At 49.4% G+C, this 70,992-nt stretch overlaps 1 protein-coding gene and 1 long non-coding RNA gene across 3 annotated transcripts; one reads left to right on the forward strand and one right to left on the reverse strand.

The window, feature by feature from the left end:
• Positions 1 to 19,216: 19,216 nt before the first annotated feature.
• LOC131499112 (uncharacterized) lies at positions 19,217 to 29,907 on the reverse strand. The gene is made up of 3 exons (XR_009255730.1): positions 29,523 to 29,907; positions 24,398 to 24,464; positions 19,217 to 19,495 (listed from the first exon to the last, which is right to left on the reverse strand). It is a non-coding gene; the product is annotated as an uncharacterized LOC131499112 (long non-coding RNA).
• A 1,583-nt stretch (positions 29,908 to 31,490) lies between these two features.
• IRX5 (iroquois homeobox 5) lies at positions 31,491 to 51,609 on the forward strand. 2 transcript variants are annotated; one of them, XM_058706862.1, is made up of 4 exons: positions 31,491 to 32,205; positions 33,271 to 33,676; positions 33,846 to 34,625; positions 51,495 to 51,609. In XM_058706862.1, exons 1-4 carry the CDS (start codon positions 31,957 to 31,959, stop codon positions 51,557 to 51,559), a joined length of 1,500 nt encoding a protein of 499 aa, XP_058562845.1. In that variant the 5' UTR covers positions 31,491 to 31,956; the 3' UTR covers positions 51,560 to 51,609. The 2 variants fall into 2 exon arrangements, with proteins under 2 accessions (XP_058562845.1, XP_058562846.1); XM_058706863.1 differs by lacking the exon at positions 51,495 to 51,609 and having other exon boundaries at positions 31,495 to 32,205; positions 33,846 to 35,189.
• Positions 51,610 to 70,992: the final 19,383 nt, after the last annotated feature.

Genomic DNA, 70,992 nt, shown 5'->3' on the forward strand with positions numbered 1-70,992 from the left:
ATACTGGGTTTTTTTTTTTAAGATTATTTATGCATAGGAAATTATTCTAAAATAATTTACTTAGTTCTGAAAAATAAGGATTTTATGAACAGACCAGACCACTAGTTTGTGTCTGAAACACAACTAAATAAAACAGTATGTGGCTCCCGAAAACACTGGACAGTTATCTATACCTAAAACTGCTACATTTCACCCCAGGGTCCTTAAATTATCACACCCGACTGACCAGTTGGCCCTCGGATCCCCAAAAGGCAGGAGCAGGATCACAGCCAGTTGAAGAGAGGAGACTTCTTCCCTCTCAGGATCACATGCCCATCAAATTCCCCTTCTCTTGCTTTGGCTGATCTGACACTTCCTCTACTCGGAACACTCAGCACCCCCACTCTGCACACGGAGAACTAAGTCCCACCTAGTACTCACCGACACAATCACTTAGGAGTTGGGGGTGGGGGAGCTCCCCTGTCTGGGAACCAGAGGATCTGGGCTCGGTCCCGAAAGCAGGGACACTAGTATGACCTTGGGCGAGTCACCGGCTGCCCCTGTGCCTCTGGTCGCCCGGTTCTCCCAGGGGGGACAATATAAACCCTGGGCTCTTCTGAAGACTGGATAAGAAAGCACGTCGAAAACACTGGAGAGACTGGAAAGTGCCTGGAAATGTACGATAACCAGGACTTCCGGTCTACGGTCACCTACCGGCACTTTCAACAACGCGGTTTTCCTCCGGCTGTTGTGCAAAGAGCCTAATGTTAAGCAGGTATGTAATGCATCCATAATCACGTGCATTTAAAAGTTACAACAATTAAGGACTCCACAGTTTTCACTAGAGATTCTCTTAGAATTAAGGCTTCAGCTTTAGTCCCAATAAATTACAAGCCTAAAGAAAGTATGTTGAGCATCTTCCTAAAAAAAGAAAAAGAAGGGGCACCTGGGTGGCTCAGGCGGTTGAGCGTCCGTCTTCGGCTCAGGTCCTGATCTCACGGTTTGTGAGTTCGAGTCCCGCATCGGGCTCTGTGCTGACCAGCTCAGAGCCTGGAGCCTGCTTGGGATTCTGTGTCTCCCGCTCTCTCTCTGAGCCTCCCCCACTCACACTCTGTGTGCGTCTCTCTCTCTCAAAGATAAACAAACACTAAAAACAATTTTTTTTTAAAGAAAAAGAAGCAATAAGGCAAAGATGAAAAGGAGAATTAGCAGGATATTATCACAACACACGCCTCATGTAATTAACTATGAACTTAAAATGAGGTCCGCTTTAAACCTGATTTTCTTTTCTAAAGAGTGTTCGACTAGCTGCCTTCCTTTGCAGATGCGAGGCCCAGGGCTCCCCCTACCCTGTAGGGGACAGTCGGCTTCTGCACAGCCCTGCCAGGGAGAGAAGCATGTTGAGGGAAGGAGTTAGAGCAGACGCCTCCCCTCCCCCCAGTTGGCTAAAACACACAGAAAACAGACATGTTAGGGAACAAGGATTTTAACGGGCACAAGAGCTGCCTGCACGTGAATATACCGCTGCGGTATCTGAAACGCCAGTGGGGCTAGAAACCCTTTCCCACGTCTGCCTGTATTCTAACCAACGCCATCGCCGGTCCCCAAGTCCACAGAAGCATCAGCGATCTCAAGGGCAGAGGAGGGACCACAGGCAGGGCTGGTGAAAGCTACAGCAGCCGGCAAATAAAGAACCAGTTCTAACAAATGGCAAGGAGAACGGAAGAACAAGCCCAAACTCCCACGTCCTTTAGTGAGAGCGGAGTCTTACAGTACAATCTGGAATGATGACCGCGAGTTGCCGTCGGAGTTCACGAGACGCAGCTTTCAAAGCTTCATGGGAAAGGCATGATCCATTTGTAAGAGGTTTCCAACACAAATAGTTAATGTGAATTCTTACAACTTGGCCGTCTTGTGTAACCCACTCCGGGAGGGTTCCAGATTATCGTGGTTTCACTGTAGTTCGATAGTTTATGGTTAATGTACTGCGGTATAAATAAATATAGCTTAGCCTGAGCGTCTCCGCTGAGAATGTGTGTGTCATAAAAGGACAAATAAAATAGGTCAATAACCAAGACCATAGTGAATAATTGAAGCAATAAAGGACGTAACATTAGAATCAACTAGAACTAATCCTTTTCAAACTTAACAGTACGTTTATTCCAAATTCACTTCAAGAGGTAAAACTACATGTCCAAAGATAAACGGTGAGAAAGGGGGTATAAAATCACTAACTTACACCGTCTCGATAAAATCTAGATAATGACAGCGCACCCCCCCCCATGAGAAGAGTCTATAGGAAAACAAACCCAACTGACGTATCTGTGTGATGAGCAAGTAACATTCTACACCGTCCTTATTTGATTTTATATCATAAAGGTATACTAGGTGCTCAACAAATTGACGTTGAACTGAAATATCATTGACAAGTGGTTTGGATGTCCTATAAATAAGGTGGGAATGGCACCTAGATGGCTCAGTCGGTTAAGCGTCTGACTTCAGCTCAGGTCGAGAGCTCATGGTTCGCGAGTTCAAGCCCTGCGTCGGGCTCTGTGCTGACAGCTTGGAGCCTGGAGCCTGCCATGGATTCCGTGTCTCTCTGCCCCTCCCCTGCTCATGCTCTGTCTGTCTGTCTGTCTCTCTTTCTAAAAAATAAATAAACATTTAACATAAATAAATAAAATCGGGGCGCCTGGGTGGCTCAGTCAGTGGAGTGTCTGACTTCGGCTCGGGCCATGATCTCACGGTTCGTGAGTTCAAACCCCGCGTCGGGCTCCGTGTTAACAGCTTGGAGCCTGGAGCCCGCTTCGGATTCTGTGTCTCCCTCTCTCTGTGCCCCTCCCCCACTTGTGCTCTGTCTCTCTCTCTCTCAAAAATAAATAAACATTACAACAAATTTAAAATAAAATAAAAGAAAGAAAGAAAGAAAGAAAGAAACAAATAAATAAATACATAAATAAAAGATAGGAGTCATCAGGAAGATCATCCACGTTTCCTGGGTGTGGTTAGATATCTACCACACAAGACAATAGACCGAGAAAAGTCTTAGATCTTAAAGGACATTGATCCACTGACAGCTACAAAGGACACACTGACTTCAAAAGCTGCTGGGTGAACCGTGTCCTGCTCTGGTTACCTTTCAGAGTAGGGGACTGCGGCCAATCTGAAGATGTCACAATAGTGTCAGGAGATGATGAGGACAAGGTCAGGGCTCCGGCCACACAGCTCCCCCGGCACTAACACTGTTACTAGGCGGTCCTGTTCGGTCAGGATGACAAAACACGCCCCGATTTGTGACTTCGAGGGAAGAGGGAGGCAGGCGGACTTCCACAGAGCCCCTTCGGGGGCACAGAGCAGTGACAAAGGCCATACATGGTATTTCTGTAAGCTTCCTTCACACCCCTGCCTGATCTGGCTATGTCAGGGTTTCAGTAACCCCATTGTTGTAGATTTTAATTGACGTAGCTATAGAGCATGCAATGGTGGAAACATACATGCTTGCCTTTAATGTCCACTGGCTTCATTTCTGCGTTGCTCGACTGTCTCTCCCTCTATTAGCTCAAAGACATTAGCAACCTGTGCAGTTCTGCACATGGGCTGTGAATTCTATACGGTCTACCTAGACTACGGACACGCATGTCTTCTCAGTGCCAGCCGGACGCCCGTTTACGAAAAGTTTCACTTGGCCCTCCAGGCCCAAAATTCACACAGCCTGCCGAGCCCCAGGCACGGCCCTGCTGCGGTTCCAGAATCCCTTCACGGCAGGGCTTCTTTCCCAAAGGCTTTCGTAGTAGGAATCTGTCTGTGCCTATCTCATGAAGACCTGGGTTAAGGATGAATTTTACAAACACTCAGACGGTGTTCGGTGTTTGCCACGCCTCTTTCATTTTACCGGTAAAGGACGTTTCAAGCCTCTGCCACGGATCGGCAAGTCGAGGCAGATGACTCACTGTTTGTGCTATTTGGAAAGGAAAAAAAAAAAACAAAAACCCAAAAAACAAAACTCCAGGCATTGAGAAACTCTAAAGGCCAACCCAGAGATGCCTCTGAATTGCTGTTTAGAGATGGGGCCGAAGAAGGGGGATACTGTCTCTCCTTCGAGCAGGGCTGGACAAACTACCACCGTGGGCTAAATCCAGCCTGCAGCCTGTTTTCGCAACTGTTGTCGGAACGTTTTTGGAAAAGTGTCGTTGGAACGCAGCCATACCCACTTATCCACGGCTGCGTTTGCTTTGCAGTGACAAAACGGTCATGACGGACGTGGCCTGGCCCACAAGCCTAAAGGATTCACTGGGTGGCTCCCCAGAGGAGACGTTCGCGAAGCCTTGCTTCATCGGGCCCGTCTCTGAGAAGGATGGGAATCCCAGAAAAGCTGTGCCCATCCTAGAAAGCTACTTCTCTTACCACCGACCTCAGCTGGCCTCATCCCTGCTCTCCCCCGAGCTGTGAGATGTCCAGACGCTGGTTCCAGAGTTGTCTGGTAACTACTCCTACCTGATGGCCTAAAATTCGTTGCCCTCTCCGGTTGCGAGAAGCCCAATGAAGAGCCTGGGCCATGGAGTTATCAGAGGTGTGGCTGAATTTGCAAGTCCCCTTCCCAGCCCCACGCTCTCTCAGTACCCCCTGAGCACCTGGGCCCGGCCTGTGCACTTGACATCGAGTACAGGAGAGCCTCCGAGAATCTGAAAGATGAAACGGGAAGGGGTGTGTGGGATTTTGCCAGAAGAGAGGTGAGAGGAGGAAGGGCCTTGTGAACAGAAGAGGTGACAGGTGCATCGGCATGGAGGTGGCAGGGCCTGCTGGGGTCTCTAGTCCAGGAAAGCCAGCCCCCCCTGGGAGGGGTGTAGAAGACCGTGTTAAAAAAGTCCACTGGCCAGGGGTAAGCAGCCTCGTGAATGGCGCTGAGGGGCTGAGGGACATTAGGCAGGAGAGTGTCTGCCTTAAGGATTTAAGCAAGGATGTGACATGACCAGATCTCCATTTCTGGAGGATCGCTGTGACAGCAGGGGTGATGTGGAAGGCGGGGTGGGGATGTCCGGGTTCTCCCCGATGCTGCTGCACCATCCAAACCGTGTCCACTCTGCAATCCCCCAATCGTCCTTTTCTACATACTCCAGGCAGTTCGACCTTCTTCCCTGGGCACTCAGGGCACCTTCAGCTGCAAAAGTATATAGTTTCTACCCTAAATCATCATTTTTCTCATTTTGTCTGACGGTCCGGAAAAAATTGCAAGGCATACCGAAAGGCAAAAAAACACAACTTAGAGAGACAGGGCAAGCATCAGAACCAGACACGACAGAGATGTTGAAATTATCAGAATGGGAATTTAAAACAACTATAATCAATATGCTAAGACTGCTAATGGATGAAGTAGATAGCACACAAGAACAGATGGGCAAGGTAAGCGCAAAGATGGAAATTCTAAGAAAGAATCGAAAAGAAATGCTAGAAATATAAAATACTGTAACAGACATGAAAAATGTCTTTGATGGGCTTGTAAGTACACTGGACATGTGCCTGAGGAAAGAATCTTGAGGATATCTCAATAGAAAGCTCCAAAATTAAAGAGAGAAAAATGACTGAAAAAAAAAAAACAAACACTGGAACAGAATATTCAGGAACCGTGGGACAACTGTGAAAGGTGTACATGTGTTTACTGGGAATGCCAGAAGGAAAAGAAAGAAATAGGAGAAATATTTAAAGTAATAATAAGTGGGGGCACCTGGGTGACTCAGTCAGTTAAGCATCCAACTTTGGCTCAGGTCACGATCTCACAGCTTGTGAATTCGAGCCCCGTGTTGGGCTCTGTGCTGACAGCTCAGAGCCTGGAGCCTCTTCAGATTCTGTGTCTTTCTCTCTCTCTCTCTCTCTCTCTCTCTCTCTCTCTCTGCCCCTCCCTCGCTCACACTCTGTCTCTCTCTGTCTCTCAAAAATAAATAAACATTAAAAAAAAAAAAGAGTTGACAGAAAAAAAAAAAAACGCATCAACCTAGAATTCTGTACCCTAAGAAATTGTCCTTCAAAAGTAAAGAAGAAACAAAGACTTCCTTAGACACAAATTGAGATAATTAGTTGCCAATAAACCTGCCTTGCAAGAAATGTTCTAAAGAACTTTAGAGAGAAGGAAATGATATAGTCAGAAACTCAGATCTACATAAAGAAAGGAAGAGCATTGGAAAAGGAATAAGTGAAGTAAAATAAAAACTTTAATTTTTTTATTCTTTTTTTAAATAAATGTTTATTTTTGAGAGAGAGAGAGAGAGAGGGAGAGGGAGAGAGAGGATGGACGGGGGAGGGGCAGAGAAAGAGGGAGACAGAGGATCTGAAGCAGGCTCCTCGCTGACAGCGGAGAGCCCAATGCCGGGCTCCAACTCACCAACAGCAAGATTGTGACCTGAGCAGAAGTCAGACACCTAACCAACTGAGCCATCCAGGCGCCCCTATTTTCCTATTCTTACTTGACCTAACAGATAACAGTTTGTTCAAAATAATAATAAAAATTATGTATGCACATATATGCTTATGTATGCATATGTATAAGTGAGCTGAGTGACAGCAATGATACAAGCGACGAGAGGGGGAATTAGGATTATTTTGTTATAATAAGATACTGGCACTACCTGTGAGGTGGTATAGTGTTATTTGAAAGTGGACTCGTATTAGTTGTAAATGTACTTTGCAGACTCTAAGGCAACCACTAAAAAAAATTTTTTTAAAAGAGGTATAACTGGGGGCGCCTGGGTGGCTCAGTCGGTTAAGCATCCGACTTTGGCTCAGGTCACGATCTCGCGGTCCGTGAGTTCGAGCCCCGCGTCGGGCTCTGTGCTGACGGCTCAGAGCCTGGAGCCCGTTTCGGATTCTGTGTCTCCCTCTCTCTCTGACCCTCCCTCGTTCATGCTCTGTCTCTCTCTGTCTCAAAAATAAATAAACGTTAAAAAAAATTTTTTTTAAAGAGGTATAACTGATACACTAAGAAAGGAGGGAAAAGGAAATAAAATAAAATGGTCGATTGAAACCATAAAAGGCAGGGGGAAGAAAGTAGAAGACAAAAACGGGGATGAAGACCAAAAGCAACAAATAGAAAACGGTGATGAATATGGCAGCTCCTAATTCAACAATATCAAGAATTAGTCTCAACATCAAGGTCTAATTCTACCAATTAAAAGGCAAATGCAGTAGGAATGGATTAAAAAAATAGTAAGTTGAAAAGAAAAAAACAAGACCTAAGCTTATATTGTCTATAAGAAACCCACTTGAAACGTAAAGATACATACAGATTAAAGGCAAAGAGATGGAGGAAGATATACCATGCGAACACTTCTTAAAAGAAAGCAGGAGTAGCTGTATTAATTTTAGACACAGCAGATTTCAAAGCATGGAATGTTGTCAGAGATAAAGAGGGACATGACATAAAGATAAAGGGGTTAATTCTTCAAGAACACATAATAATCCTTAACATGTATGCATTTAACAATAGAGTCAAAATATGTGAGGCATAAACCGATAGAACTACAAAGAGAAATAAATAAATCCACCATTATTGTTGAAGACTTTACCTTCTATCATAAGTGAACAGACCCAGCAGGTAGAAAATCAGTAATGACATAGCTGAACTCCATCACATCAACCAGCTAGATATAACGGACATCTATTGATGATCCAACCACAGAATACTCATTCTTCTCAAGCTCACATGGAACAGTCACTAAAGTAGACCACATTCTGGGCCATTACACACACCTTAACAAAGTTAAAAGAATAAGACTCATGCAATATATGCGCCCAAACCACAATGGAATTAAACTAGGAACCAATAACAGATAGTTGGAAAAATCAAATACTTCAATATTAAACAACACACTTCTAAATAACACATGGGTCAAAGAAGAAATCACAGAGGAAATTTCAAAACATTTTTGACTAAAGGCAAATGAAAATTTGTGGGGTGGAGGGTAAGTAGTGCTTCGAGGAAAATTCATAGCTTTTGAATCCACATATTAGAAAAAGCAAAAACTCTAAAATCAATAGTCTAAGTTTTCAACTTGGGACATTAGAGAAAGAAGAGCAGATTAACTCCAAAGTAAGCAAAAGAAAAGAAATAATAAAAATTAGAGCAGAATCAGTTAAATTAAAACCAAGAAATCGATAGAGAAAATCAATGAAACCAAAAGCTGGTGCTTTGAAGAGATTAATGAAATCGATAATTGTCTAGCCAAGCTAATTAAGAAAAAAAGAGAGTGGATACAAATTACTAATATCATAAATGAAAAGGGGACATCCATATAGATACATGACACTAAAAGGATAATAAACATCAAGAACGTCACGTTCACAGATTTAATAACCTAGAGGACACAGACCAATCCCTTAACAGATACAATCTGCCAAAATTTACAGAAGAATAAACAGACAATCTGAATAGTCCTATATCTATTCAAGAAATTGAATCAATAAATAATAATCTTCTAAAACAGAAAGCACTAGGGCCAGATGGGTTCATAGGTGAATTCTACCAAACATTTAAGAAAGAAATGATACCAGGGGTGCCTGGGTGGCTCAGTCGGTTGAGTGTCCGACTTCGGCTCAGGTCATGATCTCGCGGTTTGTGAGTTTTAGCCGCGCGTCGGGCTCTGTGCTGACAGCTCGGGGCCTGGAGCCTGCTTCGGATTCTGTGTCTCCCTCTCTCTCTGCCCCTCCCCTGCTCATGCTCTGTCTCTCTCTGCCTCTCAATAATAAATAAAAGTTAAAAAAATTATAAAAAAAACTGGAAGAAATGATACCAATTCTCTACAGTCTCTTTTGAAAGACAGAAGCAGACGGAAAACTTCCTAATTCATTCTATGAAATATTACCATAATACCCAAGGAAAAAAAGACCTTTAGACACTACAGAAAAAAAAAAAAAACAAATACAAAAAAATTACAGAAAAAAATCTCTCTCATGAACACCGATGCAAAAATCCTCAACAAAATATTGGCAAATTGAATCTAACAATGTATAAAAAGAATTACATAACATGGGTGCAGAATTATACACCATGGCTGTATAAATGGAATTTATGCCAGGTGAGCAAGGCTGGTTCAACATCAGAAAATCAAGTAATGTAATCTGTTACATCAACAGGGTAAAAAAGAAAAAAATCGCATGATCTTATCGATATATGCAGAAAAAGCATTTGACGAAATCCAACTCATTCATGATAAAAACTCTCGGTAAACTGATAGAGTAGAATTTCCTCAACTTGAAAAAACATGTCAACAAAAACCCCTGCAGCTAACATCATACTTCGTGGTGAAAAAATAGAAGCTTTCCCACTGAAATTAGGAGAAGGCAAGGGTGTCCCTAATTGCTACTCCTTCTCAGCCTTGTACTAGAAGTCCTAACTAATGTAATAAGATAGGAAAAAGAAATACAAGGTATACAGACTGGGAAGGAAGAAATAAAACTGCGTATGCAGATAACATGATTGTCTATGTAGAAAATTGGAAAAAACCTGAAATTAATATGCAATTACAGCAAGATAGCAGGATATAAATTCAATATGGAAGTTAATTGCTTTCTTATATACCAGCAGCAAGTAAGTGGAATTTGAAATTATAATGAAATAGTTAGGTATAAATCTAACTTGTATGTATTGTACAAGTTCTATATGAGGAAAGCCACAAAATTCTAATGAGGGAAATAAAGAAAAACCAAATAAATGAAGAGATAGTTCGTGTTCATGGATAGGAAGATTCAATATTATCAAGATGTCAGTTCTTCTCAACGTGATCTATACATTCCACGCAATCTCCAACAAAATCCCAGCAAGTTATTTGTGGACATAGACAAACCAATTCTAGAATTTTTCTGGAGAAGCAGGAGACCAGCCTAGCCAACAGAAGATTGAGAGAGAAGAGAGCAAAGTTGGAGGACTGACACAACCCAATTTCATGACTTACTAAAAAGGTACGAATCAAAGCACTTGTAAAAGACTAGATGAACAGATCGATGGAATAGAATAGAGAGCCCAAAAACAGACCCACGTAAATCTCGTCGACAAATCTTTGATAAAGGAGAAGAGGCAATACATAAAGCAAAGGGAGTTTTTTCAACAAGTGGTGCTAGAACACATGGACATCCACACGCAAAAAAAATGAATCTAGACACAGACCTTAAGCCCTTCACAGAAATTTATTCAAAATCGGTCACCGACTTCAATGTAAGACACGGGATTATAAACCTCCTAGAAGATAACATAGGAGAAAGCCTGTATGACATTGGATTTGATAATAACTTGTTACATACCACCAAAGGCAGGATCCATGACAGAAAGGATCGATAATGTTGGATTTCACTAAAATTAAAATTTTTTCCTGTGAAAGACACTGTCAAGAGAATGAAAAGACAAGCCACAGGCTTGGAGAAAACATTCGCGAAAGACACATCTGATAAAGGGCTGTTATCCAAAATAGACAAAGAACTCTTAAAACTCGTCACTAAGAAAATGTGCAACCCAACTTAAAAAGTGGGCCAAAGGTGTTAGCAGTGGCCTCCACAAGGATATACAGGTAGCAAGTAAGCATATGAAAAGATCTATACGCCACACGTCATCGGTGAACTGCAAATGAAAACGTTTATGAGCTCCCACTACGCACCTATTGGAACGGCCAAAATCCAAAGCGGTGACACCACCAAATGCTGGTGATGATACGGAGCAGCAGGAACTCTCATTCATTGTGGATGGGGATGGAAAATGGCACAAGCACTTTTGTGAGACAGTTTGGCAACTAACTATAAAACTAAATACTCTTACTGTACGACCCAGCAAAGGAGCTCCTTGGTATTTACCCAAGTGACTTGGAAATGTATGTCTATGCAAACACCTGCACACAGCTGTTTATAGCAGCTTTGTTCATAATTGCCAAAAACTTGGAAACAACCGAGACGTCCTGGATGAACTGGGCTCCATTCAGATAATGGAATATTACTCGGCCCTAAAAGGAAATGAGCTCTCCAACTCTAAAAACACATGGAAGAACCTTAAATGCGTATTACTAAGTGACAGAAGTCAATCGGAAAAGGCTACGTATTGGGTGATTCCAACTATGATATATGGAAAAGACAAAACTATGAAGACGGAAAAAAGGGCAGTGGTTGACGAGAGTTAGTGAGGAAGGGTGGGGGGGCGTGAAAAGGATTTTCACTGGATTTTTAGGGCAGTGCAACTATTCTGTATGATGCTGTAATGGTGGATACATTTGTCCAAACCCACAGAATGCACAACACCAAGAGAGAACTGTACTGTAAACTATGCACTTTGGGTGACCATGGTGTATAAATGTGGGCTCATCGATCCTAACAGATGCCCCACTCTGGTGGGGAATGTTGGTTTTGGGGGAGGCTGTGCATGTGTGGGGCAGGCGGTACATGGGAAATCTCTGCCTCTTCCTAAAACTGCCCTGCAGTCTGTGGACCGCACTTCGAGTTGCACTGTGTAGACTGTGGCCTTTCTAAGTACAGAGACTTTGATTCCTCAGCCCTGTGTCCCTAAGTACCTGATCGCAGGGACAGACTAAGGGGTGGGATTTAAGAAGTTTTAGAAGGTAAAATTGACCCGACCTCACAGGAGCATGAAGTAACACTGACCTGATTTGGTAACTAGGGCAAGAGCGATGTCATGAACCGATACAAAATGTTCAGGAGGGCATGGAAAGAAGGAGGCTCGGGACAGAGAGAACAGAGGAGGGGTGATCGGGAGCTGTCCCAGGAGACAGCTGAAAATCTGAGACCAGGGTTCCAGCAAGGGAGCCCGTCCTGAAGGGAAGGCAGCACCTCGGAGAGTTGGTAAACTTTGTGTTTACTGTCACATCAAGGGAGGTGGCCTACAGAAGCAAAAGCGGCAGAGGCCAAATAACCCAGGGACAGCAGCATCTCAAAACCAGAGACACTGCTACATGCACAGCATGGTTGGGTCCAGTGAGATTGAAAACCATCAGATCCAGGCTTTTGAGTAACTAGAAAACCAGATCACGTGTGATGAATGGAGAGTGGAGGGAGAGTGAGAAAGCGAGAGTGGAGGGAGCGAACACAAAGCCCCGTTTCTACACACACGTATCTTTCTACGAGCTCGCCAGTTAGGGAGGGGAATGTTCTGAGTGGGGCTTAGAGGGAGAGACTGAGTCTCCAGGGAAGATTTCAGAACGGGAGCAATTTGAGGGCAAGAACTTAAGCGACTAAGGGAGATTTTTACGATCCAGAAGACGGAAATCAGGAGAAAAGGGAAAAGAGAAAACAAGCGGTTAGCTAGACAAGAGACAAGCGACCCATTCTGGAAAATGAGGGACAGTGGCAAGTAAGGCCGGGTACAGAAGAGGCATAGAAATAACGTGCTGTGGTTTGCTCCAAAAAATGATCTCCTTTGGTTTTACAATCAAAACGTGCATTAATTCAGCTTCTCAGTGGATGTCAAGGTTTTCAAAGGCAAACATTGGAGTAAGTACCAAGTTCTAATTCCCTTCTAACTCTAAAATCTGGGTATTCAAGTTCAACTCTTTTTGTCCTCACCCTTCTGAGCAAACAAGTTATAACTCTCTATTTCGTAACCACTCAGGAAGAGTCAGGAACAATGGTCCGTACCTGCTCCGGTCTCTGCTTCCCAGCAGCCCCACCTCATCAGGTAGAAAGTCAAGGTGGCACTGAACTCTCTTTAGTTTTCCTCCTGGGAACATGCCAGCGCCCTCCAGAGGTGTATATGTTCGCTATCATGGCTTTGTGAGTCCTGAGTTGTCCTCATGATGTATGTCAACGATTACGTTAAGCCGATACATCATAAAAAGCTACCTTCAGGATTAACAATCCACCAGCTAGTCTGGAAACTCTGTGAGGGAAGGACCATGGCCATTGTGGTCTCCACCCTGTGACCCCTGCTGTCCAGTCTCCAGTCCCCAGCAGGCGCTCAGTAAGCAGCCGTGGCTCGCACGCCCGAGGTGAGAAGAGCCAGAGAACAGTCCGTGCTAATCACCGAAGCGTACGTTGCAATCGAAACTCATCACACCTCCCAAAACAAGAATATTCTCCAGTGCCTTTTTTCTTGGAAATGTTTTGCCTCTCTCCACCTTAACATTTCTATGCATAATTGAAATTTAGTACACTTCACGTTTCGGAGACAACTCCGGGACGCTCACATCACTTCCTTGACCTATTTTGGAACCCCGTCTTTTGCAAAACCAACATTTCCCAGTCATATTGAGCAGTTCATCTTGGACTTGATTTTCACAGCTGTATCTCCACCTTAAAATTTCTATGCATAATTGAAATTTAGTACACTTCACGTTTCGGAGACAACTCTGGCCGGGAACGCTCACTTCACTTCCTTGACCTATTTTGGAACCCCGTCTTTTGCAAAACCAACATTTCCCAGTCATATCGAGCAGTTCATCTGGGACTTGATTTTCACAGCTGTATCACCTGCTTTTAAACACACACACACACACACACACACACACACACACACATTTAATAGTGAAAGAAAACACAGTTTTTGAGAAATTTTCTCATTAAGAGGGAAAAAAAATTGTGCCACTGTTGGAAGAACAGATATGTTCCCTGCCTACTTACTAGATAGGCTGTGAGTTCCAAACCCCTGGGCTATTGTACTATTGCCTCGAAACCGACTGTCAGGACCACCCCGCGCCTTTTCTTCCTGGCAGACCTACTCTCCTGGGATCTCGGTCTCAGAACACCAACACCATGACCTGATGGTTTAGGTCCTGTGGACACTCTCATTGCCATGTTTTTCTTTGACCCTCGTAGGAGACCAGTCACCAAGCCCTTTGATTCCTGGCACTGCAGTCTTTCCCATCAATCCTTCAACACCTCCCCTCCCCTGGCCACTCTCCGAGCTCGGGCAACTGTTTCCTCTCGCCCGAACACATACCCACAACCGTCACCCAACTAGTCTCTCGCCACCCGATCTCACTGGCCCCCCAGCGCACTTCCCCCCCTCCAGCACCAAAGGCGGGATGTCTAAAATACACACCTGAACGGGGGCACCTGCGATGGAGCCCAAACTCCTCCTCGTCAGGCAGATGAAGCATCCCCTGAAGCCCTGGGCCCTGCTGCCTCTCATCTCTCCCATCTCCACACACGCCCTTCCTGCTCTTCTCAAACTTCTCACGCTCCCAAAAGCACCCGGCTCTCCTGGTCTTTGCTCCCCGCGCCTGGGGCTCTCTTCCTTTGGGGCTCAACCCTAATGCCCCTCTCCTCCAGGATACCTTCCTTGACCTCGTCCACCCTGGGGCAGGCTTGGTTAGGAATCGTACCCCTGTGGTCCCACGGCATCTGGCCTTCCCTGCCACCCCGCTGCGCTGAAATGGTCTGTTTCTGCCCCGTCTCAACCGCAGAGGCCAAGCTCGAACAAAGCTCCAGAAGCAAGCTCGATGTGCTGTCCACAGATTCATCTCTAGGCCTGAGCCTGGTGCCCGGTTTGCTGAGTTCAAGGAATATGTCATATTCATATTTGGTTCCCTGGACTTATCACAATGCTTAAGTACAGCAGGTATGTAGAAAGAGCCATGCAAGAATGCAATAGTCTATTGGCGAAAATTCAGTTCTGAGATTAACACACTTGACCTTGCGACTTATGCCCACACTTGGCGCCCCACTGTCGGCATGACTTACACAGGCGGCATTTATCTCTGACATAGGTAGAATAAGATGCACCAAGAATAGGGCTGTGATACAAGCATCCTTAAATTGAATTTCCAGAAGCGGGGACAGGCATCTTCAAGAGGCCGCGTTTGCTTTGGATTCTAAAGATCCTCGTTATTACTTAGTAGCCGGTCATGTCATCTTCCTGGGACTCAAGTTTCTTCATATGTAAAACGAGTCTTGTCCAGCTTCAAAAGCCTGCAAGAGGAAATGGCCTGCAATTTTTATGCATTGAGTTTGAAAGGTACTTTGAATAAGAAGGCTCCTGGAAAAAATAAAATACTCCACCAACGTATCTGGCAACTCACACTTTAGTGAATTCATGCATAAAAGCTTAAAGATGGCGAGTGGGTTAAGGTAATCTAGCAATAAGTCGCTCTAAAAACATTTTGCGGAGAATATACATATAAACAATTATAGGCAGCATTACAAAGTGCCTGGCGTTTTAAACGACTGTACAGGGAATCAGGGCAGAGTCGGGAAGTCTAGTGGGAACCAACCTATGATTTGCAGTATTTGTAACAAATTTTTTTAAGACACCGACTGAAATCGCACGGCTCTCTTTAGTTTTTAAACTGCTAAACAGTATTACCAGATGATTCTGCAATGCTTCCTCTTCATGCCTACTCAAGACTCTGAAGTCGCTGACCTAGTGTAGCCCCTTTGCAAAACACGATTCGCTTTGGCCTCCTCATCGGCAACAGCACGCAGTTGGGTATATCGGGATCCATATTATTACACGTAAAATCCCGAGTACCTTAATGCTGATGTCTTTTATGACCACTTGGCTCAAATCTACGATTTATATAAAGGTAACGATCCTTAGGTCTCTTCCTTTTTTCAAGTTCCCCAGTTAAACGGGCCTCCGTGCTAGCAGAACTTCCTATTTTCGCTTCCTAAAATCGGATGCATATTTAAAAAAATTTTTTTAACGTTTGTTTATTTATTTTTGAGACAGAGAGAGACAGAGCATGAACGGGAGAGGGTCAGAGAGAGAGGGAGACACAGAATCCGAAACAGGCTCCAGGCTCTGAGCTGTCAGCACAGAGCCCGACGTGGGGCTCGAACTCACATACCGCGAGATTGTGACCTGAGCCGAAGTCTGAGGCTCAACCAACTGAGCCACCCAGGCGCCCCTGGGATGCGTACTTAGAAAGGCTCTTAACTCTCTTACCACCAGGAGCACTTAAAAAAAAAAAAAAATGATGCACAGAAAGACTTGTATTTGCTTAGCTTACTCAAAAGAGTCCCTGGGTAAAGCCGTCATTTCTCTCTCTGCGTTACAAATCTTTTCTTTAGGTAATGTTTTATCTATATGTGATCTTGCTGTTTTCATTTTGGAACTCTTCCAAAAGAACTTTAAGTTCTTTTGTTATTTGAAGCCTAAAACAAACTAATACTTTAAGAAGTAGGATAGTTTTATAGATTACGCATTTCAGACACCAGAAAAGCATCAAACCTCTGATTCCTTATCAAACACAAAGGGAGGACAATAAAATATTGTTTTACACGTACACACCCACAAACAGATGGAGGCCTACACGCTAAAACGTAGGTCCAAGCCCATTTTAGGAGGAAGAGTATCCATTTGCTTTTCCCCTCAAACCCACATCTTTAAATTTAAATATTACTCTTAAAAAAAAAAAAGAAGAAGAAAAGCATGCCTCATTTCTGGCCAGTTCCTAAAACATAGGAAGCTGTTAAACAGACTGTTGGGCAGTGACGTACCCGTCCGATGCCCCAGGAAATTCTAGCCAGACCAGATTCCACCCCACGTTCAACAAACCACACAAGAGCTCATTTCCGTCTCCTTGCCGATACCCTCCTCCGCGTGTACAATACATGCTCCTTCGAAGTTCAAGTCCGCCATCTTCTGTGAGGCCCGCGCCAGCAGTTCCGGGGGTCTTGGGCCTTCTCCCGAGTTCCGAAGGTTCTGGATTTCTAGGCATGCACGGTCATGTTGGTCTCTCGGTTTCTTTTTACTTTTTCCTCTGTCCCCACCCCCTAATCGATGTACTATGAGAACCAGACTAAGAGAAGCGGGGGGAGGGGGGGCGGGGGGGGCGTTATATTGCCTTCTTTACTGTCAGGGTCCCAGTGCTAGAACGCGAGGCATGTCAGTAGCTGCTTGATGATGAGTGACTACCGGTATTTAAAGACTGCACGTGTGCATGCTCTCTTTTTTCCAGGCCATTTTTAAGGGCAAGGACTACTTTATTGTCTTAGGTCATTTATATCACTGTGGTCATGAACATGAGGGCTGAAGAGAGAAACTATATTTAGAAGCATTGAAAGATTGGGGTCCCCTGAGCCTAGTGCCTCACTCGAAAAAGCTAAAGATTTGTAATACTGACTTTCGTTAGCAGGATCATTGTAACCAGTGCGTGACCCCCAACATTGCTACAGAAGGAAATGGAGCTCCGTCTTCGGTGACAGTTCTGAAGTCCACATGTATAATGGTGGCAAATCAGAGTAAGAATCGTCCTGGGAAACCTTCTCATTGGCTCACCCCCAAAACATAGCATCCGTGGTTTTGTACATGTCTCACTACGTCAAGGTAAGTATAATAGAACAGTGTAATTTCCACCAGTGCTGGGACGAGGGCGGTTTCTTCCAGTTAGCACCGTATAAAGTAGCTGGGATTTTTAGGGGTCGTGTATTAGGAAAGGGCACGTTTTGGTTTTCATTTCCTTCTTTTTCTTCCCACACCAGTCTTGGAGTTGAATTAAACGATCGTGAAATGCAATGCCAATGAATACAAACGGTTAAGATGATGAATTGATTCTACAACTAAAAACTGCAGGCAAGGTCGCAGTTTTTGCACAAAAGTTCAAGTGTATCAATTCGGAAGTTGTTACGACACATCCTCGAGCGCCAAGTCTCTGCTAACACTTGGAAACCCCCCCCCCCCCCACCGCAATTTCTCCAAATGACCCGTCAGCTTTGCGGCACCTTCTCTAGACTATATACGTATCTTCATCCCTTTACATATGAATTGTTCGCAAAAAAAAACCCAAAAAAAAACCCAAAAAAACGGGGGGGGGGGGCAGCAACTTTTTTCGAAAGTATTTCTCTCAAAATAAGAGCAAAACCTAGGTTGTGGAAAAATGCTTTTGACATCTGGCTAAAGGTTATTCAAGAGAGTCTGCATATTTTTCAAGTCAGACGCAAACCCAGTTAAAGCAAAAACACCGCAAAAATGTCGATCTCTGCCTGGTCTCTCCTTCCACACACACACAAAATCAAGTCTAGTCACAAAAAGAAATGCTCTATGTAATTATCGTATGACCCACAATTGCACTACTGGGCATTTATCCCAGGAAAAATGAAAACTGATGTTCACACAAAAACCTGTACACAAATGTTTGTAGCGGTTTTATTCAAAAGGGTCAGAAACCGGAAACCACCCCGAAGTCCTGACTGGTGGTTAGACAATGTGCGGGACTGCCGCACCACGGAACACTACCCAACAATAAAACAGAACTACTGATTCGTGCGAGTTGAATCTCTAGGAAAAATGTGCTGAGTGAGAGAAGCCAGGCCCAGAGGGTAACATACTATATAATTCCACTTCTAGAACATTCTCAAACAGACAAAATTATAGAAACGGAGAACAGATGAGTGGTTGCTAGGGTTGAGAGGGGCAGGAGACGAGGAGATTGGATATGAAATGGTACCATGGGGGCTCCCTGTAGTGATGGAAATGTTAGGTACCTTGACTCTATCGATGTTAATGCCCACGTTGTGTGATGTTACGCTGCATGTTATAAATGTCACTATTGGGGAAAATGGGATAAAAAGTACAAGGGGCCCCTCCCTTAAGTAGGACACCTGCATGTGACATCTATGATCTCATAAAATAAAGTTTTATTAAAAATTTGAGAAAAAGAAATTGTTCTAGCCTAATAAATTTACTTTGCGCTATCGAGAGCTCTGATTCTTGGTAAAAACTATGGAAAGTGGATGAAGTACGAACTGGGTCAGTTGCAAAAGAGTAACTGCCCACATTTCCACGGGGGTCACCGGCATCCGTGAATCTCCCCAGTCCCCCCCGCGGAGGACACTCTCTGATCAGACTACACCCTCACACACCGCAGAGGCCAGAGGAATCCTCCCACTGTCCTACCGCTGCCCCAGGCCACAACAAGGAATTTCCCAATGGCAAGGCCACCCGTTATTATTCGGTCCACGCAAATAACTCTGTGAAAGGACCGGATGGCACCTTTCTTTACGTAAATCAAATATTCAAACAATGTAACAAATGATCTGCCAGTTAAGGCGGCATCTTCTGGTATCCGAGTTGAGCTAATTTATTTTGGAGGAGAATGTTCCATTCCAGGGGGACTAATATAGAGCAGTGAAATATACGTATGGATACCCTGCAAGGTTTTTTTTTTTAACTCCCCTCAGCGTAATAGAGTCACATTAGAAACTGATGTTGGACTGCTGGGAGAGTCGCTATGATGGAGACAGGGATTTTTCTTGGAACCTTCTTTTTCAAGTAGAAACATCCATTCAATCCAAGAAAGACATTTTGGAAAAGAAGTCAACGTATAGAATTGATTTTATTCTTTCTATGCTCGGATGAAAACAGAAACTGTTTGGTGATACTCTACAATACTAAGCATTTCAAGTAAAATGGATGGACCAAGAAGAGAATAACCTTCTTCTGCATGACAGCTGAAGGTCTTAACCGGAAAAATAATGCAGTCTATCAAGGGGAACACCCAAAACACGCTTGGACCTCTTGCGTACTTGACTGCTCCATGTCCTTTGCATCCAGGTTGAACAGACCACAGGAAATTTCAAAGACCGACAGCTGAATCTAAAAGAAAAAAAAAAAAAATCCATTTAGTTGTCATGATCATTGTCCCTGTCAATGTCTAGTATCCCAAATTTCACCCACCGCACTGAACTTTGCCATACTGCTTTGTGCTTGGGAGAAGACAAATCGCTAATCAATTATGTATACTAGTTAAAAAACGCTACCTTTGGGGCGCCTGGGTGGCTCAGTCGGTTAAGCGTCTGACATCGGCTCAGGGCATGATCTCACAGTCCGTGAGTTCGAGCCCCGCGTCGGGCTCTGTGCTGACAGCTCAGAGCCTGGAGCCTGTTTCGGATTCTGTGTCTCCCTCTTTCTCTGACCCTCCCCTGTTCATGCTCTGTCTCTCTCTGTCTCAAAAATAAATAAAAACATTAAAAAAAAATTTTTTTAAATATGCTACCTTTAGGAGGCGTTTTAATACCGTAGTAATAAGGGTGAGTATTTCCTTTAACTGCCAACTTTGACATTTTCGATATCACGTTAGCCAGGATGCGCTGGACATTTGCAAACACTTAATGCTACACTCTACGTATGCTATCGAATTGCCCTCCAAAAGTGGTGGTATGGTTCTGCAACTGGTTGAGGTCACATGGAAAATAGAATTATATGCTAATTTGTTCCTACATTAAGTTATCATAGAAGGTCAGACCAAACATGGCAAAATGAATTCTGGAAAAAAAAAAAAATTAACTAAGTAGATTGGTATGCACCGTAGCAAAGTAAACTGTTTATCTTAATAGATACAAATACGAGAAAGATTTTTTTTTTAAATCTTTCAAAAAATAAAGGTTTTAGCCAACCCCAGGCAATGACTTGCATGATTTAAAAACACTCTACGGAAATAATTTTTCCCTAAAGAAGAACAACGGCAGGGTATTTTTTTCAAGGGAAATAAACATGGAGAAGGGCCTAGTATCCAGAAGAGAGTAATTTCCCCAGAAAAAGCTCCACTCTATCTACATATTTATCAGAACTTCATTCACATAAGTAGCTATACCCACACACTGTAAGATGAACACAACGTTTAAACTACACGATGGGGTCAAGAGGTGCTGAATACAATACCTTTATTATTTAACTCCAAAATAAACTAACCAACAATATAGATGTTTTCCTTAGCCTCGATTTGTCCGAAAAAAATACGCTTTCTTTAAAAAAAATTGCTGAGGGAAAAATAAAATCTATATTCATTTCTTTTTCTGGAAGGCATACCTACAGACATCGCCTTGTCTATGGGTAAGTTGAACAGATGCTCCATCAACTTCAAAAAAAGTACAGAGCAAATTAGTGATTGAAGAATCTGGGCTACCAGTTTCATATATGATGATGGTGTAGCCCTCACATTTCTATTTTCAAAGGTCTGTTTATAGAAAGAGGGAAAGAATTGGGGGGCGGGGATGGAGAAATCCAATCTTACAGCATCCGAAACCATGGGGTGAGTATTTTCTAAAGCATTGCGTCTGCTGTAGAGCATACTGAGACAGATGACAAAGATCATCTCTTTTCCACGCCCTTAGGTAAATTCTTGGGGCGGGGGGGGGGGACGACGATAATTTTTTGTTCCAGAGTCTATCCTTTTTTCCATCGAAAGAGATGTTTATATTTTTCCTTTTATTGTAACATTTCCAATGGCATCCTGCAAGAGAGCTAGCAGTCCCCAAGAGCCATCTGAATTTTCTTTCAATCGGAACTCATTTCTACTTTTTAAAGGGACTTTGCCTACTGCTTTTAATAAGATTCTATTACTATTAATTCTCCGAAAATACATTGGATTCCCATGAGTATCAGTTTGACGTCTTGTTCAAGTACTGACTTTTCCGCTATGTATTACCAGCAATGTTTACCCTATTTTCTCCTTACCAAGTTAGATATGAAGATACTTATTCAGGCACCCAGTCTTCAGGCTCCTTGATGGACTACAAAATACAGCTATATACTTCGCTACTATTATTGCTGGTTTGAAAGACCTTAGGTAATGGGATCTTCATCCATAAAAAGTTGAGAATTCCATTTAAAAAAAGAGGGGGGGGAGTCGGACAAAAACGAAAATATGCACTGATGCCTGAGTAAATTAATCTTCATTCCCACTGAAAGCAAGCTGATGTCCAGGGACTGGGAATTATTCTACCATAAAATACGGCACATTAAATACTACAATAACCCATTTGAAATGTCTTAAGATAATTATTATGTCATCCACGAATGATTGTACACATAGTTATATTTTAATATTCGGTACTGGAGGTGCCAATGCAAAATATGTCGCCATTGTGAAAATACGAAGTCGGGTAAAACAGAAGATCAAGCAAATCAAATTCCATGACTAAAGGTAAGACTCCAAATAAGATGTGAAAAACGGATCGATAAGAGGAAGGGCAAAATATTTGGCCCCTGGTTGTTATCACAAACAAACACTATCACTCCTGAAGGTTTGCATAGAAAACTCCTTATCTCCACGAGCTAGTTGAAAAGAATGGAAAGCTTCTTACAACCAGCTAAAAAGAAAGTCTTTACCAGGCTCCTGGAAAAAGCTCATTTTCACATTACTCAGGCTTCATTATGCTAAATCAATATTCGTTTAGTCACTGGGGTTATTGACATATTTTAAAATAAAAGTATACCCTTCAGCTACTGCACTCATTACAGGTAATTTGTCTTGTCAGAGAGCAGGGAATATTATCCCAGTCTTTCAAGGGCTGACAGCCCATGGAAATACCTCCCCATGGTTACAACTGTAAATAATTTTAAGGTAAAATATTGAAAAATCAATGACTGTTTCCTGCAATCTGTCACAAACAAATCAATCATAATCTGTACTGCCAGAGAGTATGATTTGAAGGAGATGGGAGCAGATGTAATTCTTGGCTGAAATCTCTCATTTCAAAATCACTTCACATAATGGTGTCATCATTTAAACACTTAACAGTCAGTGCAACTGCCACTGTAACATCTAGTTGGACAAAACCACAAGGAGGAGGAGGAGAAAACGCCATCGCTGTTATGTTAACAAACATTTAATTTAAATGGTTGCTGCATTAGTAAATTTCAGCTGAAAACACTTTCACCTGCCCTCTTTCACAGGCCTACATTAATCAAGGCGGCTTTTCTCCGTACTAATGCTTAATAAAAAATTAGCCTATGCCTCAAAATCTGACTCTCCCACCTACACCTTTTATTTCAAATGTCCGTTATGGAGAATAAAATTTAGCATTAATAAATAAGACATCTGGATTGATTGTAGAACATCCATAATTCTACCCATATAACAAAGACAAAAAATAGTGTCATAGATGTCAAGATTATACTTTTAAAGTAGGTTTAGAGGTCTCCGTTGCCCGGATATTAAATTTTATATTTTCCTTCTATTAATACATATTACATTTCAACTTTGTGATACTGTAGCTGATTTTAAGACGACCAGCACGACCTAGTCAATTCGAAAATACCCTTGCGTTCTGCACACAAGCTATAGACTGATATTTTAAAAACGGAAGGAATAACCCGAGTGTCTGAAGTGTAAAAGTTGGTCAAGGTCATAATAGTGAATCGCTTTGTAAATGTAAACTGCTTTCCAAGTAATCACTTTGATATCACCATTTTTTCCCAGGCGGCATTTTAACGGCTTCCTTGGCTTACAACCTCTACCTAGGCATCAATACAAGAATCTGAGATTGGTATACTTCCCTTTCTTGTTGTGTTAACCAAATACATCGTATGATTTAAAGATTAAAGAGCCTTCTTTCTGCAGGTTTTTTTTTTTTTAAATGCACACTAGCCCCTTTCATGGAAGAACTTGATTTTAGCTACCACACTGCTTACGGATTTCCTAATTATATAATCGGACGGACACCATGAAACCCCTTATTGTCCCATTAATATCCTTCCATAGGTATAATTCAGGAAGTAGTTATTTTTGGTGACTAGAAAAGTGTATCGTTTGTCTTAAGAAGGAAAGAAAACAGATAGAAATACCATGCCACAACTTAAGCCTATATAAACATTCTCAGACACAGTCACTGGTCTTTTATAAAAGGGTTTTACCCCGTTTTTAATTTCACCTGCATATTCCACATGGCAACCCAGCTCGAGAAGACAGAAGCTTTTCTTATTGATACAAACCGAGCACAAATTTTGTTCTTCGAGGATCTTAGATTCGTCCTTTAACCCTAACATTGGATGTTTGAGAATGACAAAAAAAACCACACGGGTCAATTATCAAAGATACCATCCAGAACACAACCCAGGCCTCCATTCCGTGTGAATTTCTGCAACAGCTGCAGAGGAAGCAGCAAGCCAACCTAGTGACAGGAAAAGGAAAATGTGACCCGTAGCCCGGGATTACGAGGAAAATGCAAAGGGACGGAAAGGGGTGAACGAGGAACAGGACCCGTGTGCGTGTGTGCGTGTGTGCGTGTGTGTGTGTGTGTGTGCGCGCGCGCACCCCTGCACTGGAGCGGCCCAGGCTGGGCCCAGCTCGCTCCCTGGCAGAGCTCTGGAGCCACTTGTCAACCGCCAAGTCTCCCGCTCCGAGTTTGGTCGAGGCTGGCAGCATATCGCCCTGCAGAGAAGGCAACACGGAAGACGGCGAAGCAACACGCTGAACGCACGCACACCAGCCACAAACCAGAATGATGTCTGCTTGCGCTGGGGAGGCCACCATCACGGCTCTGATTCTCAGAAAGAAGCTATTTTAAGGGTGCTGAGTATGCCTGGCTGAGATTTCTCAGCTCTCCCGGCACAGCCCGCAGCCCTGGGAGCGGCAGCTCACAACTCAGCACGGGCAAATCAGATCCTTCCATACCCCGCATTTAAAGACTTTGCTGTCTGGTAGATAAAGTTCTTATATGTAATAAAGGCTCAGGATTACAGAGGAAAGTATTCTTTTAAAAGAGATAATATTACCTCCCTATCTTCAGAATCTCCTCCTTCCGACAGCCAGTACAGTTAGCTCCATTATGAACTGCGGATTCTTAAAAAGAAAAACAGCAATAGTTAGCTGCGTCTTTCCCGCCACTTCCTTCCTTCATGGAATTGCAGTTTAATTACCAATACTTCAATTGATTTTGTTCCTGAATGACACATCTCTCAGAAAGCATACCCTCGCTATTTCCACTGGAGGTCACTTAGTACAACCTTCTCAATGAATCAACCAGAACTCATTACTGTTGAAAGGACGTGTTTTCTTCGTAGTTTTTTTTTTTTTAAACTGGGGACCCCCCCCCGCCCCCACCTATGTGATATAAAAGGGATACGAGTTTCAGGACATCTGGACAGCACTAATATACATGAAATACGAATCTTCATAATAAATCTTGGCTGGCAACAGAAAACAAAACCAATGTGCATATATGTTTAGATTTTTCCTATTTTAGGCTCGGGGGGGGGGGGGGGAACTCGCCCAATCTCTGGCTTTTAAATTCAACAACTTTACACGTGGATAAAAACAACCACACAAAAGTTCAGGCTTTAAAGGCAAACAGAGAGGAGGAATCAGGCTGCCCACTGCTTAACATTTTCCTTACATATGGGTTGTGTATTTTCGAATTTGTTGTGACGCGTCCCCTTTTGGTCATACCTGACACCTCGTCTCTGTAAGACCCAATCAGAGATAGGGGAATGCACTGTGTTATTTAAAAATAATTGTATAGTGCTTTATCTTCTGTTAAAAGTCACTTTACCCTCTCTGAAAGTTTTCAGAGAAGCATTTGTTGTACTAAGTAGGGTTGCCTTCTGTTTAGTCTTTTTTTTCTTTGATCATACAACCATTTTTCTTACTTGATTAACAAAATGTTCTTTATCACTGAATCCGGTCCCTTGCTCTCCCCAATAGACGACACAAATATTCTGCAAAATAATTTTTTCCCCTACTTTTCTCATCTGCTTGTATTCAGCAGCCCCTATTTTGATGAGAAATGACAAGTTTTACACACACCTCGCATTAAAGGGGTTTAGTATTCATGCCTGGAGCTGATACTCCCATAAAATTTATTCTTAAAAGAGCTGGGTAATGAAAATAATCAAAAAACTCTAATTTGGCATAAACAGATCATTTCCTTTAAATAACGATTCCATTTCTATCAAATAGAAGCTCAGTCTTGACTTTCAAGAAAAGCACCGAGTTTATAAATTTCCCCATCCAATGACATCATTAAAAATAAATTACTCAGTGTATTTCCACGAACCAAACATTTTTCTATTTTACTGAATGTTTAATGCATTTAGTAAAATTTTAATAATCAAAGGCCTCAAGTGACATTCTTTGTATTCTGACTTAGTTCCTATCACCAATATAAATACTTTGGTAAAACCAACGCGTAGGCTATTTTGGGTTTACTTCACACACACACTGTGTTGCAGACATTCACTTGCAGATGAGCTTGGGGATATGTAAGGAAAAAATTCAGCCAACATTTGGAGGAAACCCATAGTTCAGAAGTCAACTTGGCTGAAAACATCCGAATGTATTAGGGAAGCATCATACTTATAACCTGCACACAAAAATGGAAATGATTCTGTTTCAAGAAACACAGCAGGCTAGTTAAATACTTTGGGGATATTAGGTATGAATACCTAATCTAATTTCCTCCAAGGTATCACTCCATATTATGCCAAATAAACAAATAAAGGCTGTATCAAGGTGTGGAATATCATTAGCCCGAGAAAAGGCTGGAAAAAATGAATTACGTAAATGACAACTGCAGGAGAAAATTACATTTCCTTCTCCTGAACAAATGTTAAATGCATCCTTACTAATAAAGATTTAAACTCAAACTACATTAGAATATACTGGTTTTCAATTTTGAAGCATCTAAGTTAATTTGCCAAGCTAAACTGGTGCTTAGGTATACTCTAGCTATAAAAATCCTGCACATTTATGTGGAAATAAGTTAGAAGTATCACACTTCAGAACTGTGTTGTGACAGCAAACCACAGTCATTACTGAACAAGCAAAAAACAATTCCGGGATTGTACGTCTTCCTGGAGGTACATCAGTTGCATCTTTTAAGCAGAATTGTTCTCTACAAAACAGCTAATAATATACCAAAAAGGTGTTAGAAATAAAGGAGCCAATAAAATGTAGAAATTGTAGGGAAATACACACAGATAGTGAGCTGTTAACACCACAAAAAAGGCCGCGCTATCTCAGAGTTAATTCGTATTTCTATTTTTAAAGGCCACGTTTAATTTAATTCACTTACGACTACATGATTGCATTTACTTGCATGTTATCAACTTACATTTTTCCTAAGGTTTCTATAATGCAGAAATATGTGAGCAAGTATTTGGTGTTGTTCATTACAACAGACAATAGGCAATTAGCTCCCACTTGTACTTGATTTCTTTTAATACAGCATATAAAATTTGAAAAGAATACACGGACAACAGCACAGGGATGCTGATCTGAGCTGCCAGAACAAAAATCTTCAGGGGGAGAGTTGGGGGATGAGGAAAGCAATTATGTCAAAATTAATGCTCTTGTTTTAGTTTTAGCAAACAAATCTAAATAAGCCTTTCTCTGATTTTAGTTTACCATGTAATTCTAGCCAGCTCATTATCCTTGGAGTCACGAAGGAGCTGTGACTCCACCTGGCTTCTCCGATCATATGCCTATGGCCTCCTCCACTGTCATTGCCTCTTTCCACATAGAGTTTGAATATTAAAGAAAAACACTCACACATCTTACATACACACTGATGGACAGCCAGCTTCCAGGAAATCATGAGCTACAAAGGGGGGGTGGGGGCGGGGATCTTAATGCAATACTTATGTTAAAGGGTATTAGGTGCTGGGTAAGCCAAGGGTAATATAATCAGCAGCATCCGTCTTGCTATTGTTTTTGCATTCAGAAATTGGAAGTAAAGGAGAGTAATATTATTTTAGTGGTCACCCAGGTTATGGTCCAGATCCTTAAGCTAATAAGAGGCTAAATGCACTATTTCCACTGGCTCATAATTCGAATTTGCGGACAACATTTTGGAAGAAACAAAACAGTTGTTGTTTGTTTTTTTTTTTCTATTTCTGGAAATTAAAAAAAAAAAAAAGGCATTCCATAAACAACTAAGGTAAGTACTTGATAATATGAAGAGAGAAACTCCTTTACACCATGAAAACATTCTAGGAGACGGTTTTCCCCAAATATAAAGTGGCATGAATTTCTCATATATTTACAGTTCAATTAGATCCTTGATTGTGCACATTAAGCGCGCCTCCATCTATAGATTGATTCTGCACACTAATAAATGTGTGCTTCATATGAGGCTGTCCCATGTATGCTTTTCTTTCTAAATTAGTAACCATCACTCCACAAAGATGGAGCACAAAGAAAGCTGACAAAGGCACTGGCCAAAAAGCCACAAGTAGCACTGCCACATGCCAGAGCACTTAACACGAACCTACCCTTTCTCTCTGAAACTTCTGTTGCCAAAGTGCTCACAAAATCTGGAAGCTCAAAGACGGGTTTCAAGTGCAATTAAATTCTCCCAAAGCAAAACTGTACCAAAACATGCCGCCCTTCTTATGTCACCATTTCATAGACAACGTGGTCTCAGGATCTTAATGAAGATAACGATGCACACCTGTGTCAACATTCACTGGCAAGACAGCCTTATCAATCATAATCCCTTAAGTACACTCCAAAACAGCAAAGCGATATGACAGAAGCAATCTGTTGCCTTTCCTGGTGCCGGTGTTGTGTCTCTCCCCACAAGAATGATGAGATCTTTAAAATACAGCAGACCTACTTTTAGGAGTCTTTAAAGTTTTAACTGTAAACAGCTATTACACTAAATAAACAGGAATAACCTCTTTTGCACTTCATTTGCACAATGACAACTGTATAGCCAAAACTCGAAAAACAAGGTCTGCGGCCACGTCTTAGCAATACAATTGTGGATCTTATTTTAAAAGCTTTAAATGTTAAGAGTGAGGCATAGCTGGATCCGTGCGGGCACGACAAACCAATAAACCTTTAGGGAGGCTTAAAGGCAGAATTTCTTTTAAGTCCTACGTCAAAAAAACAATCAGGGCATATCTACCCCCTAGTGTGAGTTAAATGCTCAGGAAAGGTACAAACGCAAGAGTAATCCCCCCCACGCCCTGCCCCGTAAGAAAAAGAGTCATCTTGGTAATCTGAAATAAGAGGGAGATAGCTCCCACCTCTGCTGGGGGAGAAGGCTTCAGTGACCAGAGACTAGTGAAACTACAGCTAACAAGTAAGCAGGTTCCCAAACGGGAGAAGAAAGGGAGGGGAGAGGGGACCTTAACCGTCACCACGACCAAGATCAAAAGGTAAAAACCTCGTGTTTGTCAGCAAAAACGTGAAAACTTTCACATGAACTCCAAGAACACCCGCCAGATGCTATCTGAATCCCATCTGCCTGCTAATGATCAGTTCTTCCATTTCACGTATTAACACAAGTCTGAGACGCCGGGCCAGGCGGCTGTGGTCAGCCGAGCAGCAGAGCCATCAATGTGCAAATAAAGCAGAAAATAGAGACATCCTTAAAGAAATGAGTCTTAAATTTGACGCAGAGCGGAGGTGACAACCACAGCAACAGAACCATAAATTCCAAATGCTTCAAAATCTTTCAGGATTCTCTCCAGTCCTTGACACCAAAAACAAGACAGTAAAAGGAAAGGGGGGTGGGGGTGGGGGGGCGGAGAGCCTAGAAGCCCAGAGTGGCAGAATGATGTAATGAGGTTGTCTGTGTGACAGACTCCGATTCTCGGTGGCACAAACCTCCATGGCTCCATTTCAGAAAACGGCATCCTGGACGAGAGCCGAGAAGGGTGAAGGGGCCGCGCGTGGGTGAAGGGGATACGCCCACGCGCGCCCGCCCGCGGACCGGGACCTCAGGAGAGGCCAGCCCGACACTCACCCGGCCCATGCCCGCCGGGGGCCCGGCGGCGCGCGGGGCGCCGCCGCGTCATCCGGTCCACGAAGGGACGCGGACGCCGCTCGAGGGGCAGGAGTCCCCGGCCGCGACCGGGGGCGGGCACTCGGCGGGATGGAGGACCCGGGACTCACCTCGCCTCCGCCGCGCGGGCGCGCGGGCCGCGGACGCTCCCTCGTGGCTGGCGCGAGCCCCCGGCGGGCGGCGCGCGCGGGCCGCTACCGACCGTTAGTTAGCGCGAGGGGCTGCGGCGGCGGCGGCGGCGGCGGCGGCGGCGGCGGCGGGCGGAGCCGGGGGCGGGCGCTAAGGCGCACCAGAGCCGCGAGAGGCGGGAGCGAAGGGAGCGGGGCGGGGACGCTCCCCGCGACCACCCGGCCTAGTTGGAGCCCGAGAGGACAGCTCCCTTGCCTGCCCGCAAAGCCACCACTGGCCAGCTGCGCGCTCCCTCCCGGCCCGGCCGCTCGGCCTCAGTCTCAGCCGGCTCGCAGGCAACCGAGCCCGGGTGCGCCCGCCTCCGCCGCCGTCGGCTTCTCGTCTCCATGACAATAGGGAGCCGACGCCCCGCCCAACCCCACCCCCTCGGCGCTGTGACTCGGAGGGAAGCGGGACCGCGTCGCCGAGGGGAGGAGCCAATAGAGGCCAGCGTCCAATTAGGGATGGAGGCATGGAGGGATTGGGCGGGGCTGACCGAGAGATTCGCCGAATGTCCACTTGAGGGGCGGAGCCAGGGGGAGAGCTGACGGAGGGGAGGAGTTAGCACGCGTGCGTGAAGTCCAGCCGCCAAGTGTGTCCGAGGGTACAGAGTGGGTTAGTGTGCGGGGACTGAAGCTCCGGAAATAAAGTGTATCCTACTTGTGAAAGTCATCGCGGGAAGCTGTGTAGTTGTGCTTCGGATTGCGTGTGGCCCAATTTTATATAAGGCCACGAAGTCCCTGACATACTGAGTTCCAGTGGGGTGCCCAACACTGTGCCTGCCCCTGTTTTGGTTCACCAGCGCCCCTGTCTGTCCCAGAGTTCGAGTGCGTCTGTGGCTTGTGGCGGCGCGGGGTGGAGAGACAGGCAGGGGGTCTGTTTTGTATTCTGTGTGGCCGTCGTGGGCAAGAATTCTGCCTGTGACTCAGTTGTGTGTGTTTGCCTTGCCAGCGCCTCGCTGAACAAACAGGGGTTGGGTTGGGCAATGCGGAGCGTTTACAATGGAGCGTGGGCGGGTGCTAAAGTGCGTGCTAAGAGTAAGGGGACCCGCACAGTCCACCACCACCACCGGCCTGGCAGGGGGAGCTGCGGATGGAAAGCCGGGAGAAGGAGGCGGCCATTCATGGCCGGGGGCGGGAAGGGGTGTAGTGGGGTCCGGAGACCGACTCCGGTATAGCTGCTTCTCCGTCTGGCAGCTCTCGCCCACTACCTCTGCTCTAGAGAAAGGCTACCCCCGTCGTCCCGCCTCCCCCTTCCCTCGCCGTTTGGCAGGGAGTTAGTTGGTGGAAGGGAGGCCGGGCCGGAGACGTGCAGATGTCCAAGGCCTGTCTCTCGCCCACCTGCTGCTGCTGGCGGAAAGGGGCAATCATCTCGCACTCCCTGCGCCCTGGACGCGGGCATCCCTCCGTCTCTCCCGGGGACCTCCATTTCAGGTCTCCAAACTCGCTCTCTGGTTCCCTGGCTGGGGGGAGAAGCCAGGGGAGAGTAGGCGGCGATCCGCCTCGGAACCCAGCTTCTTGGCGAACAAGAAATCCGCTAACTTCGCGGCTTACTGTGGCAAGCACAGAGCAAAGCGTTCGCCGGCTCGCCTTCCGCCGCCTGGTCGCCTTTTGTGCTTCGGGGCGGCCGGACTGGCCCACCGGGGCCCGCCTTGTGTCGGAACTGCCACTCCACCCCGACTTAGCAGGGAAGGAAAGTTGGAAGAGATCGGCGCGCCTGGGATGTGATTGTCATCCTGGGGCCGGCGCTCGAGAGTCTGAGAAAGAGAGAGAGAGAGAGGGAGAGAGACCCGGGAGAGGAGGGGGGAGAAAAAGAGGAGGGGGGAGAGGAGGGCCGCGGTGGAGAGGCGGGCGCGAGGGAGGGGCGAGGGGAGCGCCAGCGAGCGGGAGAGGGAGCCGGGGAGGAAGAGGGAGAGGGCGAGGCGCGCCTGGCGGCCGGGTTGGCTGCGGCCGCCCAGAGGTTCCTGCCAGTCCTCCCACCGACTACACCCCGGGAAGGAGGAGCTTCAGGCGCGCACAAGGCGTCAGAATCCTCAATTTCCAACTTAGCATCTTGGCAGGACCTTTGCGAAGCCAAAAGCAGAGCCCCCCGGTGCAAAGAGCGAGGGGGAAAAAGAGAAAGCAGCAAGGGAGGGCGGGGGGGGGGGAAACCCAGCCGGGGCGAGCGAGGCGCGCGGAGGAGCGGGCTCGGCAGTCGCAGCCGGAGGCGCGCGGGAAGCCAGCGAGGAGGCGCCGCGGGCCGGAGCCCGGGAGCCGGGGCCCGAGAAGCGGCAGCCGGGGGCAGCCGGAGGCCAGGTGCCCGCCCGCTCGCCCTCGCAGGGCGCCGCCCGGCTCGTTGGCGGCCGCGGCGCGGCGCGCCCCATGCCCGTGTGTGGCCATGTCCTACCCGCAGGGCTACTTGTACCAGCCGTCCGCCTCGCTGGCGCTCTACTCGTGCCCGGCGTACAGCACCAGCGTCATCTCGGGGCCCCGCACGGATGAGCTCGGCCGCTCGTCGTCGGGCTCCGCGTTCTCGCCCTACGCCGGCTCCACCGCCTTCACGGCGCCCTCGCCGGGCTACAACTCGCACCTCCAGTACGGTGCCGACCCCGCGGCAGCCGCCGCCGCCGCCTTCTCTTCGTACGTGGTGAGTGAGCGGGAGCCGCGGCGGGCAAGGGCAGCTGGGGCCGCGCGGGGCGGGCGGGGGCTGCGGGGGACACGGGCCTCGGCGCCACCGCGGACCGCCCCCGCCAAGCTTCGCGGCCCCTGCAAACTTGGGAGAGACTGTCTCGGTCGGCTTCGCCCGGGCCTCCGGCTCAGGAGTTGCTCGGAGAGCAGAGCCGCCTCCTGCTTGGGTCGCTGGGCTGGCGACGAGGGTTTTTCGGGGGAGAGGTCGCTGCAATTAAAGAGCGGCATTTGGTTCAAACGTGAGCTCCAGGCCGTCCTGCACATTTTATTTCATTTTGTGTTTTTGGTTTTGCCGTTTTGGAAAAGTAGTTCAAAAGAAATGGACCAGAAATCTGAGCAGAAGCGTGCTAAGTCTATGTAAATGTGTTTGGCCTCGCCTTTAATTAGTCCTCCGAAATGTTGCAAATCCGTAATCCTATCTTCGCAATCCGATTTGGAGGTATTAAATTTCTGAAAAGTCGGCCGAGCTGCGGTGCATCCGGGATTTTTCGGCCGGGTGCACTTTCTGGAAAAGCGCCGTGGCTTCGGTTTGGGGTAACATTTTTGGAGGGGTGGGAGTGCCGGGGCAAGGCTTGGCTTTTCGTTTGCCTTTCTCTGTGGGGGTAAAAATGCCCTGACTTCCCGTGCTCTCCCTCTCTGCGCCTAGCGCGCAGCCACCCGGGCACGAAGTGGGGAGTCGCCACTGCTGCTCAGGCCTCTGGGTGGAGGGCCTGGCCGCGGCGGCCGGCTCTGCGCCTGGGGGGCGGACTTGCCCCGGCAGACGGGGGCCTACAGGGTGCCACTGAGGCCAGGACGGCTTCAAGGGCTCCCTAAGGACCGGAGTCGGGAGTTGGCGCCCCCTCTGCCTTCCGAGGAGGAGGAGTTGCCCCTGGGTCTGAGCCCGCCAGCCCTACCCCAGGGAAAGCCCGGAGTTCGGGCCTCGCAGCTCGCGGACCCCTGGGCGCAGGGAGAGCGTGCTTCGGTCCTCTAGGTGGTACTGGGAACCAAGGCCCATTCTCACCTTCTCTCTGCCTGTTCCTCGCAGGGCTCTCCCTACGATCACACACCGGGCATGGCAGGCTCCTTGGGGTACCACCCATACGCGGCGCCGCTGGGCTCGTACCCGTACGGGGACCCCGCGTACCGGAAGAACGCCACGCGAGACGCCACCGCCACGCTCAAGGCCTGGCTGAACGAGCACCGCAAGAACCCCTACCCCACCAAGGGCGAGAAGATCATGCTGGCCATCATCACCAAGATGACCCTCACCCAGGTGTCCACCTGGTTCGCCAACGCGCGCCGGCGCCTCAAGAAGGAGAACAAGATGACGTGGACGCCGCGGAACCGCAGCGAGGACGAGGAGGAGGAGGAGAACATTGATCTGGAGAAGAACGACGAGGATGAGCCCCAGAAGCCGGAGGACAAGGGAGACTCCGAGGGCCCCGAAGCAGGTTGGTGGACGCGGGGAAGGATGTGTTGAGCTGGAGTAAGGAGGAAAGTGGGGAGGTGTGGGGGGAGCCTGGAGGTGGGGGGCAAGGGTCTCTCTGCCTTTGCGGCCGGGGACCTGGGCCCCGCCGCTGGGCCTCCGCGCCCCTTGACGGCCTGGGGTTTCTCCCGCAGGAGGAGCGGAGCAGAAGGCGGCTTCGGGCTGCGAGCGGCTGCAGGGGCCGCCCACCCCCGCCGGCAAGGAGACTGAGGGCAGCCTCAGCGACTCGGATTTTAAGGAGCCGCCATCCGAGGGCCGTCTCGACGCCCTGCCTGGGCCCCCCCGCGCCGGCGGGCCCTCCCCGGCCGGGCCAGCGGCAGCGCGGCTGGCGGAGGACCCGGCCCCTCACTACCCCTCGGGCGCGCCGGCTCCGGGCCCGCACCCGGCCGCGGGAGAGCTGCCCCCCGGTCCCGGCGGGCCCTCGGTCATACACTCTCCGCCACCGCCGCCGCCGCAGGCGGTGCTCGCCAAGCCCAAACTGTGGTCTCTGGCAGAGATCGCCACATCCTCGGACAAGGTCAAGGACGGGGGCGGCGGAAGCGAAGGCTCCCCATGCCCACCGTGCCCCGGGCCGGTAGCGGGGCAAGCCTTAGGAGGCAGCCGCGCGTCGCCGGCCCCGGCGCCATCGCGCTCCCCCTCGGCGCAGTGTCCCTTTCCAGGCGGGACGGTGCTGTCCCGGCCTCTCTACTACACGGCGCCCTTCTATCCCGGCTACACGAACTATGGCTCCTTCGGACACCTTCACGGCCACCCAGGGCCAGGGCCGGGCCCCACAACCGGTCCGGGCTCGCATTTCAATGGATTAAACCAGACCGTGTTGAACCGAGCGGACGCTTTGGCTAAAGACCCGAAAATGTTGCGGAGCCAGTCCCAGCTAGATCTGTGCAAAGACTCTCCCTATGAATTGAAGAAAGGTATGTCCGACATTTAACGCGGGCTGCGTCGGTCCCGGACTTTCCTAATTTATTAAGAAACATGGCCTTGGCAGTTATTTTTTTCCATCACCAAGAGAGAGAAACAAAACTACCCCTCCTATTAAAAAGTTTATAGTTCTTGGAGATGGGTAACATAAAAATGTAAACATCTCCACACACAAAAATGTCTTAACCAACCGAAAAGAAAAATTTAAAAAGGATTTGTATTAAATCTTATTCTGTATATTTAATGTAGCATTTTTGTATTTAAATTGATAATTCAATATCTTTGAAGTAAATTATGAAATTAAGACATCTGTACAGGCATTTAATGTTTTTTTTTGTAATATAAATATATACATTTGTGTTTCCCCCGAAACTGTTTCATAGTTTAAAAATACAAGTTTAATTTAATTTTTTACACCTATTGATTTTTCTGGATATGAGCTAAAGTATTATTACAGAAAGGAAACAGGTTATACTCTTAGATTTAAAAAAAGTAAAAGAAACTGCAGCCGCCTTTGTAAAATGCAAAATATTTAATTAAAAGAGATTTTAACATAATCAGAGCCACTCATTACTTTTTAGAAGCCTCAATAAACTGTCCATCGCCTTGGACAAAAGGTGGAGACTGCAACTTTCCCCCCACCCCCCCAAGTGGGCAATGAAAGGTTCCATAGAACTTCGGCGTGCCAGGGGGGAAACCGTAATTAGGCGGCCAGCCCCGGGGACACTGGCCCTGAGGGGAATGCAGATTTGGATCACTGATGCGGGCGGTTTGGGGGAGATTGGACCCTGGAGGAAGGAGGAAAGCGACCCAAGTGTGTGCCCAGAAGGGAGAAAGGATCGCAAAGCCTGCTAGAGACACGCACCATCCGAGCTCCATCGCTTAACCTAATTACTTCCAATCAGTGTCGTGTTTTATGCAAAGCAATCAGCTGGTGAACTTTGCTAATGAGTTCGATTTTATGCCGGATTTAGCCCTTATTACTATTTCAAAGGTGCTATGGACTAATGGCGGGAGGGGAGCGTAAGGGGATGCCAAGGAGAAGGCTTTCCCAAGTCACTCTTTTCCCTACCCCTTCAAGACTGGGCATTGATCTCTTCCTTGGATTTGATTAAATTAGTAAGTGTTCCAGCCGCGCCAGTGCGGGTGGGAGGCGGCCCCGTAGATCCCCGCGCAGCAGCGAGGCTGGGGCCGCGGGACCGTCTAGGGGACGGTTCCCCCCTTTCACAGGTAGGTGTCACACTTGTCCTGAATTACAAGCCTGCACTTTGCAGAGTCGGAGACTGGAAGAGAGTGGGCGGAGTGGGGGAGGGAGCACCACAGTCGCTTGGGGGCAGTGAGGGGAGCCCCGAAGGGCCCGGAGGGCGTCCCTACTCCCCCCTCCCCCCCTCCCGCACGAGCCCCCTTTCTGGACGAGTGGCCTTCAAAAGTTCGAGGACACTTGCCTAGATAATGAGGCTGTTGTGGACTCGATCGGGCTTGTCGCGTTAGCACTTTTCCTGTCGCTGATTCAAGAGTCCAAGTAGCTACAAAAGTATTTCTGAGGTTTTATTTTCTCGTTTGAATCCCGCATATTTCATCGCAAAATGAAACATCAGGATGAGTCTCAATCCCAAATGAGGAAGAGACACCGCCCTGTGCCCGAGGCCCGCCAACACTGTCGGTGTTATGGTCTCCGTTTTGCGCGGGAGAGTTGGAACCGCGGACGTGTTTTTACCTCGTGGGAAATTTTCGGTGGTCGGGGGAGGGGAGGGTTTAGAGCAAAAACATACTCCAGCGAGGGGAATTAATTTGCTCTATTAAGCCCAAGCCTGAGTGTAGAGACAATGTGTTTGCACATAACACCGGTTTAATTAGGCTAAATCAGAATGCACATATTTGCATTTCTGCTCAAGATTACTTGAACCCTGCTTGTTTTTTTTTTTTTAACACACCCCAAACTTTCACCAGAGTTTTAACTTTTGCTGTGTTTTTTTGGTTTTTTGTTTTGTTTTGTTTTGTTTTAACGTGTGACGGGGCTCCATTAGCTTATTCGAATTTAAAACAAGTTTGAAAACTGCCTTGTCCAGATGTTTTTGCAAACAGCGGTCGACTTAGGAGTTTAAATTAGTGAGAAGATTCACGCAGGGAAAGTGGTTTCAAAGCTGGAAGTGTGAATGATTAAATATGCATGAGACGATCGTATTTTATTTTGTCCCTTTAATTATAAATGATTTTTTTAAACAATCGAATTCCAGAGATGACTAGCCCCACGACCGCCACCCCCGCCCCCCGCGCCCCAGCCCCCTCCACCCACCCCGCCGACAGCCCGGTTCACAATCAGCTTTTCCCCCCTGTTGAATATGCAGCCCCAGGAGCCACCTTGTCTTCTAAAAAAGTCAGAAGAATAGGCCAGTCCCCTTCTCTTAAGAGAGAGTTTAAGGACGACATCAACTCTGCGGGGTTTTGGAAGCGCTGGCCCTAAACCCTGCCCAACGATTTTAAAAAGAAAATTACAGGCCTCCTTGTGTTCCCGGGAATATGCAAATGACGCGGCGCGGGCCTCCCAAGTCTGATCGCGGAGGCTCGGGGCTGGGAGCCGAATGCCCGCGGGGCTGCCTGGGAACGGGAACCGCGCACCGGGGAGCCCGCGGCGTTTCTCCCCAACGAGGGGCGGTGCGAGGAGCCTCCCGGCCGGGGAGCGAAGCCACCAGCGGCTGGAAGGCTGGTGCCCGAGCCGTTGCCCCCGGTCCGTATCCCTCCTGCCCTTGGCCTCTGCAGGGTCCACGGGTGTCTTTGCGCCCTTCATCTTGAATACAAGCCTCCAATTAAAGTCTGGGGTTTTCTCCTTGCACAGCTGGGTTTCGTGGCCAGTGGTTTTTCTGGTGTCCGGAGACTTTCCAGGGTGGGGGAGCCTGCCTGGCAGTCCGAGGTTTAGGTATTTAGGAGCTGTCTCCCGCGCTTAATCCCCGAAGTCATTTCGTGTCTTTACTGTCCCAAGTGCCTCCTCGAGCCCCGCTTGGCCGTCTCAAAGGCACAGAGTCTTGGAGGCGCTGGGGCGAGGGGGGATTTTCCGGCGTTGCAGTGGGGTCGAGGCTTGTTCGCAGGCTTGGACTGGGGCGCGGAAGTTGCGCGAGGCCGCACCAAAGACACACCTGGGCGCTGGGGCCGCGCGGGCGTTTGCCACCTGCGCGGGACTGCGCTGGTTCTGGCCCCCTCGAGGAGCGTTTAGCTTGGCACTTAGGGGCTAGGAGGGCTGAACCCCAGGCAGCGAGGGCAGCGGGATCACCGCGTGGGGTCTAGGCAGTCAGCCCCCTGAAGCAGCGCCAAACCGGAACGAGCTGGGTCCCTTTCCTTACCCCTCTATGGGGGCCAAATCAATTCATGGGACTTGGGGGTGGAAGAGACAACAGCCCAGTCAATCCCGGAGGGCGCATAAGCGCATACTGAGGAGAGACCGCAGAAAGGGGACCTTCTTGCTTCCCTTCCTGCTCCTCGGCTGGGGGTGCTAGGGCCCGAAATGTTGTTCCCTGGCCTGGGTACTGTAGGGCCTGCGTCGAGGCCTTCTAGTTTGCAAGCTTTTCGGGGCCTGTCCTTCTGCGAGGGGTGCGCAACTCTTGGATCCTGGAGGGTTGAGGGGAGGGTGGTACGTGCATTTTCAGAACCGGCCGTGCCTCCCAGCCCACTTGTCCCCCACAACTAGCTGCCAACGCCGGCAGAGGCGAGGAACAGCGCTCTGCAAATCGCCCAAAGTGAAAGGAATGTGATTGCGCTCCCGAGAGGGAGACGGACGCGGATGCAGTTTAGGAAGGGCGCCGCCTACTGGTCCCCGGGCGCCACACGGTTCACAGAGAGGAGGAGTTAGGCAAGACCCGGCTGTGCCCCCCACCCCCAGCAGGGTCTTAGCTCTGAACCCCAAGCGGGTCAAACTGAAACTGTTCCTCCACGCCACTCTCTGCGGCGCGGGTCCCACGACCCAGTTAGCATTGGAGATCTGGAGAGCAGGGCCCGCAACCAGAACACTTTTAACCCTCCAGATGCCCGCCACGGTTTGGGCGGATTCCAGATGCCCGGAAACCAGGCAGCAGGCAATTGAGAAATATGCCGACGGCTGAAACAAGTGTGCGGGGGGGGGGGGGGGGGGCCGCAGCAGTGCGCGGCCCAGGCAATGAGCCAGTGTCCCCGCTCCGCTTCAGGTGCGCCCTTCCGCTTCTGCGGGCCTTTCCACGTCGGGGCTCTGCACCCCGCGCTGTTTTGTTTCACCTGCGGTTTGGCATACCTGGGGTCTACCCCGCAACCGCACCCCCCCAAAACCGTTTCTGCCCTTTGACCTGGGGGTTGGACATCCATACGAAAAGGAAAAGCAAACAAAACTACCTTCTCATTCTCAAAAGCCTCCTATTTCGAAAGCATCTTTAATGAGGTCGGCGTGGCCAAGCAAGGGGCGCTCGCCTGGGCGTCCCCTGTCGCCCCTCCAGAAGCGCTAAGCGGCAGTATTGACTGGTCTCACCCTGGTGCAGAGATCTTGGGGGAAAGCGGAGGCGCGTCCTCGGCCTGGCTCTTGGAATCCCTTTTCACTTCGGCCACCGAATAGGAAAATCGGGCCTGAGTGAGACCTTGCCACCTGCCCGCCTTCCAAACTGGCCAAAGCTGCGGGACTGTCCCTAGACCTACTCCGCAGGTCACCCCCCGGGACCAGGCCAGAGTTGGTCTCCTTTTCGTTTTCGTTTAAATGCGACTTGAGTCCAGGGCCCGAGGCGGGGCCCAGGTTGTGGCCTAACGGAGGATCGCCTCTGGGGAGGGGTTGGAGCTCTGGCTGCACCCCGTGCCCAGGCCGACCCCTTCGGACCTTGAGCGGGTCTCTGGCCTCCTGTCGGCCGCAGGCCCCAGCTCCGGGTTCCCAAGGCCGCCCTCCGGGCTGCGTTCGTTTCCCGCGCCCGGACGAGCCCAGCGCGCCCAGACGCCACTTTTCCCAGTGAAATCTGCTTTTATTTGCTCCGAGCAAACCCCGGGCTCTCAGCGCTCCCGCCTGATGGATGCAAATGTAAATGTGCACTTATTTAATTGGATCAGGCCCCAAGATAAAAGAGATAAACGGCTCCCCGTTTGCTAACTTATTTTCCGAGGCATGCAGCGCCGCGGAGGGGAAGCTATAGTGCGCCGGCCGGTAGGCTCCGCTTGGCCTGCGGCTCCTCGTCGACCTCCTTTCCACGGGGCCCTGCCCGCCGGGTAGGGCGCCCGTGGGACCTTCTGTGCTCCAGGATCAGAAAGTGAGAAGGCGCGGCGCTGGCTTCGCGTTTCCAAATACCCCACTCCTCGCCACAATTTTCCCCGGCTCTTTCCCCTCTCCTCTCTTACCCTACTCTCCGTGCTGGAGTCAAACCGGCCCGGCCCACTCGATAGAAAATCCTTTCTTGCTCTCCTCCCCTGGCGTTATCTTTCACTCCAGGAGGCGGTTTCGGAGAGAAAGACGCCAGGGCCACGCGAAAGGCTAGGCGAGCCCCACCCCCATCCCCGCTACCAGGATCCGGCGGAGCCGCCCTTTATACAGAAGGACCCCTTTTCTGTTCCCAGATGGCCCTCTTTTGGAGCCTGGAATTTCTTTCAGAATCGTCAGGAATGGATTGGAGCCATGGATTACCCCCGCCCCCCAAAACGTGCGCACTCAATACCCACAGCCCTTCAATAATTTCAAGGGGTCAGGGGACCCCGACATCTAGACATTAGGGGGGTAGAAAGGGCCGTTTGGCTCTCCCCTCCCCGGGGCTGGAGTTCGGAACTTCAGCGCCAGCTCATCCTCCTCAGCCATCCTTGGTTCGTTACCCAATTTGGGGCCTGGGATTTTTTCCCTCCGCCAAATTTCTCTTCTGTTCAGAAGGGCTGGGGAGGAGATCGAGGTGGCTGAGGACTGGAGGCCGGACGCCCCAGCCTGCGGTGCATGGGTGTAAAGGAGCCAGGGAAAGGGGCGCCCTAGTCGGAGACCTTCGCCAGGTAGCCCCGGGAGGCGAGGCTGGGCAGGGCTGGGAGGCCGAAGCAGGGGAGGCTGGCCGGGGCTGGGCCGGGTGAGGCTGGGCGGCCCGGCCGCGCCCCATCCCCGACGCGCTGATGGATTGGCTTGTCAGGAGGGCTCTGTGCGCGGAGCCCATCAGAAAGCACTTACCTCGCTATACTGAAATTACTGTCTTTTCAGGGGCTAATTTGTGTAACTCCCATGGAGGGGCTTGGAGGGGGTTTGATGAGGCATAAAATGATGATTAATGAATTTATTGGCCGCCGCTCATCAAACAAGGGCTGGAGAGCTCGCGTCCGCACTGGCGGCCTGGCGGCGGCGCTCGACACAGCTGGGGTTCGGTCTCGGGGGGCAGGTGGTGGAGGGGGGGTGCTCAGCGCTGCAAGGGTTTCCCCCGGCGCCTGGCCCTGGCCCTGGGCGCCCTCCTTGACCTTAGCTGCTTTCTGCTGGCCAAACCTGCATTCCGGGAGACTCCAGTCTCGCCACCATCGTCCCCAGCGGGCGGGCTTCTCAGGCCTTCGGGGGAGGCCCAGCTCCTGTGGATGCAGGCCCAGAGAGGGTGTCGGCTTCTCCAGCTTCAGGCTCTTAATAGCTGGGAAGAGTGTGACCAGGGAGTCCCAGGCATCGTGGGGTTGGAGGGGTAGGCTGTTGCAGCTTCCTGGTTGGGTGCTTGGGCCTTAGTGGCTCAGTACTACCCTGCAACTTACTAAGTTGCATGTCTTAAGATCAGATAACCTCTCTGAACCTCAGTGGCCTCATCCGTCAAAGGAGGCCTGCATCACCCCTGGTTTTGTGAGGATTCTAGTGAGTGGCACATAGATGTCCTTCAGTATGTCACCCCTCCCGAGAGTCCGCTCTGCCTTTGGTTCCCCAGGACATCCTGCCCTGGGGAAATAGTGCAGGAGAGACCTTGGCATTGACCTCTTCAGTGGAATGCTTAGGTTAGCCTCCAGGTCAGTGTAGTTCTGCTTCAACTATTCTGTTCCCTTCCTCCGATGGATGCTAATTGAGCACCTCCAATATTCCAGATGTCCCGTTCCAGGGGCTGATGATGCAGCTGTGAACAAAACAAAGCCCCTGCTGTCCTGGAGCGTAGACCCTGGAGGGGGAGACAGGAAGTGAACAAATGCCTGTGATGCTGGCTTCTCACAGTGTCCCGGTGATGAGCATTAGCAGAAAAATTAAGTAAGGGGAGGACACAGAAGGGAGTGTGCTCTCCTAGCGAGGGCAGTCTGGGAAGCCTCCTTTGCAAGGCATGCTTGAGCAGACACGGAAAGAGGTTGGGGCATAGGCCATGACGATATTGGGGGGGGGGGATTTCTAGGCAGAAGGGATATAGCAAGTGCAAAGATCCTGAGGCAGGAACAGGCCTGAGCCACAGCCAGGAGATCTTTGTGGGAGATGATGAGGCCGAGGCAAAGCCAGGTTCAGGTTATACGGGGCTTTATTGGTCCTGGTGAGATCTTTGGGTTAGAAGCAAGGTCCAGCGAGGGGGCTGCTGGAGAATCCAAGGGGAGGTAGCACTGTCATGGACCATGTTGGTAGCCAGAGAAGTGGGGAGAAGTGATTAGGTTTAGGCTATTTTTTGTAAGTAGAGTCAACAGGCTTTGCTGATGGACTGAAGGCAAGGGGTGGTGAGCAGAAGGGAGTTCTGGATGCCTCCAGGGATTTGGGCCTAAGCCCCCAGGAGCTTGGGGATGCCATTTGCTGAGATGTCGTATATAAGAGAGGAACAGGGATTTTTCTTTTTTTCTTTTTTTTTAGAGAGGGGGAAAGTGGACACTATTCGACCTGACTTCCAAGCGTTTTGACCCAAAAGAACGGCTCTAGGGGACAGTGGCAAAGCGCAGAGTCAAGGGCAAATCCTAAAATGAACAGACCCTCCTTCCAGAAAGCAGACACTTCCGAGTTCTCTGACCACCACCTCTCCCCTTTTATTTCTGTCTTTTTTCTTGTTCTTTTTTTTTCAATCAGTGGAGACACTGAGGTTCGGAGAGTGAAAACGACTCGCCCAAGCTCACAAGGTGAGTTTCCAGGCAGCACCGAGCTGGAAATCCAGGTCGTTTCACACGTAGGCGGTGTTCTGTCGGTGCCTCGCCCGAGCTAAATTCTCTGGGATATCTGTATTTTAACAGAGAACTGGAAACAAAATGCCTTAACAGAGAGGAATGAATTTATAATGGTGCAATCTCAGACACTGTGACAGGCTGTCAAGGGAGATATTTTTAGGCTGGGCCAGGAAACATCTTAGCCCTCCTCCGATGCTGCTGGAGGACGGCTGCCTCTTCAGGACTCCCTGTGTGAAGTAAGGATGAGGGAGAAGCTAGGAATGTGCTCTCTCTCCCAGACACTCAACGACAAGGAGGACCTAAGACTGCTGCCCCCCCCCCCCCCCCACCACCGAGGAAGGTTTTCTTCCCTAAATAATTGCTATCTGAAAAGATTTGCTCGCTTCTTCTGTTGGAAGTGACTCTGCCCGCCCACCATTATCCAGATAATTCAAGCAAAAACGTATGTTCCCGTGCCCATAGGTTTACAGACCAACTTCTATCAAATAGAGATTTTTGAGTGGGGGGCAAGGCCCTGAATCTCGTGGATCTTTCGCGCGTTTATTTTTGCATTCCTTCCTTCCTTCCTTCTCTCTTTCCTTATGTCTCAGCTTGACTGCCTCTTGTTTGTTTGTTTTCACTTCTTTTCTTGATTCCTTGTAGTAGATATATGGTCGTCAGCGGGGGCATTTTTTTTCCTTTTTCTGTAAAACTACCAGTGGCTTTGTCCCCAAGGGAACCCACAGGCCCCTAAGAACAGCGTCTTGACATCTTTCAAGCAGAGTGAGACATCTGTTAGCCCTAGATTCCAAATACCCTCACAGTTCCGTAGGCATCCCAGACACCTTCCCAGCTAACTCGGTTTGACATCAGACTCACCACATAGTTGTCATTTCTGAGACTTTTTTTTTTAGATCCCAAACCACGAGGTTTTTTTGTTTGTTTGTTAGTTTTGTTTGCTCTCTATTTGTATCCACCTTCTAAATCCCAACCCTGTGGTAATAGGTGACTCTTTCTCCAAATACTCATACGTGCAAAGACGTTCATTGGCCGTCGAGGACCGATCTTCCTGGATCACATAAAAGCACGGATTAGTGGCAACTTGGAGAAAAGGGCTCATTTAGAATAAACACCACCTCTCCGCTCTCCTGAAGAGTGCGGTAGAAAAACCATTGGCCTGGTTTATTTTGGTCGGTGGAGTTGTTTTTCTCTCCAGATTTTTTTTTCCCCCTTCTTTTCTTTTTCCTTTTTAATTTTCCCTTCTAATCTGGTAAACACTTGACAGGTCCTAGACCAGGTAGAAGGGATGTCTGAGAAGGCTCCACAGGACTTGGGTCTGTAAGGAATGAGCCCTTGCTTTTGCCCAGTGCTCCTCAAAACCCTCGGTGCTCCCACCCTCCAGTCCTTGTCATAACCTCTGACACTTGCAACTACTGTGAATGTAATAACTTCCTTTGGGTTCTGTCTCCACTGACTTATTTTGAGAGGAATATTTATACCGCCGCTGTAATGGAAAAACAAGTGTCATTTGCCATCGACAGAAGACAATTATAAAAAGCGAATTCATTCAATGAAGTCCTTGGTCCCCTGGGCTTTGAAGGTGACCAGCATCTCTCAGGCTCTCGGGCTGCTCCCAGGGGCTCCCCCAACCCCACGCAACTCCTTTGCGGGCTGCCTTCAAAGTGATGTGGGCCACACGAGCGTCACGTCGCCCTAACTAACGTCATCTCGCGTGGCCCCAGAGATGGGCTTACCGCCCTTTGGAAAATTCTAAGTGTTCATTTTATAGAACGGAGGCCCTGACTTGTTCAGCGTGCTCGAGCTCACGAAGCTGGTTGGTGACAGAACCAGGGATGGCTACCTCCCCGTGCCCACCCTGCTCCCCCCTCTCCCCCCTCTCCCTCCCCGTGCTCCTTTCTTAATAAATCCCTTGGGCTGCCACCCACATCTCCACACCTGCTTTGGAGGAGGCGAGACCAAAACCTGGAGGATGTTTGCAAACCTGCTGAACCGTTTCCTTCTAAGCCACTGGAACTGCAAGGCCTAAGCCCCTTTTCTCTTGAGCGTGGGTCACTCTTTTTTGGGGGGGGGGGGGTGAATGGCCAAGGCCAACAACCCACTATACCCTCCCATACCACAAAAGACTCTGGACCTTCTTTCCTTCTTCAGGGAAAGAAGAGGGGGCCGGGCCCTCCAGCTTTGAACAAAGTTGTGGGGGTCGGTGGACTCGAGGGGGGTAGATGTCGCCCCTCTTTGACAGGTTCCTGCCCCTAGCAGTCCCAACGTGCCCTTTTTCTCCAGCTGCTCTCAAGTGGGAGGCTCCCATCCCACTCTCCTCTTTCCTGAAGCCACCCACGGTGACACACGGTAACCCCGTTTACTGCTGCTAAGTGGGGGACTGTTGGGACCTCGCTGTACTGTCACTCAAAGGCGAGGCTCCCCACCACATTTTGCCCCTCCCCCTTTTTCTCCCGGTTGGCGGGGGGAGGACCCTCAGCACAGCTTGCTCACCTGGCCGACCCTCCCCTCTCCCCTTCCCTCCTTGGAAGGACTTACCCAACACACCTCTCTTTCCTCTTATGCCCTCCCTCCCCAGGTCCAATAGATCCTTCCAGGGGATATCATTCAACTGCCTCCTGTCTACTGCTCTGGTCTGAGCCTTCATCATCTGTTGCACGGACTATCACATATGATCCTGACGGTCCCCCCACCTCCCCTGCCCCGGCCCCAGTCCCCTTCATAGCACCCACCTAGAGCCTAAAGCCTCGTGTGTCCAGAGTATTCCATGTTAGTGGAAATGAAAACAGATGAGTGGATCCCATGCCCACGCGCTGGTTTGCACTGTCCCACACACGTGGGAATTTTGAAACAGCTCTGGGGCCAGACAGATGTGAGTTCAGATCCTGGCGGCGCTCCATTACCTTGAGTGTATCCGCGAGCCGGATTAAACGGCTGAGAAATCTAAACAGCGAGGCTCAGGAGGCGCGGTGGTGATTGAACGGGTGGGCTCCGGGGCCAGCCTGCCTGGCCTCCGTTGCCTTCCGTGCCGTTTGCCTGCTGTGCAACCCTGTGAAACGTCCTGAACCTCTCTGAAATTCAGTGCCGTCGCCTCTAAAACAGGGATAACAGCAGAATCTACCTCAGAGGCGGGGATTAAATGAGATCATGTGGGCCAAGCTCACCGAAGCACATGGTTGACGCTCCATGAACGTAACCTTCACCTCACATTACTCAATAAATATGGTGTCTTTTAATGGCAAGCGACTCCACCTGGGAATTTCTAAAATCGCGGGGTGTGGTTTTCCCACGGCTTAACTGCTTCCCCTCTTTTTGCTGCCCAGCAATGGTTAAGATGTCTAGAGTTAAGGAGGAAAAAGAAAAAAAAAAAAACCACCTTATTTTAAGAATCGCTCCTCGGAACATTATTTCATTACTTAAACTTTCTGCTGACTCATCTCGTCTTTGGTAACTGAGTCTTTCTTTACCAATAACCTTAATTACATCAATCACTCATTCCAAAAACCGCTGAGTAATGAAAAACTTGTAGAGGTGACACTGGACCCCTGTCACACAAGCAGAGGCTTGCGGAGGGAGAGCCGGTTTTCCTTCCATTTTCTTTCTTTCTTTCTTTCTTTCTTTCTTTCTTTCTTTCTTTTCTTTCTTTCTTTCTTTCCTTTTTAAATTTATTTTTTATTTTTTAATTTTTTTTCTCTCTGTAAACTTCCTTCCTTTTTTTCGTAGCAATCAGTACTTCAAAGAGAGAAAGCATATTTAGCTTTTGTGATTCACTCTCTGTCCATCTATCTCCCCATCCATTTATAATTAGCAATCTCCACGGCAGGAAGAATGACAATTCATAGCTTCTTGAATGGAATGGAATGGAATTCGTTTCAGCTTCTGACACATTTTTTTTTTTTTAAGTCGTAAGGCCCGTGCCCCCACCTTGCAGGGGAAGGGCTATAAAATACATGATGTTTGAGATTTTGACACCAACTCTTTTGCTGAAAGCCGCTAATCACATGGTTGAGAGGCTAACATATTCCCTAAACAATTATTTTGTTATCAACAATAATAGCTACCTTACTGGGCTCCTAGTATATATCAGTTATTATGCTAAAGGTTTTACATACGTGATCTCGGGGGAACCTCATCAAACCTATGGAATGGGTACTATTATTATCCCCGTTTTACAGATGAAGACACTAAGGCATTGAAAGGTTTTTTTTCCCTGAGCAGGTGTCAAAGTGCGATACGAGCCCCCAGGAGTGCCTGACCCTTATTTTCTGTGGCTAGATGGAACCAGGAGGGAGTTGAGATGGAACCGGGGCGGGGGGGGGGGGGGCGGGAATTGAGATGGAACCTGGAACCGGAGGGGAGTTGAGATGGAACCAGGGGGGAGTTGAGATGGAACTGGGTGGGAGTTGTTGGCTGCTGTTTTGCTGCTTTAGGCAGTAGATGTTTTCCCGGCTATCCACGGCTCACTTCTGTGGGTAGAAGAAGGCATCTGCTCATCGCTAAACTTGAAATGTTGTCTGCTGCTGCAGGGAAGCGGTGACCCTTAATTTGATGAGGGTAGTAGGATGCCAGTGGTGGGGGGGGGGGGCAGGGGACTTCACACAAAATCCTGTCCCAAAATGCACGCTCTTCCTTTCTCGTTCCCCTGCACACCGTGTGCTCTCCCTCCTGGACTGTGACGTCTAGTAGGTCTCTCTGTCTCCAGTCTTTTCCCACATCTGCATACTCTTCCCTTCTTAGCCAAGAGACCGTAGCCAGGGGAGCTACAGAAGGTTGTAGAGCAGGAGAGCGACTTCAAAAGTCTCATCTCCTCTCTGTCATTTGGGACTCTTCATCAGTCTGAACCCTCTCTTCTGTGTGGGCTCCATCTCCCAAGACCCATCACGAGTATCTTGTGCTGTGGTCCCACTGGCTAAATGAACCCTCACTTCCCCAAGCCCTTTTCCTGGACTGGTTTCTTTGGCTCAGAACAATCCATCCCGGCCACCTGCCTAAATCCACTCATGCTTCAGAGATTGAGCTCCAGGGCTTCTAGAAGCTTCTAGGCTCTCTCAATGGCTCCAGCCCATACTACTTTCTGTCCACGTGAGGCTGTTGCTGAGGAAGAGACAGCAGAGCGTATTGGCTCTGGGCTTAGAGAAAGCTGGGTTGGCCTCCCACCTCTGCCACGCCCTAGCTGTGTGACCTTGGGCAAAGGTCTTAACTTCTCAGAGCCTGAGTTGCCCCACAGTAAAGTAATGATGATGGTATCTGTGTCCCGGAAGGAGTCTGGCTGGAATAAGTGGGAGCCTGTCTGCAGGGTGTTTTAGGAAGTCACTCATTCTAGCACTGCCTATAAGACCGACATGTTCGTTGGTCACCTACGCAATTCCAGAAAGCCCACACTTCTGTGAGCTTTGAGCTGGCTTTTCATCTTGCACATATGCTTCCGTAAACACGGAGTGGGTCTAGTCTCTCGTGGTCTATTTGTCTTTTTTTTTTTTTAATTTTTTTTAACGTTTATTTATTTTTGAGACAGAGCAGGGGAGGGTCAGAGAGAGGGAGACACAGAATCCAAAACAGGCTCCAGGCTCTGAGCTGTCAGCACAGAGCCCGACGCGGGGCTCGAACTCACGGACCGCGAGGTCATGACCTGAGCCGAAGTCGGCCGCTTAACCGACTGAGCCACCCAGGCACCCCTCGTGGTCTATTTGTCTTAAGCAAGTACTGTACCCTTGGTCTTACTATGGCTTTGCAGGGTGTCTTAGGACGGTCCTGACTCTTGGTTTTTCCTTTTTTGAAACCATCTGACGTAGCTATTTGGGGCTATTTATTCTTCAACAGAGGTTTTAAGATGAATTTGTCAAGCGTTTAAATCATTTATCCTCGTACCCTTTCCATACAATACTGTGCGGGGCACAGAGGCTTAGCTTCAGGGTTGTGGGGCTGAGAGCGGGCAAGTGAGATGCTGGGAATACAGACCAAGAAAGCAATAAAGTGCACCCCAGAGTTCTATCAGGATCTCTATATATCAGGCCCCCTGGTAATCTGTTCTGAGGCCAGCCTGAGGGCTCAGGTGCCTTACCTTGGGTGGAAGGGAGGGGCAAGGGCCCCTGGTGGCTCTGAGGCAGGGTCCAGAGCTGGCTGCGTGACGGCTTGGGAAGTCCAGCGTCCCCGTATCCAGTGAGAGAGGTTTCCCCACTTTGATCAGATTCCCTGAAGGCCTCTGGCCCAGTCCTGAGTCCCGAGTCCGGAGCACGTTGTGATTAAGAATGCGCGCCTGGGTTCCAGGCCGCCTGGGTTCCAGTCCTCCGTGTTTACCTCCCACCTGCCCCACCCGCGTAAATGGCACCACCATCTAGAAAGCTGTGACGCAGCCTCAGCTTTTCCCAACTTCTCCAAATTGTCACCTCCAGTTAGCAAATCTGGATTCAGATTTGGGATTCCACATCTCCGGTTGTTCCCTTGAATCTCTACTTCCCTTCATTTCTGCCACCAGCGCTGTGGTCCAGGCCACTGATCACTGCCACCTCCCAAAGGCCCCCCGGCTCTCGTCCTGGTCCTACAGTTGGTTGATCTTCCTCCACTGAAGATAGATTGCATATGGGATGATATAATTCCCCACCTAAAATATTTGGTGGCTCTCTATGGGCCTCACACAAGGCTCAAACTCCTAAGTACGACGCTCCTTCAGACTTTATACTCTAAACCTGTAAAACTATTTTCCATTTCTATGCACTGTTTGGCCACTGGGCCTTTGCACATGCTGTTCCTTCTGCCTGGCGTGCCCACATCCTCACTCTGTCCCCACCTTTCTATAGTCAATCCCTATGTAGTAAAAGGTCTGTGTTTGAAGCTCTCCCCTCCCTCAGCACTCTGTCTCTCTCTGTGCTAAAGGCATATGGTAAAGGGTCAGCAAAATATACTAGCTGTGTGACCTTGAGTATGCAATTCATTTCTACAGGTCAGTTTGTCCATCTGTAAAAGGGACGCAATCAGTGATAAGTCCATTGCAGGTGGACACTTTATTTATTTTTAATTTGTTAATTTTTTTAAAAGTTTATTTATGTTGAGAGAGAGAGGGAGGGAGAGGGAGAGGGAGAGAGAGAATCCTAAGCAGGCTCTGTGCTGTCAGTGAGAGCCCGATGTGGGGCTCGAACTCACAAACTGTGAGATCACGACCTGAGCCGAAACCAAGAGTCGGTCGCTTAACCAATTGAGCCACCTAGATGCGCCTATTGCTTTTGTAAAGTCAAGTCTATTCCCAATGTGTGGCTCGAACTCACTACCCTGAGATCAAGAGCCCCACACCCTACTGGCTGAGCCAGCCGGGTGCCCCTGGGTGGACACTTTAAAAGTCAATGTATGATTCATCATCTCGTAGGATTTGGGGGGAGAAATGAAGGAGACAATTGCAGGCAAATTTCATAGATCAGTGAAGGAATAAACAGAGGCACATGGGTCAGCTGTAGCCTGAAGGAATTGTCAGTGAGATCAGGCTCCTGCCTCCATAGCTGACAGCTCCTTGAGGACCATTTCCTTCCTTCTTTTTTCCTGAAGGAACCCCAACTTTGTTTGGGGGTGGCAATGTGCCCAGCCTTAGGGGATATGCTATTTATGACTAGGCCGGTTGCGGTCATCTCATTCCCCTTTGCTAGATGCTTACTTTCCCAGCATCCCTCGCGGCTAAGTGCCCATGTGACTAGTTCTGGCCAATGAGACATGAGGAGAAATCTAATCTTTCTGGATCTCCGACTCTTCTAAAATGAGGAGGTGGGATCAAAAAGCAGTAATGTTTGATCTCCTCTCCTCCCCCCCTTTTAAGCAGAAGCCCTCTTATTTTGGCTCTAAACACAGTTTTAGGTGGAATCCTAATATCTATAGCAAATAAAGCACAATTGCTTGGATTGAAAGGGAAATGAACAGAGCGCAGGAACCCCACCCTAACCTTCATAGGCAGTGCGTGAAGCGCGTCTACAAAACATTTGGAAAACCACCGGGTGGGGGCATCTCCACATCCTGCAGTGGGCACGTATTCTTTCATTTGTTTATGTCTTTGAACACCCATTCTAGCCCAGCATCCTGAGTTTTCCTCAAGAACCACCCCACCCCTCCCCTCGGTCCATACAATTCTGATGAAGTGAATCTGAGTCTCGTTCCCGGGCTGGCCATAGGATGTGGATCATTCCAAACATTCCATCCCCCTGGATACAGTGACTGGTTCAGCTGTGTGCCCATGACCCAGTGTGGTCCAATGAGATTGAGGCCTAGGATTAAATACTAAAATGGAAGCGAGGCAGAAGCACTCTTTTCCCATTGGACTTGAACCCCGGTACCATGAAACCCGAGAATAGAGTCCACGTGGAAGGGAACGGAGCTGGGAGATGGAAAGCGAACAGACTTTAGAGACTGTGAACCGTTGGATTAAGCTTTGCCTGAAGGCAAACTGACCTACTGCTGGATTTGGGGGTTTGTGACTTCAATTCCCTCCTACGTAGTTTGAATTTCACCTTCAATGCAACCCAAAGAAGTTGCCATATGGGACCCAACCATGCAACCCAACTAGTACACATCTTTTCCAGACTCAGACTCCCAGAAACTCTGAGAGCTACCCTTCAGAGGAGGCTGTTCACAGACTCTCCAGTTTTCCTCCTGGGCAGGCGGTAGGATTGCGCTCGTTCTGGGCATTCTGAGCGAGGTGTGGCGCAAGGTTGCCTTGGCCAATGAAACGTGCAGAGAAGCGATGCGTCTCACTTCTAGGTGGGGTTCCTTAAAAGTCAGTGCATGATTTACCATTCTCTCTCTCTTTCCTTCCCATGATGACGTCCCAGATGGCGGAGGCTCCATCAGCCTGGGTCCCAGACTGAGGACAATGTGGAGCAGAGAGCCCTGCTGACCCTCGATGGATCTGTACCGTGAGCAAGAAATAAACCTTTGTTGATTCCACCCGTTGAGATTTGGGGGTCATTTGTTGTAACAGCGTACCTTAGCGTATCCCAGCCAGTATACTCAGAACTATTCTCCTTCTCTTCCCCCTTCTTCCCCGCCCAGTTCCCTCCCTCTTTCTCTCTCCCTTCCACTGCCGCCCTGCTCCGCCCGGCAGTCTTACATAACTCTGTTTCTTAACTTACCTTCTGTCAACAGACCTGTAAAGGTTTCCATGATTGTTCGTCTACTGCCTTCCCGGTGACATCCAAGTGGACCTTGGCGGGAGATAACCAGCCTGCCCCAGCAAAGCCCTGCCCCCTGGCCTCAGTGCCAGCACCAATCAATTACAGCAGTCAGCCAGCCATCCTCCCTGGCGCTGGCCTCCGCGGGCCAGCCTCCTAATCATATTACTGAACTCACACGGCTCTGAAGCAGGCCTTCTCCCTTCATTATATTATGAAAACTGACAAACCCCTGAAGTTTGCGCTGTGGTGTTCATCGCATAACGCTCTGCCAAGATTTAAAACGTCAACAATTAAGAAAAAATTATATACGTTGGCCCTCGTTGTTTCATAAGCCATTTCTAGAGCCGATCGGTTAATTAGGCCAAGGCACAAGATCCTGTAGCCGGGGTGGAGGAGGCTTGGCAATGCCTTCGTTCTTTGGGAAGCAGGAGAGTGGGAGGAAAACATTCCTGCAGCTCGAGCGTGATCATCGGCATCGGCATGCACGACGCTCGGATTGCTCAGGAGTCTCAAACTTACCTGCCAACAGGGGCCAGACAGCGTGGAAATGAGCAAAGCGGACCCCACAGGAGGGGTGGGGACTGTAGGATGCCTCTTCAACATTTAGTTCTAGCCGATGGCCGCCATACACGAATCCAGGTCCAGTGTTGCTAGCCACCCCCCCCCCCCCCAGGGCAAGTTGAAATCCATGTACATTATCAACTCCATCACATTGTCCCTAGAATACTGTTATATCCAAACTTACTGGGCAACTGCAGGTGGAATGTTCGATAGCCTCTGACACGGTCACGCTGACGATCCCTTCCCATTCTGCCTTAGCTCCATTTTACAGATTAGGACACTGAGCCTCTCAGAGGTAAAAGGGTTCGCCCAAAAGGACACAGCCAGACTCTGAAAGCCAAATCTGTACCTTCTGTCTCCAACTCAGCCTAGATCCCCGCTGTCTCCTCACAGCTCAAGGATGTGGCAGAGAGGTTGATTGTCCCCCTCCACCCCCAGATCCACGCTTCCATTTCCCTGATCTAGGCGGTCCCTGGCGGCAGCCACAAGCCGGAACTACATTTCCCAGCCCGGCCTCTAGGCGGCGTCACCTGCCGAGTTCTTGTTCACGGACTCTGATAGGAAGTGATACCTCCGAGAGCTCGTTGTTAAGAAGTGACTGTGCCCTCCCCGCCCTCTCTTTCTCCTTTCACAGCTTGTTGCGGATGAACACAACCACCTTGGGGACCAAGAACCTCGGAAACCAAGAACCTTGGAAACCAAGAACCTTGGAAAATAAAAGCACCTCAAGACAAGGAATCTGCGGATTCCTGAGTCATCTTTTGGAGGAAAAGCCACCTTCGACCAGGAGCATCCATTTTGGACGTGACGTCAGGAATAAATAAACTTCCATTGTATCTGAGCCGTTATACATTTCTGGTTTTATTCGTTACAGCAACTAGCATGGCCCTAACTGTACAGAAATGAATGGATTTTCAAAAATCGATTCTTCTTTCTCCTTTCTATTCGGTGGGAGGAGTTTATAACGGACAGGGCCACCCACTCCAATCCAGCGGGTCTTGGGTGAGAAAGTGAGTTTGGTTTCTGGGGATGGGGGTGTAGTGGCCCCAAGTGTCACCGAATCTTGCCCACCCCTCCACCCCAACCTGTCTTTGAAGAGGGACTTGTTCAGATTTCAGCTGGAGGTGAACATACTATCACGGAGCCCTCCTGGAGGAAAACGAAAGACAAAACAAGCATTTGGCCTGTCTGGGCCACACACCCTCCAACAAGATAGGAGTCAACATGTTTGGGAACATCAAAGACAGTGTGATATCTTAAGCATAAGGAGATTAACATTTACAAAGGTTTGCCCCTCGGCCTGTTCCCAGGAATCCAGCAGACAGAGCCAGAAGGGACAATTAACGTCACCCATCTGCATTGGGGTCTTCTGGCGTTTCGTATTCACGTTCGGTTTTTGGGGTTTTTTTTTTTGAGCCTCCTACTGGATGGGGTAGAGGCAGGAGGTGAAGTCTGGCGTCATAGTTGGGCAAGAACCCTTTGGCATTCAGGGAAATGCTAACACAGACTGAAAAAAATGACAGCCCAGGCCCTGAGTCCTGGGGGAGAATTCTGCCCCGACAGGTACCAAGCCACTCACACTCAAGAGGAGAAGGAGAGGGAGAATCTCTGCACATGTTCTTACAGTCGGGAGCAGTCAGGGCCTCCCAAGCCAGCCAGCCGGTACAAACCGGGGCTGAGACAGTCTGCAGGAATGGGGGAGGCGGGCGGAGTGGGGGGGGGGGGTGCGGTGAGGCACTGGTTGGTCTCTTTGAAGCCAGAGGCCAACAATATCTCAACACACTCCAAGTACAGCAACGGTAGGCAATGGATGGGGACCAAAATCCCTTACAGCTGTTGGAAACCATACCCTATTCAGAGATAATTGGCAATTAGTTAAACAACTCCTGTTTAAAACACTCCTCCTCCCCACCCTCAAAGACAGCTGTGTTTAAAAAGGGGCGGGGAGAGAGTCCTCCAGAAACGTGGAAACCTAATCTTCAAGTCAATAAAACAAAACAGGGCCCTGGGAGTAAATGGGTTAGAGGCTTTAAAAAATACGGGTAGGCGGCGGAAGGTCTTTTTGAAAATCCGTTGGCTCTCCGTTTCGCCGGCGGTGTAACCCCGTGGTCGGGCGCGCACGCCTTGGGGGCGGCGAGGCCTAGGTGTGAGGAGCCCCTCTGCCATTTTCTGGCCATGGGAGCCTGGCATGGGTCTTCCACGTTCTCAGGCTTCAGTTTTCTCGTCTGCAAAATGGGGCAAGACAGTCGTTGCCCCGCGAAGATCCCGCGAGGGGGTGCCTGAAGCCTGGCACCCAGTAAGCGCCCCGATGTGTTAGCTCTGGGGCATCCACGCTTATTTGGATCTAGATGCCTTAGCCTGGCATTCAAGGCTCTCTGCAGCTTGTCCTCAACCTACCCCTCAGAACTCTTGCCCCTTTTCCCATTCCCTGTTAACTGGCAGCCCAAAGGAACCAGTCCCCTGGGCCTCGGCTTAATGGTCTGAGAAATGAAATGGATTCCCTCTAGGGTCCCTGTAAGCCTGTCCTGACACGTCACACATCACTCTTACCACGTCCTCAAGGTCAGGCCCCCCCACCAACCGTGAAGCCTTCCCTGGGAAGGAGTTGATTTCTTCTTGCAAAGCTCAAAGCAGGGTTGCAAACTGGTTGCCCTTTTGTTTGACTTGCACTCTGTTTTTAAAACTCGGAAAAGATGGCAACAAAATCCGGATTTCCCGCTTCTCCAGAAAGAAGTCAGAAGGCCCGGTGATCCCGGCCCTGCTACCGTTCCCGAACAAAAGCAATTGCCCGGAGATGGCTCACTGCTGCCCCCTGCAGGTGGGGCAGGCATTTCTAGATTTTTTTTTTTTTTTCCACCTCTGATTGACTTTAACAGCCTGAGCCCTGAAGGCAACTGAGATCTCTCCTCCCCCGCCTTATCCTCCCCTTCCTCCTCCTCTTCCGTCTATTTTTATCTTGCAAGGGCTATTTCTTGCTTTCCACCTTAGGCTGGAATTATTGATGTTTACAGACATCTTCATTTCCCCTGCTGCAGACTGTGAGATCCTTGGGAGGGGGCTCTTTTATTCATCTGCGAGGCCCAAAGGCCCTGGCCCAGGGTCAGACTTCAGAAAGGGAAGGAGCGGGGCGCCTGGGTGGCTCAGTCGGTTGAGCCTCCGACTTGGGCTCAGGTCATGCATGAGCTTGCGGTTTGTGAGTTAGAGTCCCACATTGGGCTCTGTGCTGACGGCTCAGAGCCTGGAGCCTGCTTCCGATTCTGTGCCTCCCTCTCTATGCCCCTCCCCTGCTCATGCTCTCTCTCTCTGTCTCTCAAATATAAAATAAAACATTAAAAAAAAAATTTAAAAAAAAAAAAGAGAATGAGCAAGGCCCCTGATACATATAAGGGTCATCCCCTGGTGTTGTGCAAACCAGTGCTGTGACTGAGTAGCAAGTGAGTCGAATGATGAATACACGATGCAGACGTGCACTTACATAGCACCTACTGTATGCCAGGCGCTGTGCCAAGTAATTTGCAGATACTAATTACTCGCGAAATGAGTGTGCCTACGGATGAATATCAAATGCATGAGTGCCTGGGCTTGGTTCTCAGCTCCCGGCCGGAGACCCCTCGTCCCTGCGAGACGCGGACAGATATGGTCAGCTCTGAGCTTGGTAGGTCTGGGGACTGTGTCCATTAGAGACACTACTCACAGCAGTGGAATGGGGATCGGGGCGACTGTGATTGTTCCCAGGCTGGAAACATTGTTCGTTGTCCAAGGAGCTGCCCCGGGCCTCAGTGGAACCCCGGGAACCAGTAGACAGGTGACTATCACCTAGCAGAGCCAGATTATCTTCCCAATTTCCTTCTTAGCGTCACCCAGAGCATCAGTTAGAGTCCTGTTTCCCCGAGTGGGAATAAAACGCTGCACGTTTGAAAATATTTGTAGCCATCTGTTTCGCGTGTCGGTGTTTTAGAGCTTCAAATGTTTCGAGTCCCTGGTTAATCCACTTTGATCTTGAAGAACGACCCATTTCTCTCCCTCCTCATCGTGTCCATCAAGAGGCACATAAAACATCCATGACTTCATACCCGTTTCACAGATGAGAAAACTGAGGTGAAAATGGAGGGAAGGACCTGCTCTGGGCCTGGATTTCTGGCTCAGAGCCCTTTCTGTGTTTCATTGCCAAAATGTACTTAGGTGGGGAAAACAGACCAATCCATTGGGCGTCGTTGTCATACCAACGCATAACTCATGGTGGTTATGTAGATTGAAGTGGCGATCAGGTGTAGGAAAGGGGGTCCTGATGGGACTGTAGCTGGGGAAGGCCCCGAGGGCAGGGGGCGGGGAAGGAAGAGCGCAGAGCCCATGGGAACAGATTCTAAGAGAGTCAAAGAGGAGGAGAACAGGAAGGGGCCTTGGGACCCACAAGGGGAGCGGGACCGAGGGACCAAGAGCACAGTCTCTGGAGCTGGGCGGGTCTGGGTTTAGATCTCCCTCACTTCTAGCTGTGTGATCGTGGGCCACCGACTCAACCTCTCTGAACTCGGTTGGCTCCTCTGTAAACAGGGATTGTGACTGTCCCCATGCTGTTGTAAAGATGGACTGAGGCAGTACATAGTAAGTGCTCGATAATTGCTAGCTGTCACAAATACCAGCCACTTTGATCTCCTGCCTATGCCTTTGAGGGAAGGGAATGGGCTTGTCCCTGGTCACACAGCAAATAAGAGACAGAGACTGGACCTCCTGCCTTCCAGCCCACTGCTCGTTTTTTGTTTTCTTTTTGTTTTAATTTTTTTTCAACGTTTTTTCATTTATTTTTGGGACAGAGAGAGACAGAGCATGAACGGGGGAGGGGCAGAGAGAGAGGGAGACACAGAATCGGAAACAGGCTCCAGGCTCTGAGCCATCAGCCCAGAGCCCGACGCGGGGCTCGAACTCACGGACCGCGAGATCGTGACCTGGCTGAAGTCGGACGCTTAACCGACTGAGCCACCCAGGCGCCCCTTTTTTTTTTTTTTTTTAAGTTTTATTTATTTTGAGATAGAGGGAGGGTGGGGTGGGGAGGGGGAGGGGAAGAGAGAGGGAACCCAGGCAGGCTCCACGCTGTCAGCGTGGAGCCTGATGCGGGGCTTGAACTCACGACCTGAGTTGAGATGGGACGTTTAACCCGCTGAGCCACCCGGGTTCCCCGGAGCCACTGCTGTTCTGACATACCGGGCAGCACTCTGGGTGGCTTCTCCGGAGGCTCCTGAGCGAGGGGGGCCCACTGCCCAGCAAAGCGATGCTGTGCGCACTGTCTTCACTACTGACGCCTTACCCCCGTCTCGGCACAATTTCCCGCTGGCATAAAAGCCAGGGCAGAAGACCCATTTCGCGTGACCCTCCGTTCCTTCCCGCTCCCCCAGAAATATGTTCCTTCTTCCCAGGTGGCGAAAATGGCCCCTGATGGCCCCCTGCCCCCTGGAAACACCCCAGGACAGCTCAGAACCCCCCTGAGCCCCAGCCCACGCCCCCCCCCCACCCCTTCCGGCTGGCAGCGGCCGCGTCCCTCTCCTCTCATTACCACCCCTCTTCCTGAGCCCGCTGCCCCGACCCACGTCCTCGCTGAAGTTCAACTGCACCCCTGCTTCTGAGGCTGGGAAGAGTCAACCGTCGCAGGGCCACGGACGCGTGCAATAGAAATTAGCCGGAGCCAGAGAGAGAGGCAGATACATAATTTATGGTCTGGCGGAGTGTGAGTGACAGGCCGCAGCGGGGGGCCTCAGCACCTTATCGATCCTTTCAAAAAACCTGAGAAAGGGCCCCGTGCTGAGGGCCAGGGGAGGCAGGGAAGGTGCAGGCGGGGGCAAGGCCATTAAGGACGCACTGCGACCAGGCCCGCTGCCGGGGTGGGCGGGGGGGCTCCGGCAGGTGGGGCACACACGCGTGCCTCCGATCGATGACACCATGTCAAAACATAAAATGTATGCTTCGGCTCTTAAGCCAAATGTGCGTGAGATTTTTTAAAAGCATTGATTCGGGATGGATCAATGGAAATCGAGGCGTATTTTTTTTTTTTTCCTCGTGCAAAAAGGGGGTTATAGCACTTTGCAGAGAGGCCCCCGCCAGGGCTGGCAAGAATAAATGTTCTGTGAGGAGTGCCTTCTTCTCCACTGGCCACCAGAGAGCTCCGGGGGGGAAGGTCAAGGTGTTCTCTCCCACCGTGGAGGCGCCTGCCTAGCTAGGGGGTGAGGGCTTCCACTTCTGCACCCCCGGGTGGGGACCTGCCTGCCCTTCACCCAGCGCTCACTGGGTCATCTTTCAGAGATAATTCTAGGGGCGCCTGGGTGGCTCGGTCAGTTAAGCGCCAGACTCTTGGTTTGGGCTCAGGTCATGATCTTGGGGTTTGTGAGTTCGAGCCCCACATGGGCTCTATGCTGACAGCTCAGAGCCTGCTTAGGATTTTTCTCTCCCCCCTTCCCTGCCCCTCCTGGGTTCTCTCTCTCTCTCTCTCTCTCTCTCTCTCTCTCTCTCAAAAACAAATGAACAAACATAAAAAAAGATAATTCTACTCTTTCTCTAATTTCTAAACAAATCTGACCAACTCTATTTTCAGAACCTAGCCAGGCCCCCCCTTCCCCCCGTTTACCATCTCCAGCTGGCGCACGGCTCACCTGGGTCCTCTTCCCACCCAGCAGCCAAAGACCGTCACCCTGAGTCGCACTGGTCCCCCACGAACCTACCCTGCGTCTTGCCACCCTGACCTCACCTCCCACCCACCATCCGCCTCACGGACGCCCACCGAGATGCCTTCCCTACTGCCCAGCCTTGTCGGGCGCCAGCCCCCCCCCCACCCCCCCATGATCCCCCCTTTTTTAAATAAATAGCACCGAACACTATTTATGCTGTTGTCTGTGGGTTTATTTATGGTCTGTCATTTCTTACAGGATACAAACGACATGAAGGCGGGGGCCTCGTTCGTCTTCACCGCTACGTTCTCAGACCTTGGGACAGGGTTCGGCAGAGCAGGTGCTCAGTAAATGCTCGCTGAAACATGGGAGGGAGGAGAGAAGGAAGGAAGGAAGGAAGGAGGGAAGGAAGGAGCCGTACGCGCCGTGTGAAGCTTCTGTTAGGACAAAAGCCAAAAGACATCCCAGCAGTCACGATCTGCAAAGACTTTCACAGGAGCTGGTCACCTGTAGCTAGGAGTTCTAACCAGAAGGTCTGCCTTTGGGATTTCGAGTCATGGAAGAAAGCCTGTTATCCAAGTTGCTCTTCTGGGGGGTGGGGGTGGGGGGACGGGCTTATCTTTTGATCACATGAAACTCACGGAGCGTCAAAACCCTGGCATCCCCCCTGCCCAGCTTTGTTGGAACAGGGGCGCCATTAAGGGTGAGCCTCTCTCTCCTGGGGTCCAGAAGAGTCGCAGAGGCTCCTGGCCCTAAAACGGTGGGGCAAAGGGCGACAGAATCTGTGGGGGTCTCAGGGGACCCTCCTGGGCTCCCTGTCATCCCGGGTGCTGGCCGCTGGGCTCCCACTCTGGGATGGAGGCTGGAGACCTGCCTTTTTTTCTCCGCTGCCCTTTTCGAAGCCACATATCATTTTTCACTGTCGTGAGCACTTACCTGGCCAGGACAGCCAGACCCGATGATGAGATAAAATGAATCTTCACCACCCAGGAGAGAGCCTGAGAGGTAATTCCCCCAGCAGGCCTGTGACCTGGTTCCCCTTCTCTTTCCCCCCACCACCCCAGCCCCATCCTGGGCAGGAAAGGCTGGAGAGAATCGTTGTAATTCGGCCCCCGTGCTCGCGAAGACAATTATGTAATCATTTCCCTCAATCATCCGCCAGGTCGCCCGTCTCATTCTGTTTGTTATTTATAGGATGACGGTCACCAACTTCAGTGGGGGGAGGAAAAGAGGGATGGGATGAGAGGCGTGGGGGAGGGGGAGACGGAAAAGTGCTCGCTCACAATTACTCTCTCCCCTTTTGCTTCCCCCCCAGTTGCTTCAATGTGCCTCTCTCCTCTTCCCCCTCTCTCTGAATCTCACTCCCGCCCCCTCCCTGCTCCCCCCTCTTCTGTCTGCTTCTCTTTCTGCTTTAATAGCCCCCTCTCATCTTCCCGCTCCCCTGCCCCGGCCCCCAGCCTGGCTCACAGACAAACCTGACCCCTAATGGTTTCTGACGGTGAGATCACCCCTGTGCAGAGCAAGAGGCCTACCTTCCCCATCAGCCACATCTTCCGTTGGGTACACCCTGTGGGTTTCCATTAGTGACCCCGGCCCCTGGGGCGGAGGCCGGGGGTGGGGGGGTGGGCGTCAGACACGAGCGTCTCATTCTCGAGTCCCTCGCTGTCCCAGCTGAGAGTGCCCCCTGCCCCTTGATCTGGGCTCCCCGCTATTTATCTGGTGTGGTTCAGAGTCGAGGAGGCCAGTGTTCCCCCTAGGTCCCTCCCCCCATCCCTAGATGCTGTTCTTGTACAGCGTTCAGGGCCCCTCGGGCCTCAAGGGGGCTCTTGTCTAGGAGATAAGACAGAAAAGTAGAAGGACTCTGGACCAGACCGCACCACTTACCAGCTGTGTGATCCTGGGCAAACCACCTAACCTCTCTGGGCCTCATCTGTGATGGCAGTTAAGTCGTACCTTCTTCATGGGGTTCGTGTAAGGATTACATGTGTTAATACTTGTAAAGCACTTAGAACAGTAGCTGATACATTTACAAGTACACATCCTGTATTCGTTGTCGTTATATCTGTCATCTCATGTCTCAACCTGGGGATGCGGATGTGAGGCATGGGAGGTGCCATCTGGCCGGGACCCAAATAGAACAAGCCTCTTAACCTGCCGCTAACAAGTCTTAAACCTTGGGCAAACCACATTTCCTCCTTGGATCTCAGTCTTACTATCTATCTCTGCAGTACTGAGAGTACCTGGTTACGGGAGTGCCGGGAAGCTGAAATGAGCTAATGAACGTTACGAACAAAGCTTCTAAAGCCAGGCCTTCTGAGGTCAAGTCCCAGCTCTATGACTTAGTAGCTGTGTGACCTTGGACAAGTTCCTTAGCCTCTCTGAGCCTCAGATACTCCGTCTCCCTATAATACTGTCACCTCTGCCCCACTCCCCCCCCCCCCCCCCCCGCCAACCTCATAGGGTTATGGGGAGGATGAAGGGAGTTAATTTAAGTAATTTAGCACCAAGCACGACCCGGGCAGGGGTTGGTCATTATTGGTTACTTCCAGAAAATGCTTCTTTCCTGCCTCCTGTTTCTGAAAGGTTTCGTCTCCTCTCCTCACTCCTTGTGTTGGGTGGCTTGAGGCAGGAGCTCTTACTTTTTGACCAAACCCAAGCCCTTCTGACGGACTCAGGCTAGCAGCGCCACCTCCGGAAGCAGAAGGGGACTTGAGCGCCTTGGAGGGAGCTCACGGTAGCGATACCCTGGGCAAGGCGATGAGGAGCGAAGTCCTAGAACCGGGCCTCAGGGGGCAGGTCCTGGCTAGGCCAGCAACTCCCTGTGCGACCTTGGACAAACTCCCTCTTTTCGGCCTCAGCCTTCCCATCTGTCAAGTGGGAATGGCTGCTTGCCCGCTTCCCGCGTGATCGCAGAACTCCAAGAAAATAATCAGGAAGCAGACGTCCTGAGATCAGAAGTGCGACAGAGCTCGAAGTTGCTTGTCCCATTTGGGTTCTACTGGTGGCAAGAAAGTGCCTCGCTCAAGGGGCCTCGTGTTGTGGAGGGCACCCAGGCAAAAACCAGAGAAAGGACAGCTTCCAGAAGGGCAGGAATCCAAGCGAGGCTCCCGCCTTTCGTCACGAACGCGTGGGTTATATCTCTATGGCTTTGCCACCCTTGAAGCCTTGCGGACGGGCCATTTCTTCAGCCTCCCAGGAAGTTGTTCCCCTGCTCTCAGACCTGCTTTCTCAGAGCGTTTGCTGTCTTACAACATCAACTCGCCCTTGCTTGGCGTCTAGGCCCTTTCTCAACGCCGTGGGTCACAGACGCACTTGCCCGTGGGTCCAGGCAGCTAACGTAATGGGTGCCGTGGGCCAGGTGGCAGGCGGATAACACCTCTGCCCTTGGAAGAGTGGGTTGGTCATTCACCTGTTTGCTCTCAGACGGGTCCCCCTTCCCTTTCCGGCCGGGTGCTGCATCGCAGGGTGGATCCCTGTAAACTACATTTCCCATGATCCTTTACCAACCGGCTTCCAGCTAGGTTCAGCCAATGGGAGGTGCTGGTGGGAGACTGGGGGGGGGGGGGGGCGCGGTTGAGAAGAAGGGAGAAGTCAGGGTATTTCTCCCCCTCTCTCTCTGGCGGATAACTCCTCCTCCTTCTGGCTCGCGACCTCTCTCCACAAGCCTCACTTCTGTAGGGCAGGCCCTCCATAGTTCTAGATTCTCCCAGGAGTCTCTATGCCTGAGCTGTGATAACATCGCCTCCTCCCTCTGTCCCTTTTGTCCCAGTTGCTAGTCTCAGGATTGCGTCACCTTCTCCTCATTGATTTTTTAGCTCTTCTAACACCTTCCTAGTTAAATACCTGCATTAATTCCCTCCGCTGAATTCCTAGCGTGGGTTTGGTCTTCCTGGATGCTCTCTGAGTGACAGATACAAGGAGCAGTCGCTGCTCAGTGCCTGCCAATGGTGGCCCAACAGGCATGTGGGTCTGTCTGATCTGATCTCTCCAGCAAAGGCAGGTATCCAGATTTCTCTATGATGTCTGCTTTTCACATGTTAGCCGCTAATCTCAGTTCTAAGCTTTTATTCTGAAGGCCGAATGAAACAAGTTTGCACGTCCTAGTCTGCGGCTCTGCTCTTTTTCATGACTCGGTGTTGCTGCAACGCTTCCTTCCCCTGGTGTTTCCTGGGTCACATCCTCGGGAAGGACACGGGACTGGTTTAGCTCATGTGCTTAGACAGGGTTACTGCCCCCGCAGTGGATTTGCAGCTTTGGGATCAGTTACCCTCTTTTAACCAAGCAGCCGAGGTTGGGGGGTGGTCACGTGGGACAAAGGCAAGTTGACTCAGGAATATGAGGCTAGATACGTGAATGGGTATAAGAGGCCATTCGGCAAAATGCTTGAGTCTCACTCCGGTCCTCCTTCCGCTTTATTACTTGGACCTCCTCTGGTTCGTCAGCTTTTTGTTTGGTCCAGAATCAAAAGCATTACTGTAAGCCGGGTTTCTGGGCTTGGATGAGTCAATTCTGGTCTCAGGACTTCAGCTTCTTTCTGAAGATTCCTCGAGACCTGGTAGTCTATGGTTCTTCAGTTGCTTTTTCCGTGACACCCATCAATGTATGTCCTCATCTTTCTATCCATCCAGCCATCCATCCATCCATCCATTCACCTACGCATCCATTCATTCAACGATTATTCATCATCTCCTGTGGACCAGATACTGTAGCAGGTGCTGGATAAAATAAGACGGACTAGGCCTGCCCTCGTGGAACTACATTCTAGTCAGGGGAGAGAGATGATAAACAAATAAATACATACAGCAGATAATTTTTCATAGTTACGGGTGCTGGATGGATCGACAGGATTCAGAATGGAGGGACAGTTTTGGCTGGCCGGTCAGGGAAAGCCTGTGTGAGAGGTGACGTTTGAGCTCAGATTTGAAAAAGGATCTGTGGGGAGACTATTCTAGATAGGGGATGTGCTAGGTGGAGGGTTCAGGGAGCTCAAAGGTCTTGAGAAGAAAGGCAGTAGCCTAAAGGAGGCCAGAGTGGCCGAAGCAAAGAAGAGGGAGAGTGCTGGGAGAGAGGGTTGGAGATAGAGCAGGGGCCAAATTTCCAGAGCCTTGCGGGCCACAGAAAGGATGGGAGGTTTGATCCTGAGTCCAACGGGAAGCCATTTCTGACCGGTGCCCCTCAGGTAGCTGTGACCACCGTGAGGGCATCATTTCTTCTGGGACCGACCAAGGCCAGCAGCTGCTGATGTTGCCAGGACAGTTCCCAGAAGTGGCCGTGTCAGGAATGAGGGAGGCCCCGGGCATCCTGCCACTGAATGCTGGCCAGAGCCAGACTGACTTAGGCCAGTCTAGAGCTGAAGAGGGGGTGTGCGGGGTCCACAGGGCTCTAGACATCCAAGCTGACCCAAGTGAAGTTCTGGAAACTCCCCCGTTTCACCGGCCCCGCGCTTCAGGGCTGGGGAGGGATATAACATCCGGCAAACATGGCAAACACGGAGTGAGCCAAGGCTCAGCTAGCCTGCTGCGCTATTGACTAACTGATGACCTTGCACAAGGTACCTCCCTCCCTGAGCCGGTTTTCCCATCCGTAGCAAGGACACAATCGCAGCGCCCTCCTATGGCCATCAAAAGAATCCAGCGACAATGCCAAGAAAAGCAGAAGACATGAGAGCCCAGTACATCTTAGCTATTTTTCTTCTTCTTCTAGCCTTGTATCATCACCAAGCCCCGGCCACACTAGACAATGTCAGGAATAAAATATTCTTCCCCATCTTGACCTGTGAGCGGGTGACCTTATAATTTTCTTCCCACACCGGGGCAGGGGACAAAAGATGTCAACGGAGACCTATAAGGTCCTATAGGATCTGGCCCCCACCAACCTCTCTAATCTAATTTCTTGGCGCCTTCTACCTCATTTAAACTAAATGGCCCACTCCTGGCTCCACAGATGTTCCGAGTTTCTTCCTACATTGGGATACTGCCCGAGACTTGGAGGATAGGCCTTGTCTGGGGCGGGGGGGGGGGGGGGGGGGGGGGGGGTGGGGGTGGTTGAGGGTGGGGGGGGGTGCTGGGCGCTCCAAGCACTTCCCCTGGCCCTCATCCAAGGCCACAGGAACTCCTCAGAGTCTTGGATTCAGTCCTCGGGGGCCCTCCCTGCAACCAAGCCTAGAGTAGAACAAGGTCTCTTTTACATTGTTCTTTCTCTACACATCTTTTATTACAAGGGCGATTGTCCTGTGATCCATGTGATTGCTATTTTCTGACCCTCTTCCCAGCGGGCTCGGAGTCCCATGATGTCAGAGATCATGCCTGATTCACTCGCGTGTATACCCTCGACACCTCACACGGTGCCGGCACACAGTAGGTGCCCACTAAGTATTGATCGAGCGGATGGGTGGGTGCCTGATGGAGCTGAGATCCCAAACCAGCCTATGCTCTTCCCACAGCCTCATTCTGAGACCACCAGCCCGGGTCGGCGACGCGGATCGTATGCAGGCTAGAGAAGCTCCTCATCAAAGGCAAGGCCAAGATCAGCGGGAAAGGACCAGGTCAAAGCAAAGGATCCAGATGTGCAAATTCCCTTCAACGAGGCAGATGTGACCCGGCGATTCCACACCAGGCACAACCTGGATGCATCTGATCCCTCGTTTCCATTAAAGGAATTGTAGCAGGTGCAAAAACTGGAGATTATCCCAAGAATTAAGATATGAAAAGCATGTTAGATCACTAAATTCCAATTAGGGAAATTAAATTGTGCACACTCCCCTCCTGACGCAATATCAGGAGCTTGCATTAGCTCTGGGCTGTGGTTCTAATAAAATTAGAGAATAACACTTTAATTGAATTGTGCTTAAAAGGATCACGCTGACAAATGTGATTGTATCTGGCTGGGATGCACACCTTCTCCGGCAATCATTAAATCCGATGAAATGCCAGTCTCGGGATCTTGACAGTTTTCTGAGACAATCTGTGAACCGTGCTGTATCTTGGAGTATCTAATCAATTTAGAGCCGCCTCATTAGGACTTGGCTGCTAACGGATACTTAAAAATCAAAGCAAATTACTGCACTCCATGGATAACTAGCTAATCATATCGATACAACATGGCTAGATTGTGTTGCAACAATTCATTTCCTCTTTAAGAAGCCACTGTCACCCATAATTTAGGGATTGAGATTCATAAGCCTGGCGCAGACAGCTCCGAAGTCAAGGATTTTCCTGAGCTCAGCACCAAGGAAGGGGCAGATGTCACCCCGAGTCCTGGGGTGAGCCAAAGCCAACCCCTTGACTCTTTTGCTTCACGTCCCACGAACCCCAGGCTCATTCTCCGGTAGCAAGGCCAAGAGCGTTATTGCACAAAAGAGGAATCAGATGATCAGAGACAGACGGCGTCTTTCCTAAGATCACACAGTAACTTGGTGGGAGCGCCAGGATTTACCCTTTCCAGATTTTCTTATGTCATTTTCATAGCAGTTTACAACGGCACTTGTACCTTCCTCGATCGCTTCCTGGGGTCCTTTTTTAATATTCTGACTACTCAGAAGCCCCGCGACCACCACCGTCGTCCCCAAACAGTCAGCCTATACTTCTGGAGAACTTACTGTGAATTTAAATCATTTGCTATTCTCAACGACCCTAGAAGCACATCCTCTGATTGGTGCGTAGGCACGAATGCTGGCCACCGGGTATTTTGGACTTTCCCCCTCTAGGACACACGGTGGGACTACACTTCCTGGCTCCCTGTGGTTGGATGGGTCAGGGGATGGGTTCCAGCCAACGAGTGTGGACAGAAGGGACACGGGTTATTCACCAACTAGAGCAAGACCTTCGCCGTTCTTTGTCCCTCCAGGTCAGCAACCAGCAACCTTTGAGCTCGTAGCTGTTCCGAATACCGCGAGCAAAGACTCCTGGCTGACCCGCAACGGACTTGGGGCACGAGCGAGAAGGAAACCCGTGTGGTCGGAAGCCTCTGAGCTTTTGGGGTGGTTTGTGGTTTCAGGATGATCTGGCTTGTCCTGACTGGTAGAGTTATCACCCCCGTTTTACGGGCGAGGAACGAAAGCGACGATTAGGTCGGATTCAGGCGCTCCCAGTGGATCTCTCGACAGCCTAGAAGTTTCCTTGGCTCCCGCTCTGTCTACTTCCCAGCCTCTCTCCTCATTCCAGGGTACCTCCTTGACACCAGTTTCTGGGCCTGCGAGGTATAGAAGTGTGGGGGTGGGGGGGGAGTTGTGTGTGCCAAGAACTGCTTTTCAGAGACCCAGGTCAGGCCTGTCCCGATCCCCATTGCCCGCCACTCGGCTCATGCCCGGACAGATATACTTTTGAACACGTGCCTTTCCAGGCCTCTGAACCGTCGGCTTTCTGTGTAGACGTGCCCGGAAGCTTTCTTTTTGACAGAGGAAGTCCAAGCACAGTGAAGGTCTGGCCAGGGACATTCGACGGGGACTTTTCTGCGCCGTAACTCCCCCTCCTCGAGCCTGACCAATTTGGCACCGTGGATGTATTACGGGCGAGGAAGGAAGGTTCTGCAGTGATGTTCTCTTGAGCGTGTCTCACCACTGGCCTCGCAGGGTTGCTGGAGGGAGGGAGCCTGAGCCCCCCAGCCCTAGAAGAGGAGGGGGGCGGGGAGAACGTTTGCAGAAATTGTATACAGCTCCGGGAAATGTCTACCCTTTGTGAACCATATCTGAGTCGGTTAAGACGGTAATTGCAGACCTACCCCGACATAGAGAGAGGGCAGGATGGCAGGGCCTGCTATTAACATGTTCTCTCAGGCACAACAGCTTGTTGACAGGAGGGCTGCGGACTGTGGGGCAATTGTCTGGTGGCTCCGGGGGCCACGGCTTCTCGCCCCACCCCCTCCCTGGCTGTTGGGTCCGTGGCCAGCAACCCTAGTGACCGGTCTTGGGGTGCCCCTTGCCAGGATGCTCAGAGGGGTGCAGGCACCTAACGAGGTTCCACTACCGGCTCCTGGTCACGGTCATGTCCGTCCCACCTGCCACAGCCCCAGAGAAGGCCAGTATGCCCCCCATCTGGGCCGCTTCGTTGGAAGACACTTGAAGCCTGAAGGCAAGCAGTCTGGGTCCTGGTCTGGGCTCACCCACCGGGGGACCCTGGCAGGTGCCTTCCTCTGTCACATCGTCAGTCTTTCTATTTTAAAAGAAAGAGTCTCCCTAGAGCAGCAGTAATCACATTTAGATCATCTAATTTGTTGGCGGGAGGCCTCTTGCGGATGTGGAGGTTTGACACAGATGATTTTTATTTTAATATGTATCACTTCAATATTTGTGGGCAGGATGCAAACAACAGAAAAAAAATGGTGGCTCGCGAAAGGAGAAAACGCATTCATGGAAAGATGTAGAGGGGCTAAGAGACTTGCCCTGAAGACCAGAGAGTAAGAATGGAGTCCCCATAACATCATTAAAAAAACCCAAAACTGGGGTGCCTGGGTGGCTCCGTCGGTTGAGCGTCCGACTTCAGCTCGGGTCACGATCTCGCGGTCCGTGGGTTCGAGCCCCGTGTCGGGCTCTGGGCTGATAGCTCAGAGCCTGGAGCCTGCTTCCGATTCTGTGTCTCCCTCTCTCTCTGCCCCTCCCCTGTTCATGCTCTGTCTCTCTCTGTCTCAAAAATAAATAAAAATGTTAAAATAAATAAATAAATAAATAAGTAAATAAGTAAATAAATAAATAAATAAAATTAAAAAAAAAAAAAGCTTCTTAGCCAAATCTGGCGAGAGCGCATCTGATTGGTGGACCCAGGTCATGTGATTGTCCTCTAGCTGCAAGGGAGGCCGGGAAAGCAAGTCACTGGCGGTTTCAACCTTCTCCATTTGGAAGCAGACCCTGGCAGCAAAAGAGATCAGCAAGTGTCCCTTGCAAATTACACATGTAAAACTACCGTGTAGCCCGCATATAGCTGTCTAATGCAAATGCGCTGATGAGTTAAAGATAAACTTAGCCAAAAAAGCAGTGGCGTTCAAATTTCAAAGTATTGACATTCAAATTTTAAAATAAAAATATTTAAGAGGAAGAATAATTTTGCTTGACAGAGCCAAATCTCACCTGAAATGCGAATATGGCACTAACGGCTACCCCAAAGCTCTTCTGGAGTTCTAGAAGCATCCCATGATCTGGCGGTTGGTCCTCCTTTGCAACCACTGCATCCCGACGTTTCTCTGTGTCCTTTTCTCTTCAGCCCTCCGTGATTACAGTTGTATTTTTTCTTTTAGTTTATTTATTTATTTTGAGAGGGACACAGACAGTGCGAGTGGTGGAAAAGTCAGAGAGACGGAGCGAGAGAGGATGCCAAGTGGGGTCTGCACTGCAGAGCCCGACGTGGGGCTTGCACTCCCGACGCGGTGAGATCCTGACCTGAGGCGGAAGCAAGGGTCGGATGCTTAACGGACTGAGCCACCCAGGCGCCCCGACAGTTGTGTTTCTTGGCACTAATGTGATTGTAAATGCAAAAATAAGCACGGCATTGGACTGTGTGGCAGTTCTCAGTTGTAAGGTGGTCATCCCTTTCAGTGACCAGAATATTCTGAGAACAGTAATGAATAGGAAAACTCTTCACAGTCTCCAAAGCCCCCTCTGATCAAAGGGATTCTCCCACGTGCTTCTCCCCAGACTGTGGTTCTTCTTTCCTTCCAGACGGATGAAGGAACTGCCCTTCCTTCTCCCCTTGGAGTTAGTGTGGCTTTGCAGCCTACCCAAACCAATGAGTGTGTCACTTCTGGGCAGAAGCATCTCAGAGTTAATTCGTAAATCTCCACATTTCGTTTCGCCCTGTCATGATGGCCAGTGGTATTCCAGTTGGTGCCTCTGTCAGCCTATGTGGATGAATATGATAGGAAGCACGGCTCCTTGCCAACATGTGATGGACATGTAGTATTAGTGAGCAAATAACTCTTTCTTGTTTTAAACCACTGGGATTTCGAACCTGTTTGTTATGCAGCATGACCTAGCCTGTGCTGACTGATACACTCAGTAAGGTAGGGAGTACAATCGCTGTTATCTCATTTTTACACGACAAAGGACTCTGGTACAGGGAGTTTGAGTACCTTGCTCAAAGTCAGACAGCTAGGAACATTCAGATGGAGAGCTCAAGTCCCTGTCCCAGTCATTCCAAATCTTATCCTTCTCCCAGTGACTCACACAGCTGGGAATGCAGTCTCTGTGACAAGCAGGCAAGATTGGGAGAAAGTATGGCACGTCTCAGTAGCTGGAGCATAGAGTTTTTGAGCCACCGATGTAAAAGATCATTCCGAGTGCCAAGTACATTTCCACTTCAAAGTGGCCAAGTTTAAGAGTGAGCCATTCTGAATGTTTAAATTTAAAAAGTCAGTTCTCAAATTTCCCCCAACAGCCAGGGAGGTTGACAAGATGATAGATGCATTTGGAACTGTCGAGCTTCCGTTCCAAGAAGCTGTCACTGGCTGTAAACCTGTTCACAAGAGTGATGTGTGTCCCCATGTCTGTGGGTGGCCACTCGGTGTGAAGGGGAAGGACTCTACTTTCTACCTGTGGGTTCCATCCACCTCCACTTGAGCAGCAACCATCTCATCTGAAGGCAGAAAGTGTGGCTTGTAAGACAGGTGGCTCGGAAAATCACCAGGTCTTACCGCAGAGTTCATGGTCACTCCGACTATCACGGTCATGATATTAAGGGAATGTGACTGGAAGTCAGCACAGGTTGCATAATTTAGCCAGTATTTTCTCCAAAGGCAGCAGCATTCATTGGGGGTTCAGACTCCATTTAGTCTCCTCTTTTGAGAGTAAAATGCTTCCTGCAGGTTCCTGAGCATTTCCAACTCTCTCTCTCTCTAGTATACACACTATATATTTTATATAATAATATATTTATAATTATAAAATTTATTTATACATGTTTATATTATTTAAGTGTATGGATATAGATATAGATATAGATATAGATATAGATATA

The sequence above is a fragment of the Neofelis nebulosa genome, chromosome 17, assembly GCF_028018385.1.
Source record: "Neofelis nebulosa isolate mNeoNeb1 chromosome 17, mNeoNeb1.pri, whole genome shotgun sequence".
NCBI classification, from domain to species: Eukaryota; Metazoa; Chordata; class Mammalia; order Carnivora; family Felidae; genus Neofelis; species Neofelis nebulosa.

Excerpts from the sequence above, each read along its gene's own strand:
- IRX5 (XM_058706862.1), top strand. The coding sequence starts at position 31,957 with ATGTCCTACCCGCAGGGCTACTTGTACCAGCCGTCCGCCTCGCTGGCG. Across the intron at positions 32,206-33,270 it reads CCGCCTTCTCTTCGTACGTG|GGCTCTCCCTACGATCACAC; the intron begins GTGAGTGAGCGG and ends TGTTCCTCGCAG. Across the intron at positions 33,677-33,845 it reads CTCCGAGGGCCCCGAAGCAG|GAGGAGCGGAGCAGAAGGCG; the intron begins GTTGGTGGACGC and ends TTTCTCCCGCAG.